The sequence below is a fragment of the Benincasa hispida genome, chromosome 11 (assembly GCF_009727055.1).
Source record: "Benincasa hispida cultivar B227 chromosome 11, ASM972705v1, whole genome shotgun sequence".
Taxonomy (NCBI): Eukaryota; Viridiplantae; Streptophyta; class Magnoliopsida; order Cucurbitales; family Cucurbitaceae; genus Benincasa; species Benincasa hispida.
Window position 1 is genome coordinate 32,373,091 of NC_052359.1, and position 66,443 is coordinate 32,439,533.

Genomic DNA, 66,443 nt, shown 5'->3' on the forward strand with positions numbered 1-66,443 from the left:
TGTAGTTTGAAGGAAGAAACGCGAGAAAAGTGCTACCCAAATTTCCTTCTGATTTAAGAGGGAAAGCTCTACTGATTAAAATCATAAGGAATAATTAAGGATAACTAGGATCGCAGTCAAGGTAAGTAGTTTATCTCACCCTCTCTTTAAGTTTTCATGGTAGTGTACCTTTAATTGTTGCATAATTATGTTATTGTTATGTTACATTACATGTTTAAAATATGTTTATCAACAAGGGACCTCATGCATTATGTTTGTTCATAAGATTAAATTTTAATTAGATAAAGGTTATGCTTCTAAGGCTAGCAGGGCATGTATGGTTGCACCCCTCTAGACCCACTTCTATGTCAAGTTTATGCTAGGGACTAACAGGGTATGTATGGTTGCACCCCTCTAGACCCACTTCTATGTCAAGTTTATGTTAGGGACTAACAGGGTATGCATGGTTACACCCCTCTAGTCCAAACTTACGTTTATGTTAATGGTTGATGTTGGATGCGACTCTGGCCCTATTGACTGCATACCCGCTAATCATCAGATGGGTTAGTTTCCGTCTAAGTCCTCATCTTCCTATCAGGGTGAATAAATTTACGTTAGAAGCATAACCGACCACCACATGTTATTATATGTTTTCGGTCCCAATCATATGTTTTCAGAACATGTTGCATGTGATTGTGCATTTGGTCACTACCCTACGTGAGAACTACTTACTGGGTATATGTGTACCCCGAATCCCAATTTTACATTTAAGTGTGTTTTCTTATTTAAATTGTCTTAATTTTTCACTTAATTGTGTGTCCCTATTTAAATTTGTATAAATAAGTTGAGTAGATTGATGAGAAAGTTAGTGTGAAATGGTGAAGAAGAAATGGGGATTTGAAAGAGAAAAATATGGAAATTGAGTTTGGGAAATTTCAGCTAAGTATAGGGAAGTTATGTGAAATGTGTTGTGGATGAAGAAAGGATTGAAGAACTGAGGAAAATATGGGAAATTATTTTGGGAAAAATCTGGAAAAAAACGTGTAGAAGTTGCACGGAGACAAATAATTCGCAGTAGCTAAGAGCAAGATCGTTGAGAGTGAGATCAGCGAGATCGTTGAAAGCAAGATCATTGAGATCGAGACCAGCGAGATCATTGAGAGCAAGAAAGATTGGAAAGAATAGTTGGAGAGAAAGATTGGAGAGAAAAGTTGGAGAGAAAGATGAAGAGAGCGAGATTGGAAAGAAAATTTGGAGAGAAAGATAATTGGAGAGAGCGAGATTGGAGAGAAAGTTTGGAGAGAAAGTTGGAGGGAAAGCTAGAAAGAGCGAGAGTAAAGAGAGCGAGATTTTGAGCTAGAAAGTTGGAGAGAGCGAGATTTTGAGCCAGAAAGTGGGAGAGAGCGAGAGTTTAAGCGAGAAAGTTGGAGAGAGCGAGAAAGTGGGAGAGAGCGAGAGTGGAGAGAGCGAGATCAGCGAGAAAGTGGGAGAGAGTGAGAGCAGCCTATGCATGTCAGCAAGGCCTTGTCCGGTGCTGCATTCGAACATCACGCCCCGCCTCGCCTGTGAATTGTACGGCCGAGCAAGCTTCTAGGTGATGTATTTGGACGTGTTGGGGTGGATTATGCATTTAAAAACCCTAATTTGAATACAAAAAAAGCTTGAAGACGTAAGGACAAACATCAATTAAAATATAGGTGTCCGATTAAGAGAAATTCTTAAACCCTAAGAAATTATGTTGCATGCGTTTGCGAAGAACACATTGAACCAAGGTGAAGTCAGCTTACGTTGATAAAAGGAGGATTAAACATTTGGCCATGTAGCCAAGTAGGTGCTGTCAATCCCACAAGCAATTTGAACGCCTATAAATAGGGAGTTGGGATTTCATTTTCAAATCACACAAAAATCATAAATTTCGTAGAGAAAGTAAAGGGCAGTGAGGGTTCAGAGGAATGTGTCAACTTTGGACGAGGAGATCTTCCAATCTACTCATGCGTTTAGAGTGATTCCAAAGCTATCTGAAAGCTCTAGAAGTCTAGTTTTCAGAGTAGGGATGCCAAAGGAAAAGGCTCAAAGGAACTGGGCTGCAGGTTGAGAAGAAAGCAGAAGGGTCAGACTGTCGCATCAGTCTGGGCCAGTCTTGAAGATTTTGAGATTCCGGCCAAATCACGAGGAATTCTGAGCTGAAGGTTGAGGGTAAGATTTCTGAGACATTTTAGAATAATTTTTTAGGAGGAAGTATTTCCAAATAAGGTTTGGAACTATGAGTAATCTAAGTTGTAAGTTGAATCTGGATTCTAGGGGTGAAAAAGGGACCCAAGGAGCTACTAGAGTGAAAAGTTCCTAAGAGTTCGAGGTGAGTGGCTAAAATATTTTCAAACTAAAATTTTTTTAAACTGTTTTGATTACAAAATTTACAGAAAGCATGTTTGTGAAAATAATTCTCATGCCTACTAGTTTTATAAAGTGGTTTCCAAGCAAGTTTAAATTGTGATTTGAACGCATGCATATTGTTGAAAAACTATTTACATATGTATATATTGATTTTATCCAGCATGCGTCATCATCTTTAAAGCCATGTTGTATATGTGTTATACTGTACATGCTTTAAAGAGAAAAGTTGTTTATAAATAGTTTTGGTAAAATGCGATGCCGAAGTACAAAGAGAAGTAAATCTAATGTTGTAAATACTCTAAACATATTAAGTTTCTAAGTTAATAAGTTGTGGGCCTACAGCCGTCCCGTTGCATATAATTTGTATCAGAATTATTCTGCAAGAGTTTTTAGGCAGTAACTGTCAACCTAAGGGTACATAACTGCTATAGTCACGCCTTTCTCTAGGCTAAGAGGGTGGTCTAGGGCGGGGTGTGACAGTATATTATATACTTATCCTATTTTTACAGACTTTGTAGGTAAGGACACAGCGTAGGTGGCAAAACTAGACGTCACTCAAATGGTCAACCATCAAACTCACTATTATAGGCATATGCATTTTTGTATCACTACGCTAGTGTTTTATGGATCCTGGTGTTTTGTAAAATACACTTTTTATATAGTTTTCTACCTAATTAATAAAATCTTAGATATGTTCTTTTGAGATTTTTACCAAAACTCATCTCAAAATAGAAAAGTCTAAGCATGCATGTCGTAGCGGTCGGACCATAATATGTAAGGATCCGGTTGTTACATAGGTATTAATAAATTTTAAATTTGTGTAGCAAAAAAAGGAAACGAATAAGAAGAGTAGAAAAGGTCTCACTTTCAACCATTGTTGTGGGTCCTAATCCTTTTTAAAAGTGCAAAATGAATTAATATGTTGTAAATTCATTGTTGTTTTATTCATTATCAAATTTAACTAATAATTGTTTTTATTGAACTATAGACAACAAAAAATAGTGAAGATGTCGGCCCAGTGGATTTTTTTTACAAAAGTCACTTCTCAAAGAAGGATGAGGTGGGTAAGCGAAGCCGGAAAAGATGCATATGTACGTTGTATTATATTATACATGTGTAAATTTATGTTAAATATGTGTGTTTTAGTGGATTTCATTAGAAACTTGTTACATTGTTATGAGGCTATCCTGCACCTATGGTAGCCAATATAGATACTTTTATTTCAACATTCTCTACATTTTAGGTGTATTTAAGAAAGTTTATAGTTTTGTATAAATCTTTTTTTTTCTTTTGCAAATTTGTAGGTTTCAAGAGAAAATTTATTTTAGCTTATTTAGGAGGGAGGGGTTCCGAGACTTTTTAGGAACTTTCTTTTAGCTTATTTATAGCTTTCGAGAGATAGAGTATATATTTTTAGGACTATTGAATTACTTATTTAGTCTCAAAAGTTGTATAAGTAGATTTACAGCATGTTTGTAACATAGTAAAATGGTTGTTTGTAATGTTTACTTCACGTTTGTAGCATAGTTTAGGCTTCTAGGACATTTTGAATGACGGTTTTAGTCTTGAAATAAATTTACGTGGATTTAGGAGGGAGGGTTTCACAACATGGGAGGGTTTTCGATACTTTTTAAGAACTTTCTTTTGGCTTATTTATATCTTTCAAGAGATGGGCTATATATTTTTAGGACTATTGAATTACTTATTTAGTCTCAAAAGTTGTATAAATGGGTTTACGACATATTTGTAACATAGTAAAATGATTGTTTGTAGTATTTACGATATGTTTGTACCATAGTTTAGGCTTCTAGGACATTTTGAATGATGGTTTTAGACTTCAAAGAAATTTAGGTGAATTTAGGAGGGAAGGGTTCACAACGTGGGGAAGGGTTCCAACACTTTTTAGGAACTTTCTTTTGGCTTAGTTATAGCTTTTGAGAGATGGGCTATATAATTTTAGGACTATTTAATTATTTATTTAGTCTCAATAGTTGTATAAGTGGATTTACGACATGTTCATAACATAGTAAAATGGTTGTTTGTAGTGTTTACAACACGTTTGTAGCATAGTTTAGGCTTCAAGAATATTTTGAATGACGGGTCTAGTCTTGAAAGAAATTTAGGTGGATTTAGGAGGGAGGGATTCACTTCGACACTTTCTATGCATTTGTTGCTACTTTGTTGTTTTAATAGCATTTTGGTGGAACTAGGACACGTTCGTAATATTGGAGGGAGGAGGGGGTGAAATGCATATGTTGGAATTGTCTTTTAGATTATCTTGAAGTCTAATTGTGCACTTTAAAGGAACTTTATTCTTGGCTTATTTGGGGGGAGGGGGGAGGGAATTCACTTCGATGCTTTCTATGCATTTGTTGCTACTTTGTAGGTTTAAATGGAATTTAGATAGAACTAGGACACGTTCATAGCTATGGAGAGGGGATGTATATGTTGTAATTGTGGTTTAGATTATTTTGAAGCCTAATTGTGTACTTTAAAGAAACTTTGTTCTCGGCTTATTTGTAGGGATCCGATAGTTGTGGAGGTTTAAAAAGTATTTATGTATTTGTTTTAAGTAGATTTACGACATGCTCGTAGCGTGGGGAGGGAAGATTAAACTTTTTTTTGTGTAGGGGATAGAAAAATTCAAATTTAATTGTATACACAGTTTTTTTTTTTTTTTTTGTAGAATTTTAATTTGTGTATTGAATATTAGTCTTATTTTTAAATATATTAGTCTTATTTAAATCAGTCTCCTTCTTGATGAGCAACATCCTCAAAATCCTCTGAATATCGCTTCTGAAAGTCCAAACTTAACGGATTTTAACCAAAATTATTCCAAAACAAACCACACCCATACTTCCCGGAAAACATCTAAAACTAAGAATCTTACTCAAAAGAGATGTGACAGCAACCGCGACGACGGTAGGAGCTGGGCGGCGTCGGACGAAGAAGTGACTCTAGATGACAAGACGGATCAGCAACGACCCAACCCACGATCTTTAGATTTGGCACCCGCGGACGGCGAGAGTCGACGACGACCAACATGCGTGGGTGAGCAGAGGCATGCGAAATCCAGTGCGAAGAGTCGGCGGCGAGGAGAGGCACGGACACGCGACTTAATAAGGGAGAGATCGCACGGTTTGGGTCGCCGATTATCTGCGGATGGCAACCGTTAGGCAAGGGTTGCTGAGAAAGAAAGGGATGCAAGCGATGGAGGTGACTGGTGAGCGGCTGGGATTCGTGGCTGGGTGGCGGTATGTTCAGCGTCCGATCTAGGCGGCGGCGGTTGAAGGAAGAAGAAAAACGAAGGGGACGGCTAGGCTTTGAGTGGCTCAAGGAAGAAGAAGAGAAGGGTTGTTTTTATAAATAATAATAATAATAATAATAATAATAATTTATAAGGAAATAAAATAAATCCTTTATTTTATTCTTTTCCTTATTCTACTATATTTCATTAACTATTTTCCTTCCCCAAAAGAAATTTATTCCTATCATAAATTTTCAAATTGAACAATTTTCAAGGTAAAAAAAATAATAATAAATTCTTGCACTTACACTGGAAATCCAAAATTCAAAAAATGCCCTCCAATAATAAAATATTAAAGTTACATTAATATTAAAAAAAATACAGGGTGTTACAAAATTGATCGTATCAAATAAGTGTGGTGTCAAATTGATTTTTTTCCCTAAAAATAATCACAATTTGTTTATCGAAGTCTCACTTTTTAATAACTAGAATGAACCGAATTTTATTTAAGAATTATTATACTTAATAAAAAATTTTAGATAACGGTTGGCATATTTGTAGCATTTTGGTTTTCTATTTTTCATGCATTAAGTGAAATGAGATTTCCTAACTTCCAAATCTCAATATAATCATTATTAATAACTCCTAATTACTCAATCAATAAGCGATTTGTTAGACACAAACTTAAAATTCAACTACTCAACTATTCCTAATTTAACCAACAAAATTATAGAAAACTTCATCAATTACATATGTATAAGAAAAATTCATATATTTTTTTTCTTTGCAATTTTCTATTTCTCACGAATTGGTATGCACTATAACATTAAATTTGAAGTTTTTCTCTCTTTTTAAAAAATTTAAAAAAGCATTAATTGTCATTTATATTAAGCAAATTGAAATCATGTATGATATCCCAAAAACTAGCATTGTATTAACTCTAATGATCAATTTGTCAAAACTCTTTGACAACCAAATCATTTATTTTGTACAACACACCACCGACCCAAATTTATGTATACATATTCATCCACAGCACACTCAACATTGCAAACAAACAACAATTTTCTATTTTACATTTTCCACCATTTTTTTCTCTCTCTTAACTTTCTCTTTAATAATTTTCCAAAGATCAGGAGAAAGAGTAGAGGCAGGCAAAAGATAGTGAAGATGCCAAATGAGAGCAACCTTCATGTGGTTCTGGAAGTGTCTGTCCGACCTCTTCAAGAAAGCTAGTGAGCTCCAAACACTCTGTGGCACCCACAAGATTGCCATCATCGTCCTATCGTCCAAGAAGAAGATGACTCGTCACTTGAAACATGGATGTTAAACAGAAAGCATAGACAAACACTGTAAATCCAAACAAAACTAACGATAAGAAAGCAAGTAAAGATACACCGAAGTTTTTCTAATAAATTTTAAGAAGAAGAGAAATCAAGCTTCATTTGAAAAAATAAAGAACTATAATTCTTGAGAATAAGGTAAAAAGTAATTCTTGAGAATAAGGTTAAAATACTTTTTGTCACATATTTGTATTTTCTTACTGAATCTGGTTATTTATTTATTTACATAATTTCTTTGAAGGGTGACTTGAAAACTTTCTTAGATTTTGTGATCTTTCATGCAATCTGACTTAGGAAAGAATAACTTGAGGAAGAACTTTCTATTCCAGTTGTTATGGAGGATTCTACCTAGCTAGTGCTCTTTGTGGAAAATTTGATTTTTAGTAGTTATATGTAAGTTGAGCATAATTTCTTATTTATTTATTTTAGTATTATGTCAAGACCCCATGTGGAAAATTTAATAATCTAATTTGTTTGTTTGTCTCTCGAATTCGGTTTCGGGTGAAACGTCCTAAAAATTAGTCTGTCATGAGTATAACGTAATGTGGGTTCTCATGTACTTTAGCTATCCAATAATAAAAGAGGGAAATTGAAAAAAGAAGTCCAATATGAGGTATTGTTGTGGGAATGGACTGACTAAATACATGGGTGGTGTAAACTATCCATAAAGATTGATGATTGAACTATCGACCTTTAGAATGGTCATTCTTTATCCACTAAACTACGTTCAAATTGACTTTTATTTCACGTACTTGACTCATGGTCCTCGTTGTCATTAATAATATGACATACACTAGCTTATTGTTATCATCATTATTATTCGTTTGAACTTTCCCTTTTCTGTTGATGCAAGGGGCATTGCTTATGGGTTGGACAGATTAGTCGTATTATTAGCAGATGCAAATTTCTTTAGGGATGTCATAGCTTTCCCAAAGGCAACAACAACGCAATGTGCCCTCACAAGAGCTCCTTCAGAAGTGGATCCCCAACAACTCAAGGATTTATCATATCACAACCAATACAATTTATTTCAAATACTCATTCAGTTTTGTCGTTCGATTTAGAACTTAACTTTATATTCACCTCACTCGGGCAGTAATTTTCCGACTCGAGAAAAATGGACAATGGCCTCGTTGCATATTTTGAATCCTTGTTAGGATGCAAATGATGAGCAATAACCATAAATCTTTATAATTTAACCAAACTTATCAAATCCAGAGTTCTTCATTTTGAGGAGATATTGGATTGTAAGTTTGACTTAATTTTTTGGTGAGGCTGGTGATGGGCGTTATAGTTTGATGTCATGTACAGTGGAGATGAAACTGTGAAATACGTACTATGGACAGACTGTATTGTGTTTGACTATTTGTTTAAATGTCTTAAATTTGATTTGTACGTTTTTGCTATTTATAATTTTGGTGAAGACAGACTATTTTCAGTTGTCAAACAAGTGGCGAATTAGATGAGTATTCTGATTGCTTGTGATTCTCTTACTTAAAAAAAATGTAGACGATAAAGAGAGAATTTGTAGAATAATAGTGAGAATTTTATAAATTATTGATTGAATAATAAATATTTAGTTTTTTAAATTAAGTTTATAATGTTACTTTTATTGTTTTGTTATTTACTTTTAATTTTTAGCAAATTGTTATTGTTTTTAGAATTTGAATAAAGATTTAAGTTGTTTTCCAAGAACAGAAATTTAGGAAAATATATATAAATTTTAAAACAGAAAATTATTCATAAAATTATTATCAAATGAGATTTAAGCATTTACACACAATAATATATTTTTTTTTTAATGTATGTAGAGTCGGTTCGTACTCATCATAACTAATTTTATATGACAACTCACTTGACCTGATAACATGATAAATAATAAATTAAGATCGAAAAACCAAATGAAAATCAAATTTCCAATTCGTTTTTTTTTTTTCTTTCTACTTTCCTCTTTGTGAACGCTATCAATACTTATTGATTTAAAAATAAGAGAAAACCAAATAAATTTCTCCTCTAAACTTTAATTACCAAATTAGATTCTAAACTTAAATTAACTTTTGCTAATTTATCTACTAATTAAAAAAAAACTACATTTTTTTCTCTAAATTTTCAATAGAATCAATTTTTGCTAAAAATTAAAATTAAGTTGGATTAATGTAAAAATTAGTCATTGAATAACTTTATTGAAACTCCTAAATTAAAATTAAATGATTATTTGACAACCAAATCATTTACTTGAACAACTCACTACCAACACAAATTCCTCTATATATATATATATATACTCACAACACATTCATCATTTTAAAACAAACATCTTTCTTCTTTACATTTTTCACACCATTTTTTCTCTCTTTCTCTTAACTTTCTCTTTATTAATTTTTCAAAAATCATGAGGAAGAGCAGAGGGAAGCAAAAGGTGGAGATGGTAAAGATGCCAAATGAGAGCAACCTTCAGGTCACCTTCTCGAAGCATCGGTCCGGCCTCTTCAAGAAAGCTAGCGAGCTTTGCACGCTTTGTGGTGCTGAGATTGCCATCATCGTCTTTTCGCCCAGGAAGAATGTCTTCTCCTTTGGTCACCCTTGTGATGAGTCTATAGGACTTACACATAAGCCTCTATTCTTATTTATGCGATGACAGGATAACACGCACACAAATAAGGCGACCACATAATATCATTCCTATCTCTAGGATGCATGCGATGCAGATTGACAAACAGAGCTTATTTCTAAGTCCCTATCTCTTGTTTATGCAATTATAATCTTGCTCTTTCGAGTCCAGATTCTAACCTAACTCTCTCAAGTCATTAGGTTCTTTCTTTAAACTCTCTCTCGAGTAACTCTAAAGGGTATTTTGCACAGCATAAAACAAGATAATCGCAAACAATGAACTTCCTAGGTCATGTTAGCTTATTTCTTCTCAACCCATTCGACTAGTTTAGCTACTCATGCATATTAAGAGAGTGAACAGATGTAGAAATAGAACTTCCATTGTATAAATATGAAGATGAAGTACAAAATAGCATTGCAAGTATAGAATAAAGAGCCTGGTAGCAATCTCTTGTTGCTAGACGTTTACACTGTTTTTCTACTCGTGCTCAAAAGATAATCTCGCTCTCCCGAGAGTCAGCCCGTTCTCTGCCTCTACGCCTCAAGGTTCTCTCTTGAGTTTCCCTGAGCGATCTCCAGCGTCACCACTCTTCTCTTGCTCCACCTTAAAATGTAAAGGAAAACTATGGACAGTGGCGTGAATAAAGAATAGTTGAACTTGTGAACTGGTTAACTCGTCAACCCCTTCTCTAAAGAATGCCTTTGGTATTTATAGAACATCCATGGTGAAAGGCGGCTTCTCTCTCATGATTGTACAGATGGGACAACTTTAATTCCTGACTGACACGCCGAATAATTGTCACCGAAAAGCTGAATGTACTTGTGATCGTTAACGACTGTCAACTTAATTCAGATTCGACTGTTATAAGCTTTCTGTCCCATCGCGCTTAATTAACCTTTCACCCAAATGCGCCCACCATGTTGCGTTGACCATGTTGCGGCGATCCTTCTCGGGCAAATGTTTGCGAACACAATCATCGCAAGGCCTTGCGATGAAGTTACGCTCAACCAATGATTTCCTACGATCGTAATTCTTGCATTGCGTCAACGCATATTCTGCACAAAAATACAAAAATCATCTGCTCTAATGCGATGAACACATGCGACCGCAATATTATGAAATTGATGCTTAATGGACGCAAATTAACATATTTCATCAATGCAATCTAACATTGTTTAAGAACTTAGTACTATGATAGCGTGCATTTCTGCCCCTTATCAGTTCTATTTCTCCTCTATAATACACCATTTTGCTGAGTGTACCAGGTGCTGAAAGTTGGGACTGAATTCCATGTTTTATCATGTACTCCTGGAATTTTAAATCCATATACTCCCCCCCCAATCGGATCAAAGTTGTTAATTGTTTTACCTAATAGGTTTTCAACTTCAGCCTTATACTCTTTGAACTTTTCAAAGGCTACAGACTTATGTTTCATTAGGTACAAGTAATCATACCTCGAATAATCATCTATGAAAGAAATGAAGTATTCATACCCTCCTCTAGCCTTTACATCCATTGGACGACAAAGATCCGAATGTATTAGCTCTAACGGCTCTTTGGCTCTATAACCTTTTCCAGTAAAAGATCTTTTAGTCATTTTTTCTTCGAGACATGATTCACATGGAAGTAATGAATCATCTTCCAACTTGCTTAGAAGTCAATTCTTTATCAATCTCCTGATCTTATTGAGATTTATGTGGCCTAATTTAAATGCCAGAAATATGTATAATTATTACTTGGAGAAATTCTTCGTCTTTTTGTTTGAGTATTTGCAGTTTTAAACATCTCATGATTTAAAAGTGTTTTTGATTCAGTTGGTTTTAACACATATAAGTTGTCTTCTAGTTTAGTTGAACAAATAGTTGAAGGGATGAAAACCTTAAGGCATAGCATAAGCCAAAACACAAAACCATTTCTTTTTTTAAAAAAAATTGGCATTTAAAAACAAAAGAATTTTGCATTGGAATAAAAAGTTATATCGATTAAGCATGCAATTCACATAAAGACTAATTATACAGTGGAAGAAAACCTACCTTACAAATCTTTTGATAATTCTGTAGAATTTCTCTATTGAATTGGGATTGGGCACTACCACTTGGAAACCTCTCTATTCTTGCAGCGAATTGAGGCTATGGAGAATTGTGGGATTATCTTTTTTGGGATTTGGGAATATCATAGAATGATTTTTCTTTCTTTTCTCAGGTAGAAGAAAAAAAAAACATACAGAGACTTTGACAGCCTTTTTCTACCTCTGCAAAAACAAAACCCTTTTGTTAAAGAGTGAGGGATGGTGAGAGAGGAAGAGAGAAACGTGGGATTAATCCCACTAACTTCCCTAAAATAGGGAGTTAATTTTTTTTAATTTAAATTAAATTAAATCATATTTGATTAAATGATCTTTTAAATCATATTTATATGACTTCCTCTCACATAATCTATAGTTTTAATATGCATCTAATGTACACTAATTTTAACATATAGTTTTGATTTAATCAATTTAATTAAATTCAAATTTTAATTTAATTTAATTTAATTTAATAATTAATTATTTTTTCTATTAATTAATCATCCATTTAAATACCATATATTTAATTTAATTTTCCATTTGAATCATATTAAAAAATATTTCTCTCATTTAACCTATAGTCTTAATACGCCTCCAATGCACATTATTTTTAAACTATAGTTTTCAATATGAATCTTATGCACATTAAATTAATATTTGAACTCCTTTCAAATATTCCGTTCTCTTATTTATTAATTTTCAATCATATCCAAAATGAATGATAAAGTCTAAAATTAAACTTTATATTAATATGTATCAACATACATTAAAAAATTCCCAATTCTAAATTTCTACATTTCAAATTCAATTTAATGACAAATTACTTCAATACCCTTTACAAGCTAGTACGGGGACCTAATGGACGTGCATATCACAAGCTCCAATGATGTGAGATTAATTAGCTAAACTCATTAACCAAATTAATCAATATTCGTTAACTATGGGTACACTCCACTAATGACAAACAACTGCACTTTTCTCACTACAAATATGTTTCTATGTCAACAGATATAGATCAATAACAGTAAGTTAGTCCTTCACGAGTGTTCGTAACACCAACTGGGTCAAATTACTATTTTACCCCTAGGTTACCTCTACATCCTTAAATATTAGTGCTCCTCTAATGAACAACCTGTTTATGGTCCAACCATTAAACAGAAACCCTTCTCGGGCCAGTGAAATGGTAGGGCCCTTTGTTCAAGTCTCGGAGACACCACTTAAGGAAACACTCAACTACTTACCCTGAAGTCAAGGAGTAAAATCCATCTTGTATGATTATGTTCCCAGCTAACCATTCGGTCTTATCCCTAAAATGGTAGGCATATTGAGTCGGCGAACTGACGACTCTCACCCATACAAATCAAAGGACAATCCCTCTTAAACAAAAGTTCATAATATACTTATGAGTAAGACCATGTTGCTTATGTCATCCTATTAAAATAGAAACCTAACTAGTCAATGGAGTTACATATAATAGTTACTATTTCGCAGTCTGGTCTTGTGCAAACTCATTTCATAGGATACCCTTACTCGCGTGTTTCCTTCACGAATGGGTTGGATCACTGCATTTGTATCAAATACAAAGTGAGTCATATCCATAGTGTTACCAGGATAAGGTATCCAACTTTATCCCTATACTATAAAACCTTTAGGTTGTATCTTAAACATTGATCCGTATATGTCTCTACATATAGTTCAAGACTCATATGATAGCCTGGGATGTTAGTTTATTGGATGTTAGGATTAATAAGGCAAAATAAATAAAACATCAATAACGATTGATAAAAACATTAATAACTATTTATTAACGACGGTCATTTAATTACATTCACTATCTACGAGTTTTAGGGTATAAAACCCAACAATAGTCACACCATTTTTCATAATGAACGCTTCATTAAAAGAAAAAAACAGAGTACGGTTGTTCAATTACATATGAAATAGAAACAAGGTTCCTCCTCTGGGAACAATATATATGTTTTTTTAAAACAAAAATCTACTTCTAAAATACAACTTAGTAGCTTGCACTGCACGGGTTGAAATGGCATCTTCCGTTCCAACCTTGAGCGTCATTTCACCCTCTCCGAGCTTCTGAAAGGAACTAATTTCCTGTAAAGAAGAACAAACGTGATTAGTGGCTCCTGAATCAAGTATCCAGGCATCATGGTTATTTTCCACTAAACAAGTTTCTAGAACTAGTACATCAGATTTACTTTCCTTCTCTTTCTTCTTCTCAACAAGGTAATTGGGGAAATTGTGTTTCCAGTAACCATCCACATTGCAGTAAAAGCATTTGCCCTTGTCAGCCTTAGCCTTGCCCTTGCCTTCCCAACAATGGGAGTCTTTCGCTTCCTTCCTTTCTTTTTCAGGATTTTCTTAGAACAAGAGGATGAAGGAATAGACTTAGTTCTTGAGGATGAATCCTTATGGAACATTTTGGAATGGGCAACATTTGCCTCTCCTTCTATTGGTCCCTTGCCTTTCATAAGGAACTAAAAATTCTATAACTCATTAAGAAAAGTAGTCAAAGTGTATTGTATATTGTTCATAACCGCATTGCTGTGGAATTGAAGAAAACTCTTCGAAAGAGATTCTAAAATAACGGCCACCTGACTCTGCTCGTCAATGACAGCCCCGCTCTTTTGGCAACATTGAATTAGACAGATCGAGAACATGTTCTCTCTTTACTTCATGTGCACATTGTAAATGTACTTAAGGGCCTCGTGTCGGATCTGAATGGACGGTTGTCCAAACATCTTCTAGAGGGACACCATAATCTGATGTGCAGACATCATGGCCTCATACTTCTTGGTAAGAACGTCAAACAAACTTGCCAAGATGTAAACTTGGGCCTTGTCATTAGCCTTTGTCCAATGGTCATAAGCATTCTTCAATGCTTATGATGCATTTCGAGTGGGAACTGGAGGACATTCCTCCATCAAGACAAATCGCATATCATCAATGACCATAATTGTATTCGGGTTAGATTTGCACATCACATAGTTTTCACCAATTAATTTTTTGTTTTTAAGCAAAGATATTATTATGAAAGATATGTTGAGACACATAACAATCAATTGATCGTATTAGTTATATTTGTCTTAACCCATTATATAATTATCCAATCAATTTTGCAAAACCACATGTAATCATAAAACCCTAATTAAACTATTGATTTTAGTGTTTGAAACGATACTTTGGAGGTTTAAAGCAACACCCTACGAAGGGTGATCAGCTACTCCTCCCCTGAGTTGAAACAATCTCAGCCAATCACTAATACCAGAATAACTCTTATTCCTATAGTTTTCAGCTATCCTTGTTTCAGTTGAGGATTCATTAACTAGCTTAGTTCATCCCTAAGTGTGACCCTCTCATTTTCGGATCCCAGAGATACGCTTCAACAGGCTACTGAAAGGAAAGACAATTGTTAAAGATTAACCTAAGAAACCTTATTCAATGTTGGAGTTTGTGTTGTTCTGACTCCTATGATCAGGCCCTCAAAGGGATGGTCACTCCAAGACGACACGCAGATAGACCATAAGAATCTCACGGTGCAACCTAATGGAAGAGATCGTAGGATATGTTGACACGCGTCTCTCTTCCACTTACTATGAAAACTTTTCCTATTCACCTTGTTATTAACCCTTACAAACACTTTCCGAAAAGAGGCTGCATCCAGGACGACACAAAGCTGAGCATAGATCTCCCGGTGTGAACTCTTAGGGACGTGAGAGCTGAAATTTGATATATCACACATACCAATCTCCTCCCACTAAAATATTCTAATATTTTTAGGATTTTATTATACTTAGTTAAAACTCGGCTAATGAATTTATTTAGTTCTTTTAATTTGCTTAATATAACATTTATATTGAATGATTTAACAATACTTGATTTCATTTATTAGACTCTTTAATAAAATCAATCATTTATTGCAAGCTTATAAAATATTTGCCTAACTTACCTTTCAGGTCAGTCCCTAGGTGGAGATATTCCATTTCCGTCAGCTTAAATACCCCATCCTAGACAAATCCTTCCTTAGACAAACGTCCCTTATGGGCAATTATTTTATAAATTTAATCTTTTGGTTAAATTCATTTTAATCCTATTAAAACAAATTAAAAAGATTAACCTATTTCTAATCCATTAGAAATAACATAAGTCCAAGCTGATCAATCTTAAACTATTTAGAATTAATTTGGATCTACGTTTGCATGCAACTCTTTATTATAGATGTTAATCTATCTCACTAAAACTATAACACTTATATTTTAATGCTTTATTAAAACCTATAAAATTTACATGTAATGACATCAATTAAATACAACAATTATACTTATCTAAGTAGTGTCATGCTCAATGCAAATTCCATTTTCATTTGATAAATATAACACTTATATAAATCATACATGAAAAACAAGCATTCTATAACACCCCAAGTTTTGTTAGTAATGTAATTTCAGTAATTTCTTTTAATTGGGGGCGTTTTTTGAATTTTGGACTTTTAAGTGTAATTGTGGGAATTTAATTATTGAAGTTAGAAATAATTTATGTTGGAAATGAATGGCAGGAGTTAATTCTTTTTTTGAAAGGGAGAGAATTTAAAGAATTTATGTGGATCAAGAAAAGAATAAAATAAAATAAAATAAAATATATTTTATTCTTATTCTTTTCTTTTCTTTTCTTTTCTCTTTCTTTTTCTTTTTCTTTTTCTCTCTCTCCCTTCCTTTTCTTCTTCCTCGTGCGCCTCCCTACTCAAAAGCCCCCCTCCCCTCCTCCCCCCCCCCCCCATCGCATCTCTTCCTTCTCCCTCTCGAAAGACCAGAACCCTTTAATACCGTCCACCGTTGTTTTCCGCTACACACTGCAAGACCAGCCAAGTCGGCCGTTCAACGTTCGATCGAGCCCAGCACCCATGAGCTGCCACCCCCGATCCGCAAGCAGCGCGTGCCGCTAGTCGTCGATTTGCACTCCAGCTGCGTCAGTCATCGTTCGTGGGTTTTGGCCGACCAGATCCCGCTGTTAGGATTGGTGTCCTAATTCTCCCGGAGTCTCATAGTTTGTAAACTGTACACATTGTTATGGATAAAATAAGAGTTATTTTATTTGGCATTTACTCATATCCAATAAAGAAAGCTCCATGGTTATTGTATGAAAACTTAAGCATGTATATGAGATATACAAGTGGATCATGCCTTAAGTGATGACCTAAAAAGGTCTGTAGTATAAGTATTAATGAGGGATACCTGATCCTTGTGACACTACGGATACGACCCGCTTTGTAGAGGTTTACAAATGTTATGAACTACTACAGATGGTAGATCCTGACCATTCATGTGGAGACATGCGAGCGGGGGTGTCCTATACAAAGAGTTTGTATAAGACCGAACCACGAGATGATTAGTCTCTATATATAACGCCATTGATACTTGAGACTTACATCTCACCTAAACGACCATAGGTCACATAACCTCAATCCTGAGTGTTTTGAAAACTCCTGCCTTTGAGGGTAGTCCTTTGATTAGTATGGGTGAGAGTGGCCAGATTGCCAACTTAACATGCCCACCTTTTTAGGGATTCGTCTGATTTGGGAGCTAGAAACTCAGTTACAAAAGATGGAATTCACTCCTTCCCCGAAGTAGGGGTAAGTACATAGATTGCTTCATTAAGGGCTGATTCCGAGTCTTGAACATAGTGGCCACAGCTTCTCTTTGGAAGAGAGGACTCAGTCATAGTAGGACTATGACTTATATTTATTAGAGGGATTAGTGGTACTTAAGAAGTTAGATGTAACTGTTGGGGTTGATGCCCTAAAGTCTCGTGTCCTGTAGTTTGTAAATAGTTTCTACGAATGTTTATGTTGTATAATATATGATATTTACTTCACAACTTGTTTTTTGCTCAGTTGCATGTTTTATTTGCTTTACCACAAACCAATAAATATAAAATCCCTGGTTATCTTTATGTAACTTAAGCATGTATGTGATGACATACAAGTGGATCATGTCTTGAGTGATAACCAAAATGGTCTGTGGTATATGAATATAGGAGGGAAACCTTATCCTGGTAACGGTAAGGATACGGTTCGCCTTGTGGAATGGTCACAAGTGTTGTGACTTGTCATAGATGGTCTGATCCTGATCATTTGTGTAGGGGACATACGAGCGGGGCATCTATACAAAGAGTTTGTATAAGACCTAACCACGAACTGTTAACGTCTCGTTATATAACACCGTTCATGACAGAGACTTCACTTCACTAAGATGACCATAGGTAACATGACCTCAATCTTGAGTGAGTTGGGAACTCCTGCCATTGAGGGTGGTCCTTTGACTTGTATGGGTGCTAGTGGCCAGGTCACTGATTCAAACCTACCATTTTGGGGACTCGTCTGATTTGGGAGTTGGGAACTCAGCTACACAAGAAAGAATTCACTCCTTCCCCGAGGCAGGGGTAAGTAGATAGATAGCTCCCTTAAGGGTTGATTCCAGGGCTTGAACGATGTGGCGCCATATACCTTCTCTTGGCCCAAGAGGTGTTCACACATAGTTGGACTATGTTGTGTTGTTCATTAGAGGAATCAGTGGTACTTAAAGAGTGAGATGTAACTATAGGGGCAAAACGGTAAATTGGCCCAGGTGTATTTACGAGCATTTATGAAGGGTCATCGTACTCATGATTGGTTATATCTTATGGATACAGAAATATATCTGTGATAAGAAGAGTTCAGTTGTTGGTCTTTAGTGGAATACATGACAGTTAACGGATGGTGGATCTCGTGGCTAAAGAATTTAGTCAGCTATTCATGTATCGTTGGAGCTTCGAGCCACAGGTCCATTAAGTCCCCTGGGTAGCTTGGATAAAGTCGAGAATCAGTGTCTGGGTCAGTTTGAAATGTTCAAATTGACAAGAGGGAGTTCGATTATATATGATATAATTGACTAAATGTATAAGATACATTATTTTAGAGGAATTTAGATACAAATATGATTTATATCATGTGGAGGAGAAATTACTATAGTAGATATGTGATATCAAACTATAGGGTAAGAATATAATATGATTATATTCGTTAATTATTAAATTGGTTAATTATATGATAATTGGCTGAAACTTCTCTCAGTCGTGCGTTAGTGGGAGCAGCCGCATTCGGTTATGGTAACAGATGAATAGAATGAAAATTAGTTTCATTTTGCAATAGTTCGGAAAAATTGGCAATTGGTGTGAAAATGTTACGATCGCATAGTTTGAGAGCCTATACGATAGTCTCTCATCGTCTAAACGATCGCACACCTCGCACTAAACGATCGCATGCTAGTCCTTAAACGATTGCATAGTGTGTCGCGTTTTCTAAACGATCATCCACCATTTACTAAATGATTGTTTACTAAAACCGATACGATCATGTAGCTTCTTCTAAACGATAAGCACTTAGCTATACGATAGCTCATTTCCTCTCCCACTTGCTTATCGTCTACACGATTTTCTCTTTCTCCAACCTCTACTAAATTCACCAAAGACCACTCTTTGGATTCTCACTCCGAGAATACCAAGGGCTCTTTTTTTGTAGTGTTGTCCCCGCTGCGTTCACTTGTTCATGACTGTTCGTGTTACTTCCATTCGTGTAGACGATCGTGCTGCTGCAGCCGATGTGTTTGTTGGGCGATAGAGTTCGCATAGAGGTTTTCCACTGTGTCTGAGTTCCAAAGCTTGAAGAAGTTCTTCAACTAGTGTGAGAACTCTTTCCTTTATATTTTATTGTTCGAAGCATGCCTTTAATTAGTGTGAATTTGAATAACTGTATGTTAGAATGTATGTGTTGTATTTTGGTCACTATGAAATCGGAAAGATTCGAACGCGCTCATGGATTCTCTTCGTTAAGAGTTCCTTCAGTAACTACAGAGGCATAACGATTATTGGCCTAGCTGTACTTACAAGCGATCTGTGAAGGGTTATCACACTATTGATTGGTTGATATGGACACATAATATATCTTAGTAAGAAGAATTCAGCTATCGGTCTTTAGTGAAGTGCCTGGCAGTTAATGGATGGTGGATCCCGTGACTAAAGAGTTTAGTCAATTATTCACGTACTGTTGAAGTTTCAAGCTACAATTCCATAAGGTTCCCTTGGTAGCTCAATGGATTCAAGTTGAGAATCAGTTCTTGGTGTTGATTTGAAATGTTCAAATGGACAAGAGGTAATTCGATTATATATGATATGATCAGTGTGATGTATGAGATGTATCGAGTGGAGGATTAATATAAATGAGATTTATATTAAGTACCATGAAATAGAAAAGAACTATGGTTTATATGTTTCGTGAGATGAAATATTAAAACTATAGGTTATAAATATATTATGGTAAGTTGGTTATTATATATTTATAATAATATTAATTATTGGATAATTATATCTTTTTCTCTAATAACCAATTGAATGAGAGGTTATAGGTAGTTTCATGGTAACCATGAAATAAAAGGAAAAATGTTTTCCTAATTTTAGTGGGTTTTTGAGTTGTTGTGAGAGTTTCTATGCTCGAAAACACTCACGTTTTGCTGTCAAGAGAATAGGATTGACTAAACGACAGCTAAAGAGAGACTAAACGATCATAGAATGACACTACACGATAGTTCACTCAGCTGGTCGTAGCTAAACGATCGTAGAGAATTTGCTATACGATCGTAGAGTATTTGCTAAACGATTGTGCATTTGTCTATACGATAGACCTTTGTCATCTCCCACCTGCTCAATCATTTACACGATTATTATTCCTCCAATTTCTTCCTCTAACCAAGTCCACACAGAGCCCACACTTCTGGATTCTCACACCGAGAATACCAAGGTAGCCATTGTGTGGTGTGTTACTCAACTCGACATAGTTCTTGGTTTTGGAGGTCGTTCATTGGGTTCGTGTTCTTGGAGATCGTTGAGTTCGAGTTTGCTCTTGATCGTGTTGTGTTACGGTCGCTGTGTTCGAGCATTCGTGTGTTGCAGTCTTAGAGATTGAACAAGCATTTGTGATCGAGGGAGTTTGAAGATGAGTCTTCAAAGGTATGATAATCATTCCATTGATCTTATTATAAAGCATTTGTAATTTCGTATTGTGCATGACCGGTTAGTTTTCGTTTCTTGACTATAATTGTGTTTGTTCAATATCATGGAATTTGGAACGATCATTCCGCTGCTCATGGAAATCTTCATGTCTGATTTCCTTCACTCACTACCCAAGCCACGCTGCCGCAAACTTCCTCCACCGCGTGCCCCTCTGCGCGCCGACGCAACCAGATCTGCCATGTCGTCTGCATTCAGCCGACGATGCCCAGCCCTTGCTGTCGTCTTAGTTTCCATCAGATCTGTTTGGATAAGTTTGTGCTAATTCAATTGGATCTCTTGGCCGATAATGTTTTGCTTCAATCCATTGATACACTCTTGTTGGATGTTAAGGTCGAGACTTAGAAGAAGCTGTGAAGTTAAAGTAGTGCTGTCAAGAAAAGTTGGAAAATGGTCTTCATCCTCTGGGGTAAGCTTTTGAATATTGTGGATTTGATCTGGGGTTTTACAGTGGTTGTTTGGACTAAAATTGATGGTTGTATTCGTGTTAGGGTCACTACTTTGAGTTGTTATTTTCTTTTCATTGTTTGATTTCACCTGTGGATTTTTTACTGAGGTATCTTACTATTGGAAACTACCCATGGGCTAGACACTATATGTATTCTAGCTTGACAAATTGATATTATGATGGAACGATAGCATGACAGATTGATAGTATAGTATAATCGATGTATGTTTTTGTATGAGGATTTGAAAGATTAAATGTGCATATAGATACTTGAAGGCTAGTATGAGGTGATATTTGATTCCATGAGATTGTATTTGATCTGAGGATGTTGAGACGTATATGTATGTTATAAAGCCATGATGTTGAGATGCATATGTATGCTATAGAACTATGATGTTGAGATGTATATGTATGTTATAGAACCATGTTCTGATACTTGTGATGTTGAGATGGTGATAGTGTCCTCACTGATTAGTTAGATGCCTACTAGATGTAGTGTTTCCTTCGGGATTCACTAGAGGTGGTGGTTTCCTTCGGGATTCACCAGAGGTTGTGTTTCCTTTGAGATTCACCAGAGGTTGTGTTTCCTTCGAGATTCACTAGAGGTGGTGGTTTCCTTCANAGGTTGTGTTTCCTTCGAGATTCACTAGAGGTGGTGGTTTCCTTCAGGATCCACCAGAGGTTGTGTTTCCTACGGGATTCACTAAAGGTGGTGCTTTTCTTCGGGATTCACCAAAGATTGTGGGTCCTATGGGACTTACTAGAGGTAATGGGTATACTTAACTACAGTAGGATCAAAATTAGTTATTCATGTATGAGTCCCATGAGGACTAGAGGAGTTTATATGTTCTATCAAAGGTAGGCATCTAGAGGACGTAGATGCCTAGCCTGACCCCAGTAGTGGGGTCACTTACTGAGTATTTTATACTCATCCTTTCTCATGTTGTTGTTTCAGGTAAGGGTAGAGATGCATCAGCGACTGACAAGAGGAATCCTTGATCAAGCCACCGGGGACTAGTTTACATGCTTCCGCTCATATTTTAATATTTCTTTTATGTTTTACATCTTCCGCTCATATTTTAATATTTCTTTTATGTTTTACATTTTCAGTTTTGAGATTCGAGATTGTCGTTTAAGTTTTGTTTTCAGACTTATTTGTTTCCTTTCATGATTTATGGGTACCATATCCTTTGACTTTAAATATTTGAATTTAATGTAAATCTTTTTAGTTATCTCATTTATTTAGCATTGATTTCATTATAAAAAGAATGTCGTTTTAACTTACATGCATGCATGCATTAGTAACGGCCTAGCTTGAGTCCTAAGGGGTTGGGTCGTTACACATTCACATACATCATTCCACTATTTATTATAGCAATTCTAATATATAGCATGATACATGGACATGCTTAGTGTAATCATACATCATTATAATATAACACTTATATCATGATGCATGAGCATGCTAATTTAATCATGCATCCATAAAATATAACCCTTATATTTAATTATGATGCATATACATGTTTATCCTAAGATGGGTATTTTTGAATCTATATGACATACAATGTGTAATATGAATTCAAATATTAATCTAAACATACATCCAGTGCATAATTAAATTAATTTAAACAGCAAAGAATACGACTATTTTGACACCTTAATGCAAAATTAATTAATTAAATTACTACAACTATTATATTAATTTAATTAATAAATACAAAAAAAATAGGTCAAAAGAGAACTTTAGCCGTTCCTTCTCCTGCATGCGCACTGCCAGGACTCCGTGAAACTTCAAAACGTTGTAACACTAAGGAGCAGTGTTGCAACATTATGAATCCATCTCGTGCCAAGAAAGGGTGTGGCACCACATTATTCAAATCCCGGAATCAACCTTTCAGGAAACAATTTACTAATAGCCATAACAGTAGAGAAGAAACGGATTCCTTTTTGTATATATGTGTTCCCAATTCCCCAATCAGACAAATCCCCAAAATGGTAGGCATATTAAATTAGCAAAACTTGCCACTCTCACTCATGCAGATTAAAGGATCGCATTCATAGACAGGAGTTCACAGCTCACTCAGGATTCAGGTCAAGTCACTTATGGTCATCCTAGTTTAATGTAGGTCTCTTCTAGCAACGACATTTTGTGGTTCGGTCTTATACAAGCGCTTTGTATAAAATATCCCCGCTCACATATATCCACATGAATGAGGTGGATCAAATCAAATCATTTGTAGCACTTTATAACAATTGTAATAACTACAAAGTGGGTTGTATTCGTAGTGTCACCAGGATAAAGTACCCAACCTTATTCATCTACTATAGCCTATTTAGGCTATCACTTACACATGATACACCTGTATGTCTCCACATACATGTTTAAGTTATAGCAAATAACCTTGGATCTTAGTCTGTTGGTTTTTGGGTTGATGCAACTAAATATTGAATAAAATACCTCTTGTTTTATTAAATAAATAAATTGTTTGTACCAATACAATTACAAACTACAAGACAATGAGATTTAGGACATCAACTCCAATAATTTGTTGATTGGCTATATATTTTTTCTAAGGCAGCTTGTGGTAGTTTTAGTGTACGGATGAAAGTCCTAACGCAGCGAAAAAAACAGAACCATTACTCAAAATTAATTTAGGAATTCTAAAATACCAGTACACAAGGAAATTCAGAAAATCACATAGACCCAAAAAATAAATACAACACACTGTATTATTCCTAGGTTAAGCATACTTTAAAAATTACAAAGAAAAAGGAATGAAATCTTACTTTTCTAGAACCGAACAATAAAGATCCAATTATCCAATTGGAATTTCACGGACATCATCAAAAAAATAACCTCCCTATCCTCTGAGAATTCTTGAGGTATAAAGGTTTATGGGAACCAAATATCAAAATTGGGGAAAGGATGGGAGAGGTTTTGAGAGAGAATTGAGTACAGAACCCTTCTGTGATTGTTAGGTTTTTATATGATGTATATTTTCTATGTTAATTCTCCCAAAAATGTGTTGATTATTTGATTTAATTGCTAATTTTGTAGGATTAAACAATTCCCCAAGTATTTTGGAGTCATTACAAGAAAATTGTGCCAAAAAGATAAAAATGACAAAGAAAAACAACAAATTGAAGATAATCGAGTAAACACCTAGGAGAGCATCGTGTAAGGCTGTTGAATCATCAACCATCAAGTATTTAGCATAATACTGTCAGATGACATCCAGTAAAGACTAACGAGTATTCATCCATCTTCCATCGAGTTATCGAGTTCCATCTTATTCATTTTCCACCGAGTTAAGGCAATCGAGTAAAGAGCATCTCGAACGTCGAGGATCGAGTATTGACCACCGAGTGTCGAGGAGCGAGTATTAAACAGAAAAACTCGATGTGCTCGTTCTTCTTTTCGAATTTTGATGTGATCCATCCGCGCGCTTCGCGATGATTTCCTGTTGGCATAAATGAGTTCAGTTCTTCGGAGGACAAGGAGGCATATCATTTTTTTAGAACATCCATCATTTTCTTGAGAGAAAAACTTAGAAGAAGAAAACCCCATTATTTTAGAGAGAGATTTCGATTTCCAAGAGCGATTCTTGTAATTTTATGTGAGATTGAGTCGATTTGTACTCAGACTTGTATCAATATGCAACTATCTATGGATTGCTTAAAGAACTTCAACCTCCATGTGTAGGTAAATCTTTTTCTTGGGGTACTATGTAATTAGGCATTTTCTTGATACTTTTCTTGAACTTTCTTTTATGTAATTACTTTCTTTTGAATGTTCTTGCTGAGATTTAGAATAAAATTGATTAAGATTGAATTGACGAATCAAGATTAATTAATTTTTGTATGCAAAAATTACATAGTTCTATAACAAAATTGTAATTGTAGTTGCAAGAATTAGTAGTCTTGATAGAAAATGTGGACTTCTTTTCCTCCTTTCTTTAAAGAATCTATTAATTCATAACATTCACGTAATCAATCTTGAATTTTCAATCTTTTGATTTCAAGATTGGAATAGTTAAGAAAGCCCATGAGTTCAATGCAATTTAGAGATTAGTTGTGAAATATCTTTAGGAAGCAATTAGGACCTAGATTAGGGTTAATTGTGAAATTAGCTAATTAGGGCATTAAGAATTTATTCTTAATGAATTATTGAATAATCTAATTGCATGATTTCTTATTAAGTCAATGATAGAATTGCCTAGTTATATAAAACCCCCAAGATTTCATTTCCATTGAATTTTATCTCATATTCTCTTTCTTATTTCTCTCATCAATAAATTTCCTATATCAATTCTTGTCTTTTTCTTAGTTAGTTTCTTTTTGTTCTTAAAATAAATAGTTTCTTTTTGTTCTTAAAATAAACAAACCTTCCTCCCCCTCCATATTTAATCTTTTGCATTTAGGAATTCAAATAGTCAATTTTTAGGCCAATTATTTGCGGTTCTCTTAGAATCGACCTCATACTTCTACTATTACTACTTGTTAGTTCTAGTTGTAATTAGAGTTTAAATAAATTTCATTTGTTTTGGGTAGATAGAATTAACAACACCTACTTTATACCGAACAGTGATCCAATTGCAACATCCTCTCATCCTGCAAACTTTGCAAGAGTTTTATCAAAGGAGAGATAGAGTGAAACATGGGAATCATCCCACGTTTCTGTTGGATCCCTGCGTGGGAGTTAACTTTTAATACAAAATTAAATAACTTAATTAATTAATTAAATATTATTTAATTAATGATTTCATTTAAATAATATTTAAATAAAACATCTCTTATATAACTTATAGTTTTAATTCAATTAATTGAATTAAATTAAATTAAATTAAATAATTATTTAATTCTCTAGTTAAATAGTTACCAAATTAAGTATCAAATATTTAATTTAACAAATGAATCATATTCAGTTGTATTTCTCTCATAACCTATAGTTTTAATGTGCATCAAATACATATTAATTTTAATCTATAGTTTTAATATGAATCTAATTCATATTAAATTAATATTTGAACTCTCTCAAATATCCAATTCTCCCATAAATTTATTTTGAATCATATCCAAAATTAAATTTATATTATAAAGTTTAATTAAAATATAAACTTTATATTAATGAATCATTATATATTATATTATTTCCCTAAGTGAATTTGAACATTTCAAACTATATTCAAGACATAGTTGCTTCAATTCCCCTTACAAGCTCGGAAGAGTACCTCATAGACCTACAGATCAAAAGCTTCAACGATCTGAGATTAATTGGCTAAAGTAATTAACCAAATTAATCAATATTCGTTAACTGTGGGCATACTCCACTAAAGATCCACAATTGCACTCTTCTCGCTATAGATATATTTTTGTGTCCATGGATATAAACCAATAACAGCAAGTCTAAAGGAACTCTAATTACAGAGGACCTTTGAGTAGAAACGGATCATCCAAATCCTATTTGAATGAACTCATACATTTACAGTCATACAGAACAGATTATGCATAAACGTAAATTACAGCATGCTTTGAAAATAAAAACTAAGAATAAGAGATTATACCTTTAAAGAACCCTTCTTGAAGATAATCCCCCGATCGTTCACGAACGCAGCGAACAACTCAATCTTCCTCGATCAGCTCCAGACAGCAACTTGATCCTCGAACTAACTGAACACTCCACTAGATTACCCTGTTATTCTCGGTGTGAGAATCCAAGAGTGGTGGGCTCTAGCTTATTTTGGTAAGAGGGAAGGTTTTGTGTGGACGAGAAGGATGATCGGGTAAACAAAAACACTATCGTGCAGATGAGAAAGTCTATTGCTTATCACGTGTGGTCTCTCAAGTGATCGTATAGTAAGACTCTTTTACTCGATTGCTTATTACGTTTGGTTATCACTTGTGTTTTTGGAATAATTAAAACAATTTTATTTCATCCCAAATTACCATAAAACCATATAACTACCCACTAAGGGTGGTTATGGAAAAAAATTAATTATCATATAATTAATAAATTATAAATAAATATGATAACTAACTTATCATATTATATTTATAACCTATAATTTTAATATTGTATCATATACAATATATAAACCATAGTACTTTTTATATTTTATGGCATTTAATATAAATCCTATTTATATTAAATTTAATAATAATGAATCTAATTCATAGAAAATATATTTGAATCATATTCAAATATTAGTTCCTCCAATAAAATAATAATGTATCAAATACATCATATCAATTATATCATATATAATTGAATTAATTTAATTATATCATATATAACCAAATTCCCTCTTATTATTTTGAACATTTCAAATTAACCCAAAACTGATTCCCAACTTAAATCCATTGAGCTACCAAGGGGATTTTATGGACCTGAAGCTTGAAGCTCCAACAGTATGTGAATAATTGATTAAACTCTTTAAGCACATTATCCACCATGCATTAATTGTCGGGCACTTCATTAAAGACCGATAACTGCACTGTTCGTACTACAGATATATTTATGTGTCTATTGGATATAACCAATCAACAGTATGATGACATTTCACAAATCGCTCGTAAGTAACTCCCGTTTCAACAGTATAATGCATAGGGGACCCGTTTCATTTCCTCAATCTCTTGAGATGTCTTAGGACACTGTTCCTTAGACAAAATAACTCCCTGCCTGAAAGGCAATAGGCCTATCTTGGAGTTCTGCATCAAGTACTTGATCGATATCTTGTCAATGTACGATGCCTGAGACAGTACTAGCATTTTGTTCTTTCGATCCCAAAAAATCTGAATCCTAAGAACAAACTGAGTCTCTCCCAAATATTTCACTTGAAATTGGGTCGCTAGCAAGTTCTAAACTGAAGTCAGTAAGTCTACATCATTCCTAATGACTAGGATATCGTCTACATATAACATTAGGAAAACTACTGAACTGTTAATGATTTTGTCTGTAGACACAAGGCTCATCAACGTTTTGGTCAATGCCATAAGATTTGATCGTAGTATCAAACCTTATGTTCTAAGATCAAGATGTCTGTTTTAGTCCATAAATGGACTGATTCAACTTGCAAATTTTTTGCTCTTGACCTTGGACTATGAATCCCTCGGGCTGCACCATATAAATAGTCTCCTCAAGATTGCCATTCAGAAAATCAGTCTTGACATCCATTTTCCATATCTTATAGTTATAATATGAGGCAATGGATAGGAGGATGCAGATAGACTTCAACATGGCAACAGGCGAGAAAGTTTCCTCATAGTTGACTCCCTCTACATGGGTATAACCTTTTGCTACCAGTCTAGCCTTGAAGGTTTGCACCTTCCCATCAGCACCTTGTTTCCTCTTGTAGGTCCATTTACAACCTATAGGTTTAACCCCGTCAGGTTGATCTACAAGATCCAAACTGAATTGAAGTACATAGACTCCATTTCGAGATCCATGGCTTTGATCCATTCATCTTTGTCAACTTCTCTATTGCCTTCTTGTAAGACAACGGATCCTCAACGTCGCCATCAACTACCATAGCTAGGATTTTAGTTAAGCCCATATAGCGAATAGGTGGGTTTGCAATCCTCTCACTACGTCGAGGTTTCCTCAACATTTGAGGTGGATTTGACATACTAAATGAACCTACGTCAACAACTCTTGTTAAGGTAGTAGGCTCTTCAACAACTCTTGTTGAAGATTCAGTAGTTTCTTTGGAAAGCTCATTCAACACGATTTTTCTTCTAGGTTTGTGCTCCCTTATATGATCCTCCTCAAGAAAAGTAACATTTGTTGATACAAACACTATATTCTCTTTAGGATCATAAAAATAACCCCCTAGTGTCCCTTTGGGGTAGCCTACAAAAAGGCATAACCTCGAACGTGGTTTTAGTTTCTTAGGATTAGCCTCAAGCACATATGTTGGGCAACCCCAGATATGAAAATGATGTAAACTAGTTTTATGACCATTCCATAACTCCAAAGATGTTCTGGCAACACTCTTGGAGGGAGCGCAGTTCATAATGTAAGCTACAGTCTCTACTGCAAAACCCCAAAATGAGACAAGTTAGGAAGCGTAACTCATCCTCGACCGAACCATGTCCAATAGGGTTCGATTTCTCCTCTCTGATACACCATTCTGCTGAGGTATACCAAGTGTTGAGAGTTAGGAAACTATTCTATATTCTATCATATAGTTCTGGAACTCATAATCCAAAAACTCTCCACCTCGATGAGATCGAAGCATTTTAATCGTTTTACTTAATGCATTTTCAACTTCATCCGATAACTCTTTAGACTTTTCAAAGGACACGGACTTATGTTGTATTAAATAAACGTACCCATACCTCGAATACTCATTAGTAAAAGTGATGAAATATTCATAGCCTCCCCTGGCTCGCACATTCATCAGACCATAAAGGTCTAAATGTACTAGCTCTAAAGGCTCTTTGGCCTTATAACCTTTTCCAGTAAAAGACCTTTTAGTCATTTTGCATTCAAGGCATGTCTCGCACACAAGTAAAGAATTTTCTTCTAACTCGCTTAGAAGTCCATTCTTCATCAACCTCTCAATCTTATTGAGATTAATGTGCCCGAAACATAGGTGTCAAAGTTAGGCATTTTCTTTAGGATACGTTGTTTGTTTTAAGTTAGGGCAGTTTTAAACATCTCTATGTTATGGACAGAATTTTTTGCTTACGACCTTAGCACATACAAATTATTTTCCACTTCAGTCGAATATATATCAACACTATTTTTCAAAATTAAACACTTTATTAACTGAAAATTAAGTGTATAATTACATTCAAGCAAAGACTTTACAGAAATCATTTTTCTCTTTAGCTCGGGAACTACATAAACATCACTCTGGATGATAAACCTATTCTGTAAAGTCAATCGAAGACCTCTCACTGCCACGGCTAAAATGACGTGCCCAGTTCCAACTCGCATCGTCATCTCACCAGTACCAAGCTGCCACCAAGAACTAATTCCCTGAAATGAAGAACAAACATGGTTAGTGGCCCAGAGTTAATAATCCAGGCAGAATCATCATTCTCCACTAAACAAGTTTCCAAAACTAGTAAATCGCATTTACCTTGTTTGGCCTTCTTCTTCTCAGCAAAATTACGTGGGTCGTTCCGCTTCCAGTGTCCATCCTGGTTGCAATTGAAACATTTTCCTTTGTCCACCCTCACTGGTTGTCTACCCCGTATGAACCTTCTTCTTCTTCCACTTTCTATGAACACTTTCCCTAATCACCTTGGTATTGACCCATGCAAATACTTTCCAAAAGGAGGCCGCACACCCAGGGTAACATGAAACTGAACATGGATCTCACGATGTGAACTCTTAGGGACGTGAGAGCTAAAAAATTATATATCCCATATACCACTTTTCTCCCATTAAAGTGTTCTATCAATTTAAGGTTTTATTATACTTAGTTAAATTTCGACTGATGAATCTATTTAAGTCTATGCCTATTACGACTCTTATAACAAGTTCTTTTTTCTAATGTTCTAGGTGAATTAAACCATTTAGTACACCTAGTGACATTACATGCTAACAAGATTAAGGTTAATTTAACTCAAGTTCTAGGTCAGTTCCCAAGTAGAAGGTGTTTCGTAAACCGTCATCTTAAGAACCTCCAACCTAGACAGAACTTCACCGGTAGAGTTTCCTTATAACCTAAAGTCCTATTTGTCCTATTAGTCATATTTTAAATTTATTAAAACAAATAGGACATAATTCTAATCTTATTAGAATTAATTTGATTTAAGGTCTAGATTAATTTTAAACATATTAAAATTAATTTCAATTCCCTAAGATCCTAAGTTTTGCATGCAACTCTTTAATATAGGTTGACGGTTACTAAATATTAACTTTATAACTATTACAAAATTAGTTATTAGCACTGTAATCATGCTTTCTATGGTTTACTTGATTAACAATCAAATTCTAATTAACAAGAAAATCGTACTACATGCATTTCATGACTTTAATATAACAATTATATTAAACAATTGATGTGTCATGCTTATACAAATTGATTTTCAACTTTATTAATATAACACTTATATTAAACAACTCATGAATATCCACCAAGCATATACAAGACATTAATAAATATAACTCTCTATATTTACCTAAGTAATTTCATGCATCATGCTTTTCCAATTTCATATATCTAACATATCAAAATATATTAAATAACTCATGAAATCATATCCACATCATGCATTAAAACCATACATTATAACACTTATAACATATTAAAAATTCATGAACATGCTTAACCTATGGTAGGATTTATCTAAATGACATCCATAAAGTATTTTAATAACAAATGAACTGGTAATTTGGCCCCTATGATAAAATAAAGCAATAAATTATAATAATTATGTTAACTTTATCCTATAACTACCTCTGTCGCTCTAGAACGGACCAGACCAACTCGAACCGACTTGAATCGCTTCGAACTAAACCCCAAACAATGAACCGAGCCAACTCAGTGCAACACTGGACCAAACTACTTTGAACTAGCCAAATCGGATTGAACCACCCTAGACTGCAACTGAACCCATGCAATGCAGCCCTAGCATCGCATGCGTCATAGCGTTGCAACACCGTTGGCAGCGTTGCAATACTGCGACACCAGAATGCGTTTCTGGGCAGTTTCTTCGATTGTTCTTAATTTTTTGCCAAAATTGGTCTCGATCTTCAATGATTACAGCCCTAATTCTAGATACAAACTTACAAAGACTCAAATTACATGATTAAATGCCCAAAAACCTAAAGACATTTACAATTTGATCGAATCAAAAGCATAAATTCTATTGCCATAAACTACCATAAACATTTCTTCGCAAAACTACATTCACAATGCAATTAATCCCACCAAAATAAATACAAATTTCAGAAGCTTGAATTAATTCTACGAGATGGCTCTAATACCAATTGTAGGGATGAAGGCCCAAATGCAGTGGAAGAGAACAGGACCATTGCTCGAAATTAATTTAGGAATTCTAAAATACTAGTACATTGAGAAATTCAGAAAATCACAAAGGCCCAAAAAATAAATACAGTCTACAGTATTATTCCTAGGTTAAGCATGCTTTAAAAATTACAAAGAAAAGGGAAAGAAATCTTACTTTTGTAGAATCAAACCATGAGGATCCAATTCTCCAATTGGGATTTCACGGACACCACTAAAAGAGTAACCTCCATATTGACTGAGAATTCTTGAGGTATAAAAATTTGTGGGAACCAAATATCAAAATTGAGGAAATGGGAGAGGTTTTGAGAGAAAATTGAGTACAGAACCCTTCTATGATCCAATTGCATCATCCTTTCATCTTGCAAACTTTGCAGGAGTTTGATCAAAGGAGATAGAGAGAGTGAAATGTGGGAGTCATCCCACAACTCTGTTAACTCCCTACATGGGAGTTAACTTTTAATATAAGATTAAATAAATTAATTAAATAATTAATTAAATCTTATTCAATTAGTTATTTCATTTAAATCATATTTAAATGAAACATCTCTCACATAACATATAGTTTTATTTAAATTAATTTAACTAAATAATGTATTATTATATATAATATTATTTCCCTAAGTGAATTTGAATAATTCAAATTCTATTCAAGACATAGTTACTTCAATTCTCTTTACGAGCTAGGAAGAGGACTTCATGGACCTATAGATCAAAAGCTCCAACGATATGAAACTAATTGGCTAAACTCATTATCCAAATTAATCAATATTCGTTAACTGTGGGTACAATCCACTAAAGATCTACAGTTGCCCTCTTTTCACTACAGATATATTTCAGTATCCACGAATATAAATCAATGGCAGCAAGTTAGTCCTTCACAAGTGTTCATAACACCAGCTGGGTCAAATTACCATACCCCAGAGTTACCTCTGTATCCTTAAGTACCAGTGTTTCTCTAATGAACAACCTGTTTATTTTTTCAACCATTAAACAAAAATCTTTCTCGGGCCAGTGAGAGGGTAGGACCCTTTGTTCAAGTCCTAGAGACACCACTTAAGAGAACACTCATTTACTTACCCTAAATTCGGGAAGGAGTGAAATCCATCTTGTATTATTATGTTTCCAGCTCCTACCTCGGTCTTGTCCCCAAAATGGTAGGCTTATTGACTCGGCGAACTGGCCACTCTCAACCATGCAAATCAAAGGACAATCCCTCGTAAACATGAGTTCATAATAGACTCAAGATGAAGACTAAGTTGCCTAGGCCATCCTATTGAAATAGAAACTTAACTATTCAATATTGTTACATCTAATGGCTACAATTTCATGGTCCGATCTTATGAAAACTCATTGCATAAGATACCCTTACATGTCAGCTATATGTATGCATTGGATCATTGCGTTTGAATCAAATACAAATTGGGTCGTATGCATAGTGTCACTAGGATAAGGTACCCAACCTTATCCCTACACTATAGATCCTTTAGGTTATATCTTAAACATTGATCCCTGTATATCTCCACATATAGTTCAAGACTCATAAGACAATCTAAGATGTTACTTTATTAGATATAGGGTTATTAAGACAAAAGGCATATAACACAATCAATAACACTTATTATGATAATATTGATCACTCTTTAATGATGACAATCAATTATTTACATTTACTATCTATGAGTTTTAGGGCATAAAACACAATATTTAGTTGTCACAAATATAGTCTTAACATCAGTCACAAACAATATTGTTTCCTACAACATATTTTTCTTTCCTTATCTAAAAAATTTTTGCATATTTATTTTGCCTGATATTTTTCTTAGTTGTGGTGTTGCATACTATTTTCTATTGAGGAGTTTATTCCTTTCTTGGCTACGGTTTTAAAAGGAGAATAATGATGTTTGTTTAGGGTTGTCGCATTTGTATATGATCTTAAAGTGTTTTTGTTCTTTGTGGCCGACTTGTGCAACATCAAAGTTTTTTTATCTATTCTCTTCATATTCTGTTGTGTGATTGCATTGATTGAAAATTGCAATACATTGAAGATAATTTCTTTCATAGGGGGAGCCTAAGTATTGTTGTTGAGAAGCGATTCTCGGTCTTAGGGTGAGCCCAAGACTTCATTCTAGAGAAAGAGTTTTCTATCTTAGGGAGGACCTAAGATTCATCGATGAAGGGAATTCACTGAGCTAACAGAAGATAATCAAGAGGAGAGGAGTTTCACACACTGTCGAAAGTCGAATTGTTCAACACTAATACTAACACACTTAAAGGGAGCCTAAGTTCAATAGAGAGGGAGTCTAATATCTAGGGGCAACCTAGGTGATTTGTAAGTTAGGCTCTATGTGAGTTAGCGTAGTAGTCGTTAAATTACAGATAAGTACTACGTTGTTATTGCTTGACTCTTTAATATTAGTGGATTATCTTTTCTGGAGCACACTATTGCCCAGGTGGATTTCACCGAACTGGGTTACAAACTTCTGTATGTCTTTACTTGCTTTGTTGCAGTTAGTTTTGTTTGTTGTTACAGTGCTTGTCTATGCTTTCTGTTTAACATCTGTGTTTCAAGTGACGAGTCATCTATAACTTTTTTAAAAAAATATTCTTGTTTACTCGTTATTTTTTTTTTTTACTAAGACCATTTTCACCATACTTAAAACAACTTTTTGATAAGTTTTTTTGAAAATTAAGCTTATAAATTTTGAAAAACAAATCGGAGCTAAATTTTTAATACAAATAAAACTTAATTTTAAAACAAATAAACTTATAGGTGGAAGTAATGTTTTAAAACTTAATTTTTAAAAACCAAATCGGAGCTAAATTAGACATAAAATTGAAAGTTTAAGGACTTATAACATATTTTTAAATTTCTAAGGCCAATTATAAAATTGAAAGATCAAGAACACATCACATTTCTCAACATTCATGAATCTTTTGAACAAAAACTTGAAAATCTAAAGACTAAAATTGCAATTTAACCTAATATTGTTTCATACATTGTGAATTTAAGTTTTTTTTTTCACTCTCATTAATTAATATGAATTTGATAGACATGGTTAATGATTTATATTTACAGAAATAGAAAGTATAGAAATGTGTGGTTCACGTTTGACAATTGGTTGGTTGGATTTAATAATTAGAAGTTATTAATAATGATTAATATTAGAAAATTATAAGTTACAATGGATCATTAAGTATTGAGATTTGGGTTTGGGAAATCTCATTTTCTTAGCCAACAAGAGCATAGCTCAATTGACATAATATTCATACTATCAACCTCGTGGTTTGAGATTCAATTCCTTCACCCCGCACTTTAATTACAATACCTCTTCAAAAAAAATCTCATTTCCTTAATGCACAAAAAATAGGAAACCGAAATGCTATAAATATGCCCACAATTATCTAAACATTTTTACATTATTAATCTGTTTGATTTTTACATAATAACTCCTATTTAGTATATTTATTCTTAAATAAAAATTGGTTCATTCTACTCATTAAAGAAAGGGAAACTTTGATAAACAAATTGTGATTATTTTTTAGGGTAAAAATCAATTTGACTCTAACATTTAGCCGGATAACATCAATTTTTACCCTAAACTTTTACTTTCATCAAATTGAATCTCAAACCTGGATAAGTTTGGAAATTTTAACTTCAAACTTTGAAAAATGTTTTGATTTTAGAAAAGTTCTTTATCGAAATATTGTTAAATAAAAATAGTATCCACATAAAATATGTGTATATTAACAAAACTGATAAGATTTCAAAAGAAAAGGGAAATAAAACTAAATCATTGTAGAGATTTACAAGTTTTGGTAAAGTTATTCAATGGCTAATTTTTACATTAATCCAACTTAATTTTAATTTTTTGCAAAATTTGATTCTAGAGAAAAAAATTTGTAGCTTTTTTTTTAATTAGTGAATAAATTAGCAAAAGTTAATTTTAGTTTAGAATTTAATTTGGTGATTAAAGTTTAGGGAAGATTCATTTCATTTGGTTTTTCGATCTTTTTGTACACAGTTTATCGATGCAATAAAGTAAATGTAATGTCTTGAGTTTTAAACAAATTAATAAAAAAAAAAAAAAAATACTTGTGATACAGATGTTTTATACTTGTCTTTTTCCAACTCCACATTTATAAAATTGTATAATTCATTTAACACTCAACCATTTTAATTTAAAGATCAATGAAACAAAAAATGGTAGATTTTAAACCGTTTAAATGTAAAAAAATCATAGTATCATGGTAAGAATTTTGAGTTTGATAAAAGACATAGAGGGAAACAATTCAATCTATAATTATCATCTATCTATAATTTAATATTCAAATTTTGAGTTGTCATGTAAAATTAGTCATGATGAGTGCACACCGACTCTATATACATGAAACAAAAACATATTATTGTGATAAATGCTTAAACCTCATTTGACAATAATTTTATTAATAATTTTCTATTTTTAAAATTTATATTTATTTTTTCCTAAATTTCTGTTCTTGGAAAACCACCTAAATTTTTAGTCAAATTCTAAAAACAATAATAATTTGTTAAAAATTAAAAGTGAATAACAAAACATTAATAGATAAAAGTAATATTTATAAACTTCATTTACACGAAAATTTTAGTCAATAAATAATTTATAAAATTCTCACTATTATTCTTCACATTCTCTCTTTTATCTTCTACATTTTTTTAACAAAATCACAAACAATCAGAATACTCGTCTAAGTCGCCACTTGTTTGTAACTTGTTTGACAATTGAAAATAGTCTATCTTCACCAAAATTATAAACAACAAAAACATACAAACCAAATTTAAAAAGACATTTAAACAAACAGCCAAATACAGTACAATCTGTCCATAGCATGTATTTCCCAGTTTCATCTCTACTGTACATGACATCAAACTATAACGTCCATCACCAGCCACACCAAAAAATTAGGTCAAACTTATAATCCAATATCTCCTAAAAATCTGATCATGTTCGAAGTGGAAACTAGAACTCTGGATTTGATAAGTTTTGTTAAATTATAAAGATTTTATGCTTATTGTTCATCATTGCATCCTAACAAGGATTCAAAATATGCAACGAGGCCATTGTCCATTTTTCTCGAGTCAAAAAATTACTGCCCAAGTGAGGTGAATATAAAGTTAAGATTTGAATTAAACGAACCAAACTAAATGAGTATTTGAAATAAATTTTATTGGTTGTGATATGATAAATCCTTGAGTTGTTGGGGATCCACTTCTGAAGGAGCTCTTGTGAGGGCACATTGTGCTGTTGATGTCTTTGGGAAAGCTATGACATCCCTAATGGAATTTGCATCTGCTAATAACATGACTAATCTGTCCAACCCATAAGCAATGCCCCCTGCACCAACAGAAAAGGAAAGTTCAAACAAATAATAATGATGATAATAAGTTAGTGTATGTCATATCATTAATGGCAACGAGGAAATCATCAATCTTTATTGGTAGATTACACCACCCATATATTTACTCAGTCCGTTCCCACAGCAATACCTCATATTGGACTTCTTTTTTCAATCTCCCTCTTTTTTTGGATAGGCAAAGTAAACAAGGACCCACATTACGTTTTACTCATGACCAACTAATTTTTTAGGAAGCTTCACCCATAACCGAATTCTAGAGACGAACAAACAAATTAGATTATTAAATTTTCCACATGGGGTCTTCAAAGATAGATGGTCATGTCAAGCCTCCTTACCCAAAGGCCACCCCGGGCTGATTTTCCAATCCGAGAGATTGAATAAATATTGGAATAATTTACATATCTAACATAGTCATAAACACTAGGTAGAAATTCTCCATAACAACTAGAACAAAAAGTTCTTCCTCAAGTTATTCTATCATAAGTCAGATTGCATGAAAGATCAAAAAATCTAAGAAAGTTTTCAAGTCACCCTCAAAGAAATTATGCAAATGAATAAATAACCAGATTCAGTAAGAAAATACAAAATAGGCAAATACTATTAAATCACCACTTTAAAAGCCTATGTTAGCATACATAGGTTACATTATTAAATTTTCAATATATAATTAATACTTGCATGATGAAAATGCATTTTCCCTACCTCTGGTAGATGAGGCATTTGATCGTAAATAGGAACAATGATAAGATATTAATTAAATCGTACAAACAATAAGGGTGGCTTTAAGTTTAGCCACTGGAAGAGAGCTTTAATGGTCCATACCGTGAGGCGGGGCACCCATGTCTAGTGCCTCCAATAAATAACCGAACTTCGCTTCTGCCTGCCAAAGCCAGAAAAGAACACAATTCATATTGTCGGCAGAAAGAAAAGACCTGAATCACGTTGCTGGAGAACAGTGTATTGTATACATTTTCACATCAAAATTAGGAATTAGGAAGAAACCAAATTGATTGTAGAAGATAATATCTTGGCCGGACCAGCTGAACATATATCGATTCAGCCTCATAGATGAATGGGGGTAAACCAGATTGAGGGGGGGCCAAACCAAATTGTATAATATATGAATATAATTAAAATTAAGATGAATAATTATGCCAGTTTTGTTCTAACAAATATATTTTATAAGCCACCAATCGAACAGAATGTGGTTGGTTCAGTTACACCGAACCATTGTATTGAACTCAAAAGAACCTACTAGGTTTGGTTCCTAAAGATTGATTCTGTTTCTTGTGTGTATTCAATTAATTCTCAAGTATATTACAGTGAACCATGTAACCCTTTTAACCTTTACCTGTTCAGGAGAGATTCCCACAATCTCCAAAACCTTTTCTTGAACTTCACGTTTATGAATTCTCAAACTCCCTCCACCAATCTACAGCAGCAAAGGCGAAGAATTTTAACTCAAGAAGAGAGCACTTATTTCGAGTCTAGAGTAGGCTGTAGTAGAGATAGATAGTAGCAGCTCTTCCAAATATGTGACAAAAAGTATTTTAACCTTATTCTCAAGAATTATAGTTCTTATATAGTTAGTTTTTATCTAGACAAGATACAAGCTTCTTTTGTTTTTGTTTTTTTTTTTTTTTCTTTTTTATTCTGGCCATTCTATGTTTATTTTTTCAAACAAAGGTTGATTTCTCTCTTTTTTTTTTTAATTAATTATTAAAAAAAACTGAGTAATAGTAACTACCTCTACTCCATTGTAAACCATATCATAAGCTAAGGCACGAGCAGAGGGAAGATCACCAACGTCCTCAGGGTTTGGAGCTGTGAAAGGGTGGTGCAAAGCCTGCAAAAGAGAAAATTGCATTTAAACAATCAAAAGCCAAAGAATAAAAACAAACTACATTTAACCTGGAGTGCAGACTAGGGTGAAAATAAGAGGCTACACAAGTCAAACCTCGAGTCGTTGCTCTAGATCATTCCATTCAAACATTGGAAAATCGGTCACCCACAAAATTGAATGCCTAGACTAAATAGACAGAAAACGACAAACAAGTGAGAACGGGAAGAAACATTTAGCATAAAACTAATCAAAATATAGAAAACATAAACTTACATGGTCAACTAAACCCAGCTCATTAGCTACATATAGTCTAAGCCTATCTAGAGTTTTATCAACCGATACTCGATGGCCCACTGCAAACAAGACTAGATCACCAGGTTCAGCAGAGCATCTACTTAGAAATTCCTCCCTACCTGCAGAATCCAAACTTGATACTAGGGCAGGAATCCCTTCAATGCCACCTGAAAGATTCCCCCAAGAACGAGCCAGACACCATCTCAACAATCGACATTTTAAGCATATTGGAAATCTTAAAGAGAAGGAATAGTACCATCGTCCATAACTTTAAGAAAAGGTAATCCTTTTGCACCGGATTTGATCGCCTCTGTATAAATGTCACCCTTTTTAAGAGCTGTGTTTGAATACCTTCTAGCACCAGAGGGCACACACAGCACTTTGATGATTCCGCCACTAGACAAGGCGTCTGCAAAAACCTTAAATGGAGAATCTGCAAAAATATCAGACACCTGCAACTCCAAAGAGAAGATCTATTAATAGCTAATTCAGAGGAATCTTTAGTTCATACAAACTACTAAATTCCCGTGAACAATATCATTGCCTAATTTAGAATTGGAAATGGGGCTTCAATAAACTAAAAACAGTCAACTATAACAATGGTGTGATAAATCTAACAGTTTTCAAAATCTTTGAACTTGTGAGTAGTTTATCATATTCCAAAATCCCTTTTTATCAACAATCAACCAAATATCCTAGACTTGATTAATGGACACTTCAGTAGGAGTATTGAAAATCATAAAAATATATTTGTTATAAAGTAGGGTACTGCCAGTTTAGTTAACTACTTCACTTCACAGAATTTTTCTTATTTTCTTGCATTTTATCAACCAAAATTGTAGGAGATTAGCCTAAACATTTCTGATTATCTTCCTTTATTTCATTTTTTTAATTTTTAATTTATAAATTCAGGCCTCAATGTATTCAGCAAAATGATGGATATTTTTTGGTATTAAGTCTGCCCAAATGCCAAAAAACAGTATCCAGAAAGCCATATTGTGAAAAGGCCAATCTGATTAGAATTAATTGAATGAGGATATTAAGCATAAATCCGAAAGTCATCCATACTTCTCTGAACAATGAAACAAGAGAAAAATGCTAAAGATAAGAGATTCAACCCATGTAAAGTACTAAACAATTTCTAAGAATCTAAAGTAATGCAATAATCAAAATTTTGACAATTCGGACCAATAGGAAACTTCTTTACGGCAGAATAAAAGCCAGAAGGTTCCTTATTCCAATGGACACTCATTGGTTCAAGACATAGATTATATTTATTTATTGTTTTTTTAAATAAAAAAAATCATTTGGAAATTTAATCTAGAAAGAGTTGAATACAAACATAGAAAAGGAGAGGAGTTTACATCATTCAATTGAAGATCAAATCTTGTATCTGGCCTATCTGATCCATATCGACTCATCGCTTCAGCATAAGTAAGCCTCGGGAAAGGATTCGGCAGTTGAACACCTTTTACTTCCCAAAAAACCTACAAGTATAATTTTTATTTACCATCAGTAGCCAAAAAATTGGAGGGCAAAGGACGAACATAGCAAAAGGTGGTACTTTTAGGCCTTGGACCTATGAGCACCTGAATCCCGAGGGAGTATAAGTTTTCTCCTCTTCTTGGATGTAGTTACTACCTCTTATAGACAAAGTTACTTAAAAAAAACCAAAATCCCAATGCCTTGAGGCTCAATTAGAGCTATCAACAAAGTTTACTAGTTTATGACAAAATTGGATCCCTTCAACATAAAACCACAAAACCAGGCAACAACCCACATCATAAAATGGGTGCCAACAAAATGAATGCGTCCAAAAATTGGTGGTGAGAGCAAAAGTTTGTGGCAACTACCTTTGCTTCTTTTCAAATATTTTTCCAGTGCAACCTATACTAATGGACACACACACATTGTGAAATTTGAGCATCAAGTCAATTCTAATAATCAGGGTCTACCTTTCTAATCAAATCTTCATTGAGTCTCAACATGTCTTCCAAAGTTGTAAATGCTAATTCCATATCAAGTTGTGTAAACTCAGGTTGTCTGTCAGCTCTTAGGTCTTCATCTCGGAAACACCTACAAAGAAAGTGATGAAACTGAAGGTGCAAATATGATGTCTGATTCTCTGAATGCAATAGGGATAAATGGATTGAACTTAGCTCCTCATTTTCATGAAAACAATTAAACTACTATTCATTATATCAACTTGCAAACTTTCTATATATATTTTCCTTCGGAAAGAAAAGAGAATAAATAAACACAAAACGAACTTACACGCAAATGCAGGAAATTTGAGAGTATCAAATGCAAATCCCTTGGCTAAGGTGATAAACATGATGGAAGTGGTGCTTGATGATATAATTGTCAGTACCTTGCTATTTGATAATATTTATCAAAACCAGACACCATCAACATTTGCTTAAACAGCTGTGGACTTTGAGGCAAAGCAAAAAATGTTCCTGGCTTCAAAATATACATTTAAACTGAATCAGACCTGCAAGCCATGGAGAAATGCAATCCATATAACAAACAAATGTAAATAAACACAACTATGTTTTATGTTTAGTGGAAAAGACAATTATGTCATTGTAGTAGAACACAATTACGTTATATTTTTTGTTGGATAAAAACAATTATATTTTTTTTTCTTTATTTTTGTTGAGGAAAAGACAATTGATTACATGAAAACTTGACCACCTCGGAACACAGGCATTCAATTGAAGAGGCATGTGTATTATGATTCTATGTCCAGGAGTTTCACAATCAATCTTGAGCAAAATCGTGGGACCCTGATTCTTTGATTTCATTCTTTAATATCATTTACCTAGTATTCAGCTAAAGCAGTGATACTAATTAACAGGATTAATATTTTCAGCATTCTAGCATTAATTCAAAAGGAAAAACAACTCCCCCCCAAAAAAATAAAAAAGCAATAAAGAACAGAGCTAGAGACTGAAAATGGCATCACATTCAGATTTCTCAAGAAAAATATTTGAACTTTTAAGTTTTTGGATTGAAAAATACTAGTTACCAAAACAACTTGCCTTGAGAGAAATCAGAATCAATAAGAGGCTCAGTCTATGTAGACTACCTGAACTCTAGACGGCACCAGATAATCCCGAGCACCTTCTGGAGTAGATCTAGAAAGTATTGGCGTCTCAATCTACCTTATAACCATCAAAAGTTCAGAATTGAAGTATGGCTAGAAAAAATCAATTTGTAACCATCCATTTAGTATAATATGAAGTTCTGATGTAGATGATTCAAGTACACATCAAGAAAGGCAAAAAGTCAGTCGAAAGTCATAAACATGGCAGTACCTCCACAAAACCATGTACATCCTCTAAATATCTTCGAATGAGCTTCACCACTTTATGACGAAGCATTATGTTAAAATTCATTTGCTTCCTTCGTAGATCAAGGTACCGATACCTATAAATACTCAACTTGTTTTAATATAAAACATAATTTTGCATTTATTAAAAAGAAAATAAAAATACGTGATCATCTCTAGTCCATGAGTATTTTAGATACAATAGAGGATTTATTTTACAGCACTCATCCTACAACAAGACTGAAAGTCTAATCAAAGATTAGGGAATAAAGAAAGTTAAGAGTATTTGATGCATCCAACCCACCCTGGTTTAGGCAAGGTAAACTTGTCATAAGACTGAATGATGAAACTTTATTGATAAGAAGACAGCCACGTAAATAGGCTGAAAAAACTAGAAACCAACTAAAGTGGCTACAGGGCTTCACCAAAATAAACAACCACAGTTAACTAGGCTGTAAAAACTAAGGGACTGAGATTATGAAATAAAGCAATACTTGGAAAAGGGCTTTAAAAGACGGCTTGGTTTAAACAAGAACTTAAACCAAGAAAGGAAAGGATTATTCAAGAAAGACAAGATGTTCTACATAACACACCCAAGGAAAAAATGATCATGAAAAAGAAACATTTTATCTCATTACCACATAGAATACGAGCTCACAATATAAGCATCGGTTTAATAGGACATAAAGAAATTAGATATGGGCCTGGGCCTGAAGTGATAGTATATCAAACAACTACCTCAGACGAATTTCCTCTTTAGCAGAATCCTTTGCATCATCAGCAGTTGTAACTAAAAAGGGCAACTTTGATCCAACAGAATTTAATATTTGAACATGCTCTGCAGCAACCTTGAATATATCATGAAATTAACACCATAGCAATAACTGAATAAGTAAAATGATCGTTAACTCATTGATAACTTAGACTGTTCTAGAAGAAGAGGACTAAGATAGTGAAGAAAAAGGTCCAAACTCTATACTACTTCAATCGACAGCAACCTACAACTCATCTCTCTATCTTTTGTGAGAAACATTACTTTTCATTCCATGACTGAGAAGTTACAAGAAAGGCATCGGTGGGAACAAATATAAAAAAGTCACTCTAATTGGACTTGATCACAAAACAAAATATTGTGAATAATCCATGAGTTGCCCAAAAAGTCAACTAAATCCCCACTTTTTTTAGGAATAGACTGATGTTGATCTCATTGCTGAATGAAAGGTACAAAAGGCCTCACAACCACCATAGGTGGATTACAAAGAAAAATCTCCAAGTGATTAAAGTAGAAATTGTTGGATCGGAATAAATGGTATGCAATCATTTAAGGTTGCATTCTTTCAATTCCTTGAGTTGCATTCTTTCACGAATGACTGTGATTTTTTAATTTTAATCGATTTGAAGAAGAGATATGACTATTCGAACGGCCACAAATTAGTCTCTAAATATGCCTCCTCTCCAAATTGGACTTACATTTTTCCATGAGCAATTTTCTCCTAAAAATCTTCCCTCATTTAAAAATTTGTTGACGTTTGGTTTACTCTACAAAGTAGAATTTGTTGGATTTTGTGGACAAGGTGTGAATTGCATAAGAAAAGTAATGTGTTCTATTCTAAGAGACAGTTACTCTTAAAATTTAGGCGTTAGAGTAAGTAAAATTGTCTTGAAAAGATAACGTGAATTCGTTGGCTCATATTTTTGCTTGTATAAGAGGTTACTAATTTTCTGGTTTTATGTGATATTGTTATATAACAAAAAGACTCTACCTTAAAGAGAAGTGAGCATTTACACCAATAAAGAGTATTACAAAGAACAATCGCAATAAAACTATCAGAAAGAGATGACTTATCATAGAAAATCTGACTGTTGCTTTTGCACCGTAAAATTCCACAAACCCAATCCCTAGCCTCTCCTTAAAAAATTCTAGAGTTTCTCCAAAAATGTGGCTTTAATTGCTACAACCTTAAAATTCTTGCCTTTGAGTTGAGATAAACACCACACAGCCAGCAAGTGTTCCACGCTAGAATCAGCATCTATGTGGAGACACCGGGACATCCCAAAAGAACTAAACACTTCCCCCGCAACTAACCAATCTCATGTTACTAATAACCGTGACCAAGAACTCCTACAATTATTGATTGGTAAGAATGAATGAATTTATTTTGCAAAAGGCTTAAGATGTATGGAAATTCCTCCAAGATACTAAGTTCAAGCACGATATTATGTACTTGGTAACTTCAAAATCTTGTTAAAATTCTTGTTAACTCGGGAGATGGCCAAGTGGATCGTGGGGGAAAGGCTTGAGCATAATGCATTGAGCAAGAAAACTGAAAACCTTTCCAACCCAACGCCTGGCCAGATGAACAGTAAAACGAAAACGAAATTCTTACATACCTCTATCAAGCCAGTTTTCATTTTTACATTAACTGAATCACCAGGCCGAGACCGAACAGTGCCTTCTACAGCAACAACATACTCAAGTCGCAAGTCGTTAATAGTCGAATGAGCATCTGGAAACTCGTTGGGGAGCGTAGTCACCTAATTCAAGCAGTAAAAATCAATTTTCAACAATAGAACTTCTTCAATTTCAAGGTAAACCCAAGAATTCAAACAGAAGTAACATAAAAATAAGCACCTGAACAATACCACTGTGGTCTCTAAGATTGAGAAACGTCAGACCACCATGAACCCTATGCAGAGCAACCCAACCACAGAGCCGAACCCGCTTCCCAACATCGTCAACCGACAATTCACCACAGAACGCCGTACGATTGATCCACTGAAGAGAGTCTTTAAAAGGCGACTGAGAATTCGAAGTGGGAACGAGGGTTTCGGTGGCAGAGGAAGGCGGATGACTGGCGGAAGCGGAAAATGAGGAAACGGGTCTATGAGTTCTGGAAATAGATTTGGCAAGGCGGAGATGGGAAAAGTGGTGGAAGATGGGGAGAAATTGAGGAGGCTTGGGGCGAATAGTGGAGAAAGGAAAAGCTCGGAGGAGAGAACGGGACATGGCGGAGGGTTTTCAGGTGGTGTAATGGAAGATTGATGGAGAAGGTGAACAGAGCTGTGAAGGGTTTAAGGATTCTGAAAATGGAGGGCTCGCACAAGAAGGTGAGGACTCTGCGTGTGGATGAAGACGGCTTAGTGGATGGAATTTTGGCGCTTTTTCTTCTTCACTTTTTTCTTTTGTATTTTGGGAGTGCTTATTTGGGGCATTGGGGCATGAATTTAGTTGGTCGGTTTCCTACCTCTTTTTCCATGGTTTCAATAGTGAACATTATTCGAAGTTATGGGTTTTTTTTTTTTTTGATTTAATCTAGAAAGTATCTCGATCAACATTTAGACATCACTTTCGACCGACCATCTAACCACCACCCTCTGACGACTGTCACCAACCAACTCTTGCCACCACCCTCCGATGACTACCGTTGGCCAACTTCAGCCGCCACCCCGACAACCGTCGTTGGCCAACCTCTTGTTGCCACCAACTAATTCCGACCATCATCAACCAATCTTGACCAACCTCTGGCAATCCCCCTTCCCGCCACACTAGCGAAATTTCATTCATCAACTCCATCGGCCAACTTCTGACTGCCACCTTCGACGACCGCTACCAGCCATGAAACACATTAATAAAAACACTCTTAATATATAACAAACTAGAAAATTTTGTATATAAAAACACTTTTAAGAAAGAATTGCAAGACACGTGTGTTTTTTATTTTAATAAGTTTTTATCAAAAGTATTTAAAAAAAATTTGGAAAGATATTTTTTTCTTAAGTCATTCCAAACAAGCTATTAGACTACAATTGTATAGGTGTATTTATTTAGGTGTAAAAAGCCCTAATTTAATTTAATAATATTTTCATTCTTTTTCACTGGTCAATTTAACTAGCTCGAACACTTAGAATCATTTTCTAAACGTAAAGGTTTAAAATGTTTAAAACAACTTAACGACCAAAACTCAAAATTTATGATTTTTTTATTCCTCAAATGTAATTTGATAATATATATATAGTTTTTCAATAATTGAATTTAATATTAAAATACTAGTTTATTTTAATTTTAAGTTAGCGTATTATGGTAAAAAAAATTATCATTTTCAAATTAGTTAAAGTGACAAAAGTCTATAAAATTTTATTTCAAAATCTAGTAAAACTAAAACATCAAATTATTAAAACGATAGATTAAATACAATTATAATTTAGTCAAAATCTCTATTTCAATATTTTTTTAAAAAAATATTCTTCTAATTTTTTTGGGTTTATTTTAAGCTTAACTATATTAAAATAATTAAGATGATAAATTTAAACTGATCTAAAATCTAACCAGTGATTAAATACAAGAAAATATTTCACAAACTAAAGATTTATAAATTTGTATTTCATTCCTAGACTACTTAAGTTGCACTCCAAATACAAGTTTCTTAAACCCAGACTTTCAAAACCTACACTCCAAACACAGTTTTCTTAAATCTAGGCTATCTAAACCTCCCCGTCTAATCCCCAGACTTAACATTCTCAGGCTTAAGGTTCCAAACCTACGCGCCAAATGCCCCCTTTATTTCCTCTTTTTTTCCCATTTTGTATGTAGATTGTAATTTGTTATATATTTTTTATTTTAAAAAATGAATTGTTGAGAGGGTCACTATTTGCTCTCTAAACTTTTAAAAATATTTATTAAGTTCGTAGACTTGAACATCCAAAAGTATTTATTAAGTTTGTAAACTCATACTTGATTAAAAAAAAATCCATCATGATTTGGTTGATACATTCCAGTCACCAATTTTACACTTTTTACAGCAAGGAGTACATACACGGCTCATGAAGCTCAGTGGACATTGTATACAAAAGTGATGATTAATGCCACGTGGGCTTATTGTTGTCCAACCATATTCAGATGAGGCACTTAATGAGCATTGAAGCATAGTGTCAGAACGTTAGTCCTTGAACATTGACATGGTTGGCTTTATGGGCCTTGTGCCAACTGATGTCATGGTGTGTGCATGCAATGCACAAGTGAAGAGCAGGGCTATCAATAATAGGCAGGTACGGGCATGACCCTACGAGCATCAAGCACATGCGCAGTGTCACAATTGCACTTTCGAAAGCTTCTCTTAGCGATTGTGCGGCATTTATTTCCGCTCACCAACAAGTCAGCCAATCCGAATACAAAACACCAATGGCATACCAAGTGCCTCTCGCAACCTCCACCCCCATTTTAGAGAAAACGGGTTTGGAGAAAAAGGTTTTCGTAAGCATTTTTTAGTATATGAGTAGAGAGAGAAAGATTGTAGTAGACTAGAAAGCAATGTACAACAACAACGACTTTATAGAGTACTACTCTTGGTATGAGAAATTGATTATTAGTCTTATCCCCATATAGTGCATTCTGAATAAAAATTCAACTGACACCATTGCATATGAAAAAGGGCAAGCGGTCACTTACAACAAAAATACAAAGAGAGCAAACTAACTTAACTAATACAATACATGGCATGAAAACATGATAAAAGAGGGTTGGATTGGGCATGCGGCCATGGGCAACAGGCCCTGGACAAGCATGATTGTGACATTCTCCCCCACTTAATTAGTTGACGTCCCTGTCAACTGACCCTACTCGAACTCGACGATCGTTGGAGTTGCATTTTTCAAGTATTTTGCGCGCTCCCAATTGATTTCTTCATCGGGGAGGTCCTTCCACTTTACCAAGAACTCTGTCAGTTCTCATCTTGGTCTTTCGATACGGTGAGTACATCTATCTAGAATTTGTACGACTTCCTTTTCAGCTGAATTCTTCATCGTGATAGGTGGGCGCATCAACATATTCCGCTGCTTGTCATCAAGATCGGAGTGATAGGGCTTCAGAATACTCACATGGATGACCGGATGGATCTTCATCCATGAGGGTGGTTGAACCCTATACGAGGTTTTCCTGACCTTCCCAATCACTTCCACTGGCCCTTCATATTTTCGTACGAGACATTGGTCTCTCTTGCGTCGGAAACGGAACTGTCCTGGTTGCATCTTGATCAACACTTTGTCCCCAGCTTGGAACTCGAGGGGTCTACGCTTCTTATCAGCCTATTTCTTCATCTTCCTTGACGCTTTTTCTAGATAGGCGTGAGCTATCTCAGAGGTTTGGCTCCACTCCTTGGTGAAGTTATGCGCCTGAGGGCTTTTGCCCGCATAGGGATGGTCCACCAGATGTGGCATGAGTGGCTGTCTACCACATACTATCTCGAAGGGCGTCTTTCCAGTTGCGGAGCTTTGCTAATTGTTAAAGCTAAACTAAGCATCATCTAACAACTGGACCCAGTTCTTCTGTCTAGTGTCGATAAAATGACACAGATATTCCTCAAGCATGCTATTAAAGCATTCCATCTGACCATCTGTTTAGGGATGGTAGCTAGAGGACATGTTCAACGTAGATCCCAATATCTTGAACAATTCTGTCCAAAACACTCCAGTGAATCTCCCGTCCCGATCACTAACGATGCTCGCAAGGACACCCCATAATTTCACGATGTGTTTGAAGAAAAATTGGGTAGTCATCACAGCTGTACATATCTTTGGCGTTGGGATAAAGGTGGTGCATTTTGAGAACCGGTCAATGATAACAAGGATCGATTCAAACTCTCCAATCTTGGGCAAATGGGTGATGAAGTCGAGGAACACACTCTCCCATGGTCTAAAGGGCATAAGTAGGGGCTCCAATAGACCCGCTAATTTTGTCCTTTCGACTTTATCTTATTGGCAGATAAGGCAAGTCTTAGTAAATTGCATGACATCATCTCGAAGGCTCGATCAATAGTAACCTTGTTTTAAGAGGGCATAAGTTCTCTACCTTGCCCAGGGTGTGTCATGACACTCTTTCATCAACGATCTTCGTAGCTCCCCAAATCGAGGAATGTAGAGGCGATTGCCCTTGGTGTAGAGTAGGTCGTCTTCCACCCAAAATTGGCGTGTCTTCCCCTATTTGGCCAATTGCATAATGGCCTGCATCGATGCATCATTTGCCAAGTGTGTCTTAACAATTTTGCGCACAGTTCCATTCAACATACTTGCTTTCAAGTGTGCGGACATGCACAGGGTCGCATGCTCTCTTTTCCAGTTAAGGGCATCGGCCGCTTGATTGTATTTCCTTGGCCTATGCTCAAATTGGAAATCAAACTCTGTTAAACACTCCTACCACNTCTCTTTTCCAGTTAAGGGCATCGGCCGCTTGATTGTATTTCCTTGGCCTATGCTCAAATTGGAAATCAAACTCTGTTAAACACTCCTACCACTGTGCCTGCTTTGACGATAACTTTGGCTGGTTGAAAAAGTGGCAAATCGAGTTATTGTTTGTCTTAATTACTAATGTGGCCCTTAAGAGATATTGCCTCCAGACCCTCAATCAGTGAACTACTGCCAACATCTCTTTCTCAGAGGTGGCATACCTCCGTTCTGCATCATTCAATTTCCTGCTCTCATATGCGATGGGGTGTTCGTCTTGAAGGAGGACACCACCAATGCAAAGTCAGAAGCATCAACTTTGACTTCAAAAGGTTTGGTCACATCAGCAATTCCAAGGACCGGTCCTTCGACCATCACCTTCTTCAAACCTTCAAAAGAGACTTGACATTCGGGAGTCCAACTTCAATGATTATCTTTCTTTAACAGTTCGGTCAATGGTTCTACTCTTCTAGAGAAACCTTCTACGAACCGTCTATAGTAGTTGGCTAGTCCGAGGAAGGATTGTAATTCTGTCACGGATGTTGGCACCTTTCAATCTTTGATAGCAGACACTTTACCCTCTTCCATGCCAATTCGACCACATTTAACACGTGGCCGAGGAAATTTATGCGTTCTTAAGCAAAGGAACACTTCTCTCTCTTTACATATAACTGGTTTTTTCTCAGTTTTTCGAAGACTAGCTGGAGATGGTACTGATGGTCTTCCATCAAGGCACTATAGACCACGATATCGTCCAGATGTACTATGAAAAATTTGTCGAGGTATTTATGGAAGACCTAATTCATCAGAGTATAGAAGGTTTTCGGAGCATTAGTGAGCCAAAGGGCATCACAAGAAATTCGAAAGCTCCACACCTTGTAACGTAGGTCAGTTTCGAGAAGTATCTAGCACTGTGGAGTCGATCAAATAAGCCCGTGATGTTAGGAAGGGGGTACTTATTACGAATTGTGAGCTTGTTCAAAGCCCGATAATCGATGCATAGTCGAAGGCTTCCGTTCTTCTTCTTTTGAAACAACCTGGGGCTCCATAGGGGGCCTTCGCTGGTCTAATAAACCCTGCATCTAACTGCTTTTGGAGTTCAGTCAACTCTGGCAGGGCCATACGATATACATTCTTGGCGGGCAGCTTTGCCCTTGGCAGCAGCTCAATCTCATGATCGATCCCCCTTCGTGGAGGTGAGGACTTGGGCAAACTATCGGGCATGACATCACGATACTCTTCTATGACATATAGAATGTCTCAGGGGACTTCCTCTTCTACCATCTCGACTAATTCAATCAGAATGGCCATGAACGTGGGTTCATCGTGGGCAAGGCCTTTTTTCAATTGAAAGGCTGAGATCATTCTTACCCCGTTTGACTGTTTGATACTGGCTTGAACCATGGTGGGTGTAGATCCCACAATCACTAAATATTTGGTGAGGGGCATCAGTATAACCTGGTGTTGGAGTAGGAATTCCATCCCCAACACTACGTTAAAGTCGTCCATCTTAACAATTACAAAGTCATCAAGGCCTTTCCAATCCCCTAACTTCACTGGCGTTCTCTTCCCTATCCCCGTAATAGGCAGGGTCGCAGAGTTCACGGCTTTCATCCTCCTTACATCTCTTTTCCAGGTTAAGTTCAGGCGACGATCTTCTGTTTTAGTCATGAAGTTATGGGTTGCCTCAGAGTCGACCATGGTGCTCTTGGTCGATCTCAAGTTGACCCAAGCGTCCACATACATGAGTCCTCTTTCCAACGGCTCCTTCGTCTTTCCCATCTTCTTTTAGAGCGCATATAAGAATTTCAATGCCCCCATCCTGGGGTTTTCACTCTCTGCGGCTGGCTCAACTTTCGGTTTGCCTTTTTCAACCTTGTCTTCTGAGCTTGAGGCCAACGTGGCTTGGAATGCATTAAAAGTAGTCTGATTTGGGCATTCACCTGCTCTATGTGGTCCTCTACATATGAAATAAGACAATGGATGGTTGTAGTTGTTATACTGTTGGGGCGAGCCTCGCCAGTTGTTCCCTGATCTCGGTTGGGAGAACTTACGGTCCTCTCCGGTTTTCTTGTCTCCTCCTCCAGGTCTAGGAGGGCTAGAACGACTGTTTTTGTTCCCACCATTTGAGAGAGTTGGTTGTTTCCTCACGTCTTAAGAGTCTATGCGAAGGTCATATAATCGTTCCGCTACCGCATAGGCAGAGGGGAGATCTTCTACTCTCTGTTCATACATCTTCGACTTTGCCCACAGTTTCAGCCCTTCAACAAAACAGAAGACTTTGTCTTTCTCAGATATGTCACATATGTCCAACATGAGTCCTGCAAATTGCTTCACATAATCTCTTATGTTGCCCATTTGTTTCAACTCTCAGAGTTTTCGTTGGGCCAAGATCTTGACATTCTCAAAAAAGAACTGCGAACGAAGTTCTTGTTTCAAATTATCCTAGGTATCTATTGTACACTACCCATCTTATATGTCCGTAAATCGAGATCTCTACCACAACTTTGCATCTTTAGCTAGATACATGGTCGCTAGTGTGACTTTCGACTCCTCTGTCATGGTGCTCGCCGCCTTGAAGTATTGCTCAAGGTGGAAGATAAAGTTCTCTAAAGCCTTCGCTTCCCGCACCCCACAGAAGGGTTTCAGTTATGGGATTTTTATCCTGCTCACTTGCATTGCTCCCCCAGGTGGGGCCTGGTTTCCTACTACTCGGATGGTGAGATTCACCCTCACACTCACATCCACAATCTCAACTCTGACGACGTCAAGGGCCGATCGAAATTCTTCAGACAGATCAGTTACCATATGAATTATTGCTTTCTGGGAGTCGTCCAACTCTTCATGTGGGCAACAGAGCCCGATGAGCTATCCCCACGTTCAAAATTGTCGGACCGTGCAGCCTTTATCTCTAGCGTCTCCACCTCATCATCAGTTCTCTGATGGGTAGCCCGTCTAGGCGGCCAACTACAGCATCAATTCGGTCGGCTTTCTACGCAACTTCTTGCAACCGAGTCTCCAAGAAACGAATACTATCAGGGACTTCTCTCAAGTAGAGCATTTGCTCTTCCATCTCTACCAGTCTGTCCACATGAGACTTATTCAAGTTCTTTGTCGCTGACATATTTACTGATTTTTCCCTCTGTAAGTTGACTTGGCTCTGATACCAACTGTCACAATCGCACTTTCGAAAGCTTCTCTTAGCGATTGTGTGACACTTATTTCCGCCCACGAACAAGTCAGCCAATCCGAATACGAAATACCGATGGCACACCGAGTGCCTTTCACAACCTCCACCGTTTTTGGGAAAACGGTTTTAGAAAACAGGTTTAGAGAAAAAGGTTTCGTAAGCATTTTTTAGTATATAAGTAGAGAGAGAAAGATTGTAGTAGAATAGAAAGCAATGAGAAACAACAACGGCTTTATAGAGTACTACTCCTGGTATGGGGAAGTGATGATTAGTCTTATCCCCATATAATGCATTCTGAACAAAAAGTCAACTAACACCCTTGCATATGCAAAAGGGCAAGCGGTCACTTACAACAAAAATACAAAGAAAAAAAACTAAATTAACTAATACAATACATGGCATGAAAACATAATAAAAGGGGGTTGGATTGGGCATGTGACCATAGGTAACAGGCCCTAGACAAGCATGACTGTGACACCCAACACACAACAACAACAAGTGCATGCACGGGGGCGTGGCCTAGAGGGGCAGCAGCATGTCACTATCATACTTCTCCAACGGTGCGACACAAGGATTTACACTCAATCATGGTCAACTTTAAGGGAAACTTAAGTCTCATTCTACTTTTTGCTTGACTCTTTAAAGTTTTGTCGAACTTTAGACGAGGTTCTTTCGTCCTCAATTGAACTTAACTCATGTGAAACTGAACTTCATTCGATCATACACGTTGCCCATACATGTACTTTCTTTCATACATGACTCTAGCCAAATTGCCTCTACTTTAGGCTAAGTCTAGAGGCTCAACCTTACCCATAATACTAGGTTAAAGTGATCATAATATAACGTCACATCACTCTTCATCATCTTGGTTCTCCATAACACGATCGTCATACTTCTAAATCGCTTTGAAACTTCAGCTGGATGAGTTTAGACTCTTTGTTGGGTCAAAACAGGCTTAAAACACTCTACTGAGGGCTTATCAAGTGATTCAACCACTCATCAAGGCTTGTCGGGGCATAATAACGTTTATCGGGCTTCATCAACCTACTTCACTTTTATTTGAAATAGTTAGAAAAAAGTTCTGAAAATGTGATAGCTTGATGAGGAATTCATGAAATTAATTATGTATTTCTACAAGTTATCACACCCCTAAATTTAAAATAATGCTTTTCCCCAAGCATATATTTAGAGTCCTAATGAATCTTGAATGTTTTGACGCATTGCCTATACCTCTCAAAGTGCCTCTAACTCTAGATTTGCTAGACCAATGCTTTCTTTAGTTTTCTTCTTCTACCTATGGAAATATTTCTAGCCTTTAGATGCAGCAAGCTTATTTTTCAAGAATCCCTTGCTCATTTCCAAAGCTATCTTATATTCCATTTTCAAGAATGAGCTTTTGGTCTTTAAAATTTAGTAAAAAGAAATTCTCCTTATGAACTTATTTAGGTTTGATCATGTGTTGGTTCGAGCGTTCACCTTCGTTTTGGCTTGCCCCCACGGGTATCATGCGGATATCTAACTACGAGCAAGGTGCTCTTTTCAGACTTGCGATCAATTATTTCCTACATTGATCACGATTCTCCCCTTCGTTTTGTCTTGCCCCCATGGGTATCATGCGAACATCCAATTATGAGTAGGTTTCGATCTCAACGCCATTCTTTTTTTTCCAAATTGAATAACAAGGAGATTTTAGAAGAATTAAAAAATAACTTGATTTTGCACGCATTTAGCTCAAACTTCCCACCCCTAAATTTAGAGGGCAGCAAGGTCCTCATTGCTGAAAATCAAATTATGTAGTGGCTTCAGAAAGACATCGCGAAAAAAGTTTGAGATAAAGCTTGCACACATACTAATTCCAAGAAATATTTCCCAAGGCAAAGTCCTAAAGCTTAGTACTAACACTAGTCAAACTAATCATTGCGTTGGTAACATAATATCATCATTGAGGTCATTTTGGAATGCGATAAAACACAGAAGACTTATTAAGTGATCAAAAAATGTTTGCAAGAGATAGAGTAAAAGAAAAAGCAAAGAGAAGTTGGTGTTTAAGATGAAATTCATAGATTAATTATAAATTTTTGCGATTTTCAAGCTAATTAAATCATGCGATGATAGATAAAAAATAAAAAAAAATTAAAAGCAAACACCTCTAAATTTAATTTTCCCCCGAATCATTGTTATCTTGCTTCAGTGGTATCTTTTCTTCTAGGAACTATAAAGAAGCTTGAAGATGCGGGGGAATGGGTGGTCCAACCATGAGGCATGCTACGACGTCTTGAAAAAATTAAATCACGAAATAAAACGACTCGTGTTGCCTTTGTGTTTGCTGGCAAATGAAGCTTTTGGTGACGGTCTGTTGCCGTTGGACTTCTTGAACTTGGCAATGGAAAAATTCTCTTAACTCGTTGTGTTGCACAACGAGTTTTTGTTATTATCGCATCAAGACATTCATCTGTGATGTGATCATGTTTTGCTACAGCAACAAATCATCAAGTCCTCCTAAGACAGCCTCACGAAGGTCATCATGAAGAAATTTGTACCATTCGGCAACTTATGGGTCGTCTTCTTCAGACGATTTAGAGAAGGTATAGGTGTTGTTAATTTTGTTGTGATGGGCAAAATGGGGAGAGAGAGTTCTTCAAGGGATGGGGGCGCTTATTTAGGTTGACGCCTAATGTAGAGGACTCTTCTGATAGATCATCAAAGTCATCTGGATGCGAGGGAGAGTCTATCCTAGGTTTACGTGAGAAGGTTTGGCTTCGGTAGGAGGGAGGTTTCTTAATTTGAGGTGATGCGATCACCTTTTCTTCAACACTTGGAAAAATAACCACCTTTTGCTTTCCATGCTGAGCAGGCTCTAAAGGAGTTTGGGCTTGTTGGGGTTGCCACTTCGTTTGTTGCTTAGGCTGACTCTCGACTTGTTGCGTTGGTAATCTCATGAGGCTTCGGAGAAAGTTACTCAGGAGTGTGCTTTTCACTTCCACATCCTCTTATTCATCAAAAAAATCAGCGATGGGAAGAATAGTTACACCCTCAATTTCGAGAATGAAGTCCATATTTGCCTTGCGATAATGCGACCAACGTTGATCGGAACTCATCACATTATGCAGTAAATCACCATCACTCAATCTCTTAAAACCGAGTGTTCATGCGTTGTCGGATCCAGCTTTCTCTTTATGAAGTAGAGCCACATGTTTGCCTCAAATATTAGGTTGTGTGGCGATAGCGTTTTTACTCCCTTAATAGATGTGAACCATTTGGTCCCAAGTTGGGCAATCACTTCCAATGCATTCATCCATTCTTCAGCAATTGCCTCTTCAATGATCTGATTTCCCTCGATGTCAAGGATGTCTTCCAAATTATATATATCGTTAATTTTCTTGACACTGAATCCGACTGTCGTCTCGTCAATGTCAGTTCTATATCTTTCTGAATGTGGTGTCCCATCATAGAATGCACAAACCACTGTCTGTTTATCCGTTCTGGCTCTCTCGTAAAAATATCTCCACCCCATCGCATCTACAATGTTTATGATGAAGGTGGACAGTGGTGCATTCTCCGAGAAAAAACCCATCTCGATCAAGGTTTGCGGCCACTTCTTTGGCACTTTTTCCTCCTTCACTATGGACGTCTTACCTTTTTTTCCCTCCTCGAGGCTTTTGCCCCTTTCTTCTCAAGCTGCTTCTTCTTTTTTGCTGTCTTTTTCTTTTGTTTCTCATCCTGCCAGGTCCTCTTTTCTTCTTGAATCTTTTTCAAATCGACAAACGTTACATTCTTGAAAGAAGACCACATGAGAGATCATAAACCACGAAGCAAATTAGTATTAAATAAAGCCACTGAAGAATCAACAAGAGTTGTTGATGATGATGTTTGTCCTTCATCAAGAGTTAATGAAGGGACTATCACTTCAATTTGGTCTCATCCTTCTCAATCACTGAGAGTGCCTCCATGCAGTGGGAAGGTTGTAGCACAACCTAACCATTACTTACGTTTAACTGAAACTCAGGTCGTCATACCAGATGATGGTGTTGAGGATCCATTGTCTTATAGGCAGGGAATGAATGACGTGGATGAGAACCAATGGGTCAAAGCCATGGACCTTAAAATGGAGTCGATGTACTTCAATTCAGTATGGGATCTTATAGATCTACTTAAATGGCTTAAACCCATTGGGTGTAAATGGATCTACAAGAGAAAGAGAGATGTAGCTGGGAAGGTACATACCTTCAAAGCTAGATTCGTAGTAAAGGGTTATACTCAAAGGGAAGGGGTTAACTATGGCGAAACTTTTTTCCCTGTTGCTATGCTTAAGTCTATAAGAATTATCTTATCTATAGCCATATATTATGACTATGAGATATGGCAAGTAGATGTTAAGACAGCCTCTCTGAATGGCAATCTTGAAAAAAATATATTTATGTCTCAGCCCGAGGGGTTCATAGCCCAAGGTTAGGAGTAAAAAGTTTGCAAACTGAATCGATCCATTTATGGGTTGAAAAAGACATCCAGATCTTGAAATATTAGGTTTGATATTGTGATCAAATCTTTTGGTTTTGACCAAAACCTTGATGAGCCTTGTGTTATAAGAAAATCATTAATGATAAAGTAGCTTTCTTAGTACTCTATGTGAACAATATCCTACTCATTGGGAATGATCTAGGATACCTTACCAATGTTAAAAAGTGACTAGCGGCCCAATTTCAAATGAAAGATTTTGGAGAGGCGTAGTATGTTCTTGGGATCCAAATCATCAGGGATCGTAAGAACAAAAAGCTAGCTATGTGCAACTTTTATTGACAAGATGTTAATTTGATATTCGATTCAGAACTCTAAGAAGGGTTCATCGCCTTTCAGGCATGGAGTTCACTTGTCTAAGGAACAATGTCCTAAGACACCTCAAGAAGTTAAGGACAAGAGACATATTCTCTATGCCTCAATTATGGGCAGTTTAATGTATGTTATGCTCTACACTAGGCCTGACATTTGTTATGTAGTGAGAATAGTCAGTAAGTACCAGTCCAATCCAAGATTAGACCACTGAACTATAGTTAAGAATATCCTCAAGTATCTTAGGAGAATGAGGGACTATATGCTCATGTATAGAGCTAAGGAATTGATCCTTACGGTATACACGAACGTTGATTTCCAAACTGACAAGGATTCTAGGAAGTCCACGTTAGATCAGTTCACCCTAAACGAGGGAGCTGTAATATGGCATAGCATTAAGCAAGGATGCATTGTAGACTCAACCATAAAGGCTGATTATATAGTTGCTTGTGAAGCAGCAAATAAGGCAGTTTGGCTAAGGAAGTTCCTAAGTGATTTAGAAGTTGTTCCAAACATGAACTTACCGATCACCTTATACTGTGACAACAGTGGGGTTGTGGCCAACTCGAAAGAACCTCGTAGCCACAAATGAAGAAAGCACATTGAGAGGAAGTATCATTGATACGGGAGATTTTGCAACGAGGAGATGTGATTGTCACAAAGATCGCTTCAGAGCATAACATTGCATATCCATTTATGAAGGCTCTCTTGGCTAAAATGTTCGAGAGTCATCTAGAGAATCTAGGTCTACAAGATATGTACATTGTGTAATCTAGGGCAAGTGGGAGATGTGTATATTGAGGTTGATGTTTTAAAGTCTCATGTCCTGTAGTTTGTAAATAGTTTGTATGAACACTTGTGATGTATAATATATGATATTTTACTTCACTTCTTGATTTTGCTCAGTTGAATGTTTTATTTTCTTTACTACCAACCAATAAACTAAAATCCTTGGTTATCTTTATGTAACTTAAGCATGTATGTGGTGACATACAAGTGGACCCTGTCTTAAGGGATAACCAAAATGGTCTATAGTATATGGATATAGGAGGGAAACCTTATCCTGGTAACACTATGGATGTGGCCCGCTTTGTGGAATGGTCACAAGTGTTGTGACTTGTCACAGATGGTCTGATCCTGATCATTTGTGTAGGGGATATACGAGCGGGGGCATCTTATATAAAGAGTTTGTATAAGACCTGACTACAAAATGTTAACGTCTCGTTAAATAACACCGTTCATGACAAAGACTTCACTTCGCTAGGATGACCATAGGTAACATGACCTCAATCCTAAGTGAGTTAGGAACTTCTGCTATTGAGGGCGGTTTTTTTATTTGCATGAGTGCGAGTGGCCAGGTCGCCGACTCAAACCTACCACTTTGAGGATTCGTCTGATTTAGGAGCTGGGAACTCAACTACACAAGATGGAATTCACTCCTTCCCCAAAGCAAGGGTAAGTAGATAGATAGCTCCATTAAGGGCTGATTTCAAGGCTTGAACGATGTGGTGCCACATACCATCTCATGGCCCAAGAGTTGTTCATGGACTATGTTGTATTGTTCATTAGAGGAATCAGTGGTATTTAAGGAGTGAGATGTAACTACAGAGGTAAAATGGTAAATTGGCCCAGCTGTACTTACGAGCATCTGTGAAAGGTTATCATACTCATGATTGGTTATATCTAATGGACACAAAAATATATTTGTGGTAAGAAGAGTTCAACTGTCGGTCTTTAGTAGAATGCCTGACAATTAACGGATTGTGGATCTCGTGGCTAAAGAGTTTAGTCAACTATTCACATACTGTTGGAGCTTCGAGCCATAGGTTCATAAGGTCCCCTTAGTAGCTTGGATAAAGTTGAGAATCAGTTTTTGGGTCCATTTGAAATGTTCAAATTGACGAGAGGGAGTTCCATTATATTGATATAATTGAACTGGTTAATTATATATGATATGATTGACTAAATGTATGAGATACATTATTTTGGAGGAAATTGGATATAAATATGATTTATATCAAGTACAAGAGAAAACACTATAGTAGATATATGATATCAAACTATAGGTTAAGAATATAATATGATTATATTAATTAATTAATTAATTGGGCAGTTATGTGATAATTGGCCGAGTTTTTCTCCGGATTCGTGTGAAAGTGGGAAGTTCGATTCAGTTTTTGTAACTGAAGAATAAAAATGAAAATAATTTTCATTTTGTGAAAAAGATCTGAAAAATCTCTCACGGTGTGAAAGTATACGATCGCTTAGCGTTGAGAGCCTATGCAATAGCGCCCATTTTCCTAAACGATCGCACACCCGCGTACTAAACGATCGCTTACATTTACTACATGATCGCTTAGCGCGCTGAGCGGAACTAAATGGTCGCTTACCTTTTGATAGACAATCACTTATTAAAGCATGCCAGTAATTAATGTTACAATGCATATTTGTTTGTTAGAATGTATGTGTGGTAATTCTATCACAATGAAATCGAAAAGATATGCTCCCGCTCATAGGCACTCTTGTTTAAGAGTTCCTTCAGTGTAATGGGTATGCAATGCCCTAGTTTATTGTTTTTTACTTTGTATTTGTAACATCCTTATTGTTCCATGTAATGTACATCCTACTAACTAGAGTTTTTGTTCAAGTGGGAGTTTGTTGGGTTTTATGCCCTAAAACTCACAGACAGTGAATGTAATTAGATGACTGTCATAAATAAATAGTTATCAATGTTTTTATCAATAAGTGTTATTGATGTTTTATTTAATTTTGTCTTATTAATCCTAAAATTCAATAAAATAACATCCTAAGCTGTCTTATGAGTTTTGAACTATATGTATAGACATATAGGGATCAATGTTCAAGATACAACCTAAAGGATTTATAGTATAGGGGTAAGGTTTGGTACCTTATCCTGGTAACACTATGGATAGAACCCACTTTTTATTTGATACAAACGCAGTGATCCAACACATTCATGTAGTTGACACGCGAGTTGGGGTATCCTGTGCAATGAGTTTGCACAAGACTAGACTGCGAAATAGTAACCACTAGATATAACTCCATTGACTAGTTAGGTTTCTATTTCAATAGGATGACCTAGGAAACTTAGTCTTACTCCTAAGTATATTATGAACTCCTATTCACGAGGAATTGTCCTTTGATTTGTATAGGTGAGAGTGGCCAGTTCACCGACTCGATATGCCTACCATTTTGGGGATAAGACCGAGTGGGTAGCTAGGAACATAATCATACAAGATGGATTTCACTCCTTCCTGACTTTAAGGTAAGTAGATGAGTGTTCCCTTAAGTGGTGCCTCCAGGACTTGAAGAAAGAACCCTACCTTCTCACTGACCCGAGAGGTGTTTCTATTTAATGGTTCGACCATAAATAGGTTGTTCATTAAATGAGCACTGGTACTTAAGAATGTAGAGGTAACCTAGGGTAAAACGCTAATTTGACTCAACTAGTGTTACGGACACTCGTGAAGGACTAACTTGTTGTTATTGGTCTATATTCGTGGACACAGAGACATATCTATAGTGAGATGAGTGCAGTTGTGAGTCTTTAGTGGAGTGTACCCACAGTTAACGAATACTGATTAATTTGGTTAATGAGTTTAGCCAATTAATCTCACATCGTTGGAGCTTCTTATCTATAGGTCCATTAGGTCTCCTTTCTTGCTTGTAAAGGGTATTGGGATATTTGTCATTAAATTGAATTTGAAATGTTCAAATTCATAATTGGAAAATTTTTAATGTGTGTTGATACTTTTTAATATAAAATTTAATTTTAGACTTTATTATTATTTTGTATATGATTCAAAATTAATAAATGAGAGAACAAAATATTTGAAAGGAGTTCAAATATTACTTAATGTGAATAAGATTTATATTGAAAACTATAGGTTAAAAATAATGTGCATTGAATGCACATTAAAACTATAGGCTAAATGAGATAAGTGTTTTTGAATATGATTCAAATGGAAAATTAAATTAAATTTATGATATTTAATTGGATTATTAATTAATTGATTAATTAATTATTTATTTAATTTAATTGATTAATTAAAAAATATAGGTTAAATTTAATGTACATTAGATGCACATTAAAATTATAGATTATGTGAGAGAAAATTATTTAAATATGATTTAAATGATCATTTAATTAATAAATTTAATTTAATTTAATTTAAACAAATTAACTCCCCATTTTAGGGAAGTTACGAGAAAACGTGGGATTAATCGTACGTTTTTCTCTTCCTTTCTCACCATCCCTCTCTCTAACAAAAGAGTTTTGTTTTGTAGGGGAGTAGAAAAGACTTTCAAGGTCTCTGTGTGTGGTTTCTTCTTTTTGAAAAAAGAAAGAAAAAAATCGTTTTGTGATATTCCCAAATCCTAAAAAGAAAAAATCTCACAATTCTCCATAGCCTCAATTCCCTGCAAGAATAGGAAGGTTTCTAAGTGGTGGTGCCCAATCCCAATTCAACAGAGAAATTCAACATAATTGTCAAAAAGTTTGCAGGGTAGGGTTTCTTCCCCTGTATAATTACTCTTTTGGTGAATAGCATGCTTAATCTTTATTACCTTTTATTCCAATGCAAAAATTATTTTGATTTTAAATGCCAATTTTAAAAATAAATAAATAAATGAAATGGTTTTGTGTTTTGGCTTCCGTTATGCCTTAAGGTTTTCATCCCTTCATTGAGGTCATCATGATGCACGCATAATAAATGAGATGTCAGATGGTGATTCTGATAATGTCTTTTCACTATCCTAATGATCAGCTTTTGTCGTTCAAGATTCCCTCGCTTGCAATGAGTTTGACAAAGATGCATTGAGTTAGTATTCAATGCATTCCAAAACTCATCACAACACTCGACACTTCTAAACCCTATTCTTAACCCATACCCAACCAATCTTATGAAGCAATCATTATTCACAACAAAAAAAATAAAAAATAAGAAAGCAATCAATTAAGAATAAACGAAATAAAAGACAAGCATACAAGGATACAAAAAAGGATATGATGCGTCGTTGAAAAGATGTCAACTTCTCAGTGCAGGGACTTTCCAATCACTATTATTCGGGCTTTCCCAGGTCGATGGAGGCTTTTTCATGATCAAAATCACCTTGAAAAAAATATGGTTTCATTCTTTGACCATTGACTTTAAATGCGTTGGACCCATATTCATGCATCAGCTCTACTGCTCCATGAGGGTAGATCTCCTTAATAATAAAGGGTCCTGACCAGCGTGACTTTAATTTACCTGGAAATAAATGTAGACGTGAAGTAAATAACAGGACTTTTTGACCAACTTCAAAAGTTTTCTTACTAGTGCTTGGTCATGCCAACGCTTCATGCATTCTTTGTAGATTTTGGCGTTTTCTTATGCTTGTAATCTCCATTCATCTAACTCTAGTAACTGCAACTTTCTTGCTTATCCCGAGGCTTCCATGTTAAAGTTGAGCTTCTTGGTGGCCTAGAATGCCTTATGTTCAAGCTCCAAAGGCAAATGGCATGCAGTACCAAAGACAATCGCATATGAAGACCTTCCGATTGGCGTTAACACTGTACAATAGGGCCATAGTGTCTCATCCAGCTTTTGTGCCCAATCTCTTTGCATTGAGTTGACAACCTTTTTAAGTATTGATTTGATTTCTCGGTTGTACACCTCAGCTTGACCATTCTTTTGAGGATGGTAAGTTGTTGCAATTTTGTGATGAACATTATATTTAACTAAAAGCTTACTGACAATGCGATTGATGAAATGAGTTCCTTCATCGCTTATGATGCAACGTGGGGTGCCAAAGTGAGTGAAAATATTCTTCTGTAGGAACTTTGAAACTGTTGTTGCATCATTTTCCGTGCATGAAATTGCTTCAACCCATTTTGATACATAATCAACGGCTACCAAAATGTAGTTGTGACCATTGGAGGGCAGGAATGAGCCCATGAAGTCAATTCCCCATACATCGAACAATTCAATTCAAGGATAATGTTCAAAGGCATCTCATTGCTTTTGAAAATATTCTTTGTGTGTTGGTAGTTGTCGCATTTCATAACGTGGTCTCTAGCATCCTTAAATAGTATGGGCCAATAATACCCACTCTGGAGTACTTTAGCTGTTGTGCACTGACTTCCAAAATGGCGACCAAATGGTAACTGATGACATTGATATAAATTGCGATGAAAGGCAGTTTTCGGAACGCATTGCCTTAGAATATGATCTGGGCCTCTTTTATAAAGGAGTCGTTCGTCCCAGTAGTAGAATTTACATTCATGCATAAGTTTCTTCTTTTGTTAGGCAGTATAGTCCTCTTGGAACTGTTTGCAGACTAGAAAATTAACAATATCTGCATACCAAGGCAAGAATTCGTCAACTTTTAATATTGTTCCATTAGGAAAAAAAGCGTTCACTTCTGGCTGGCGGTAATCACTTTCAACATTCTCAAGCCACGATAAATTATCTACAACTTTCTTTCCTGATCCCTTGTGATTGATGATTTCAGTGTCCTATTCTTACGAGAGTAAATACCCATCTGATTAATCGCGGCTTGGCATCCTTCTTGGTTATAAAATGTTTGATGGTTGAATGATCTGTATGAAGGATTACCTTTGATCCTAACAAATATGGTATGAATTTTTCCACTGCGAGCAATTCCTTCTCGGTTGTTGTATAATTCTCCTGTGCACTATCAAAGGTTTTGCTTGCATACATGATTGGATGAAGAACTTTGTCCCTGCATTGGGCCAAGGTTGCTCCCATCGTATAATCGCACACACAGCACATTAATTCGAATGGTTTCGACTAGTCAGGTGCCATTAAAAAGGGTGTTGTGATCAATGCTTATTTTAATGTTTCAAATGCTTTTGAGTAGTTAGTATCAAATTCGACGAATCTATCGACTTCCAGCAGCAAATTCAATGGTCTTGCGATTTTCAAGAAATCCTTAACAAATCTGTGGTAGAATCCAACACGTCTGAGGAAGCTTCGAAGTGTTTTCACATAGGTGGGTGGTGACAATTTTTCTATGGTATCAATTTTAACCTTGTTAAATTCCAACCCAGATTTAGACACCTTGTGCCCAAGCACAATTCCCTTGTTACCATGAAATTTCATTTCTCCCAATTCAAAACGAGGTTGGTGTCTTTGCACCTCTTTAAAATCTTCTCGAGATTCGCTAGACATATTTCATATGTCTTGCCATACACTGAGAAAGCATCCATGAGAATTTTCACCAACTCTTCAAGATAATCAGAAAAGATGGCCATCATGCACCTCTGAAAGGTGCTTGAGGCGTTACATAGCCTAAAGGGCATACACCAAAAGGAAAATGTCCCATAGGGAAAAGTGAAAGTCATCTTTTCTTGGTCTTTGGGTGCGATCATGATTTGGATATACCCCGCATAGCTATCTAGGAAGCAAAAAAACTTGTTTCCTGCCAGTCTATCCAACATCTGATCAATGAATGGTAGGGGAAAGTGATCCTTCTTAGTAGCCGCGTTGAGCTTCCTATAGTCCATACAATTTCTCCAACCTGTAACCGTATGCATCGAGATTAGCTCGTTGTTTTGGTTGGGAACTACAGTTATTCCATCCTTTTTGGAATGCATTGCACGGGACTGGCCCACGTGCTATCTGAAATGGGAAAAATAATCCCTGCATCCAACCACTTAATAGTTTCCTTCTTAACAACTTCCATCACCGCAGGGTTGAGCCTATGCTAGTGTTCAACAAAACCTCCTTTTCCATTTTCAAGTCTGATTTTATGTATGCAATAGGATGGACTGATTCCCTTGATATCAGCGCCTTAATGTATTTATTCAAAACCTTCAAGCGAGCTTCTTCTTTTTCTTTTAAGAGTATTGTTGAGATAATGACAACTAAGATATCATTCTTACCAAGGAATGCATATTTTGAGTAGGCAGGGAGTGCTTTCAAATCTAAAACTGGTGATTGTTCAAGTGAAAGCTTGATTTTTCCTTCTCGATCTTCCAAACTCAAGGGTTCAATTCTTTTGTATCTCTTTTACAGCATAACATGACTCAAATTTTGCATTCGCTTCATCCTTTAATTCTATTTCTTCATTAATTTTAAATTCTAGCTTACAAGGCCAAACTTCTTCCAAGTCAACTGTTTCACATGTGTTGAT

At 35.6% G+C, this 66,443-nt stretch overlaps 1 protein-coding gene across 1 annotated transcript; it reads right to left on the reverse strand.

Moving 5' to 3' along the window:
- Nucleotides 1–37,173: 37,173 nt before the first annotated feature.
- Nucleotides 37,174–46,244, reverse strand: LOC120091258 (aspartate--tRNA ligase, chloroplastic/mitochondrial). Its single transcript, XM_039049207.1, has 15 exons — nucleotides 45,687–46,244; nucleotides 45,446–45,589; nucleotides 43,793–43,902; nucleotides 43,041–43,152; nucleotides 42,812–42,883; nucleotides 42,092–42,183; nucleotides 41,676–41,796; nucleotides 41,085–41,207; nucleotides 39,977–40,172; nucleotides 39,700–39,887; nucleotides 39,541–39,612; nucleotides 39,331–39,429; nucleotides 38,935–39,015; nucleotides 38,406–38,463; nucleotides 37,174–37,561 (listed from the first exon to the last, which is right to left on the reverse strand). The coding sequence occupies exons 1-15, from the start codon at nucleotides 46,059–46,061 to the stop codon at nucleotides 37,392–37,394; spliced, it is 2,013 nt and encodes a 670-aa protein (XP_038905135.1). The 5' UTR covers nucleotides 46,062–46,244; the 3' UTR covers nucleotides 37,174–37,391.
- Nucleotides 46,245–66,443: the final 20,199 nt, after the last annotated feature.

Coding starts and splice junctions, on each gene's coding strand:
- LOC120091258 (XM_039049207.1), bottom strand. CDS start 46,061: ATGTCCCGTTCTCTCCTCCGAGCTTTTCCTTTCTCCACTATTCGCCCC. Junction 42,184..42,811: donor TGGTGCCGTCTAGAGTTCAG/GTAGTCTACATA, acceptor TATATTTTGAAG/CCAGGAACATTTTTTGCTTT. Junction 41,208..41,675: donor ATGAAGATTTGATTAGAAAG/GTAGACCCTGAT, acceptor TTATACTTGTAG/GTTTTTTGGGAAGTAAAAGG.